At 34.7% G+C, this 72,089-nt stretch overlaps 3 protein-coding genes and 1 non-coding gene across 7 annotated transcripts; 2 read left to right on the top strand and 2 right to left on the bottom strand.

The window, feature by feature from the left end:
* Positions 1-31,165: 31,165 nt before the first annotated feature.
* On the top strand, positions 31,166-37,439 carry LOC105793849 (1,4-alpha-glucan-branching enzyme 1, chloroplastic/amyloplastic). 2 transcript variants are annotated; one of them, XM_012622708.2, is made up of 15 exons: positions 31,166-31,361; positions 31,492-31,593; positions 31,768-31,978; positions 32,116-32,185; positions 32,262-32,531; positions 32,875-33,781; positions 34,137-34,253; positions 34,507-34,569; positions 34,853-34,960; positions 35,378-35,479; positions 35,907-35,974; positions 36,128-36,209; positions 36,487-36,603; positions 36,812-36,931; positions 37,009-37,439. In XM_012622708.2, the coding sequence occupies exons 1-15, from the start codon at positions 31,278-31,280 to the stop codon at positions 37,144-37,146; spliced, it is 2,559 nt and encodes an 852-aa protein (XP_012478162.1). In that variant the 5' UTR covers positions 31,166-31,277; the 3' UTR covers positions 37,147-37,439. The 2 variants fall into 2 exon arrangements, with proteins under 2 accessions (XP_012478162.1, XP_012478161.1); XM_012622707.2 differs by having other exon boundaries at positions 31,167-31,361; positions 37,020-37,439.
* A 615-nt stretch (positions 37,440-38,054) lies between these two features.
* On the top strand, positions 38,055-40,958 carry LOC105793850 (dolichol-phosphate mannosyltransferase subunit 1). Of its 3 annotated transcripts, XR_008194336.1 has the most exons (10): positions 38,055-38,386; positions 39,135-39,234; positions 39,336-39,369; positions 39,445-39,521; positions 39,616-39,641; positions 39,737-39,901; positions 39,993-40,107; positions 40,312-40,372; positions 40,497-40,530; positions 40,667-40,958. XR_008194336.1 is itself a non-coding variant. In XM_012622709.2 (8 exons), exons 1-8 carry the CDS (start codon positions 38,292-38,294, stop codon positions 40,769-40,771), a joined length of 717 nt encoding a protein of 238 aa, XP_012478163.1. In that variant the 5' UTR covers positions 38,057-38,291; the 3' UTR covers positions 40,772-40,958. The 3 variants fall into 3 exon arrangements, 1 of the variants encoding a protein (XP_012478163.1); XR_008194335.1 differs by having other exon boundaries at positions 40,312-40,530; XM_012622709.2 differs by lacking the exons at positions 40,312-40,372; positions 40,497-40,530 and having other exon boundaries at positions 38,057-38,386.
* Positions 40,959-41,577: 619 nt separating this feature from the next.
* LOC105793851 (uncharacterized) lies at positions 41,578-42,485 on the bottom strand. Its single transcript, XM_012622711.2, has 2 exons — positions 42,291-42,485; positions 41,578-42,210 (listed from the first exon to the last, which is right to left on the bottom strand). Exons 1-2 carry the CDS (start codon positions 42,400-42,402, stop codon positions 41,726-41,728), a joined length of 597 nt encoding a protein of 198 aa, XP_012478165.1. The 5' UTR covers positions 42,403-42,485; the 3' UTR covers positions 41,578-41,725.
* Positions 42,486-51,068: 8,583 nt separating this feature from the next.
* On the bottom strand, positions 51,069-51,174 carry LOC128040303 (small nucleolar RNA R71). Its single transcript, XR_008194959.1, has one exon. It is a non-coding gene; the product is annotated as a small nucleolar RNA R71 (small nucleolar RNA).
* Between the last annotated feature and the right edge of the window lie 20,915 nt (positions 51,175-72,089).

The following is a 72,089-nucleotide window of genomic DNA, read 5'->3' as shown; positions in this document are numbered from 1 at the left end:
AGTAGATTTCTAAGGGTGAATCAAAATGAATTGGAGTAATTGAGATTGAATATCTAGATAACGACCAGAATGAGTAGATTAGTAATTTCTGAATCAATTTATATTTGATAATTGGTATGAAATTGAATTAAAGCATATTGAGTTATATAAAATGGAATTTGAATAGGGTTGACGGAATGTGATGGAGACGATTGAAGAGTTATTGCACCAGATTTCATAAGCCATCGTTGCCGAGCCACCAGGGATAACATAAATTATTTGAGAAACCATCATTGTCGGGAAATCCGAGGTGGTAAGCCATCATTGTCGGGCAATTCAAGGTAGCAGGTTATCATTACCGAGCAATTTGGGATGACAGATTGGAATGAGTTGAAAAATGGGCTTATGAGCTCAAAATTTCATTGGTACAATAACACAAATCCCTATTTTGGGAAAGTGCATAACCAATGATGAATCCATGCTTGAAACTTAAATGACATGAAATTTAGACATTAATTCAAGTGTACGTGGATTATGTTGTTCTCTTTATATTACCTCATTTTAAAGGAATACATTGAATTACCTACGTATCGTTTAATTCATTTTCCATACGCAAGTTAGGTGTGTAGATATGTTTTGAGTTTCACTTCAATATCCAGTTGGGATCCCAGGCTCCTTAATGTTTATACTCCTTTTTGCTATATAATACAACATGTACCTAGTAATGTCATTTTGAAACTTTAGGTTGTCAATGTTGGTTTGAATTTATTAATATGTACTCTAGTGAATGGTTAATATCTTGTTTAAGTAATATATACATATATCGCAATCCATGTTGTTGTGAGACTTTGGATGATGTTGAGTATATGTAAAATTGAGTTTGGTAGGAAGATGTAGGTGAAATGGTGAATGTTTAATGTTAATGATATGTTTGACATGGAATTGAATGTATATACCTTATCATACGACATTTGGCATGTTCTGTTTGTGAAATGGTGCCAATTTGTGGCATATTGGTTAGGTTCCTATTAGGATTTCATAAGTGAATGCTTTGGTGTATGTTTTGGCATGAAATTTTGATGTATGAAATGATAAAATTTCATGATTGATTTGGTATGATATGTGCATGTATAGGTGTTGTATTTGTGGAATATGTTGATTGAGGAATGGTTGAATTGTGGCTTTTGGTTTATTTTGAATTGATTGTATGTAGGTTGGAAGTGTGCCCCAAGCACCAAGATGTAGAATTTTTAACCATCTGGAAAAAAGCATCGATACCACATGTAAAGGTATCAACACTTTACCAAATTACCATGATTTTAAAACTACATAATGTTAATTCGGTATCAATACCAATATAAAGTATCGATACTTATTCCTAAAGATCGATACTTTATATAAAGTATCGATAAAAATTGACTTGTGTCCAAATTTTAAAAAATGGTAGAATGCCAAAACGGTATTGATACTTCTTAACAAGGGTATAGTACCTTATTCCAAGTATTGATACTTGTGTATTTTACCTTGGATTTTGAAACATCAAAGTTGAAAACATTATCGGTACTTGAGATCTATTCCCAAAATCTTGAATTTTTTTTAAAATGGTCCCTCTTCATGCTTGGGTCAACTTAAGAGCTTTCACAAACTCAATTGAGATTCGATTTGGATTGTGTACCACATTGTGCACGCTCTTATGATATGAATCAATGTTGAATAAATTAATTCTTATATAAATTGTTTTGGATTGTTTCGATAACTATAACACCTGCTTGACAAAGCTTTAGTGTCTGGATACTGTTTAGGGAAACAAGACGGATGAGATAAGTTTTGAATATGTATAATGTTAGAACTAGACTAAGTATAAGAACCCTTTGAGCACGCTTGTGACGCCTTGATGTTGGAAAACACGAGGTTGGATCATAGTGATCAAGAAGTGTGTCTGGTAAGGAAGGATTCGTCCAAAAGCTTTAAAGGCACATAGAGTGTGCAGACTCTGTTATGGATAAGGTAAACAATCTTTTTGATGTGAGTTTACATTAGCAGTGCAGAGTATCGTATAAGGTTGGCTTTGAGCCAGTCAAGATGGAAGGAACAATAGTCAGGAACCAACTAAACGAGAACCAAGATAGTTAAGAACCAAAAGTAAGTACTTGATTAGTTTTCTTGAAAATTGTAGATTTGGATAAGACCACCCAATGACTGATGTGGTGTTTCACAAGTTTCAACAAAGACTTGGGTTGAGTTAAGTGTTTAAGATAGGATAAGAAGAAAATATCTTATCTCTTCCTTTTCTTGAGATAATAGGACTAGAAGAAAGGAGAGGTACTCTTTTAAGCTAAGTCTGAGACTATGATGTTTGACCAAGATTCCTTAAAAGTAGGGTAACGCCCGATATTTGGGTGAGCTCTGAAATGTTACTTAAAAGTAAACTAAGTGTTACTTCAAATGGTGAAGTGTTGTTCACCCCATTGATGTTTTTGGCATGTTAAGTAGAAGCGTAACCAATATTGGACTATGGCAAGAAACTGCCTTAAAAAGAAATAAGTCATTAGAAAAAAAGAAGTCTAGTAAGGTACTAAGGAAACTCAGATAATAGGGTCGTTACCAAGAAGGCATGACGCGCCAAGTGTGATTAGTTAAGATACCAGTTACGCTCTAATGCAATGAATAAGGACAAAAGATGGATTAAGGCCTAAGGGTATGTTATATAAATATATGTATTCCTGTACACGTCTCTTTACAAATGTCAAGCATTTATCTAGTGGATTGTAAGGACTTGGATGCATGTCAAATATCCATAGGAACAAAGGTAAAATATTAAGGTAACCCAAATAGGAAATGAGGGACATTTCTCCATATTCTTCTAGAATAAATCTCTATTTATAAAAAAAGGGGGGAGAAACGGAGAGAATTCCTCTCATCCTTCAAGTTGTGTTGGAGATTGTTGAAAAATATAGTTTGGAAAACACAGTGAAAAATAAATTTCGGGAAAAACCAAAGTTTTAAACCAAATTTCCAAAACAAGAACTTGGTTGTGATATCTAAAGTAATAACCACTTAATCAAAATTGTACCTTTTTTATTCATTTAGGATGAACGCTTCAATCGAGTGTCGGCTCAATTCGAATCAGAAAATTTTTCAAAAAAATTTACCAGTGGGGTAATTTCGTAAGTTCTCTAAAATTTTGGACCAAGTTGTAAATAAGAAAAAATATCTCTAGAAACTTTTTGAAATAATTTCTTTAGAGAATTTTCTCTCTGCGACTTTCTCTTGAATTTAAGTGTGTGTAAATAATGACCCAAAACTCTTTTTATATAGGGAGAGTTTAGAGAGTTCAACTATGATTAAACTTAATCACTTTAATATTAAAATAATATAATATTTATCTACAACATAAACATTAAAATAAATTTAATATTAAGATAATCAATTTAATATTAAATTAATAAAATACTATTAAGATAAGTATTAATTTAACACCCCTAACTCGTATTCGTCACCGGAATAGGTTTACGGAGCATTACCGTAAGAACTAAACTTAAAATCATCAATTTCCAAAAATTTCATAAATCATAGCATAACTCATTCAAACACCTGCTTATTGTCCCTTATTCGAGCCATCGAAGCCTTAGAAACACTTTAGAAATGATTCAGGACTAAATAAAAAACATTTAGCATTTTATGGATAAAGATAAAAAATTTCACACTGCAGGGGCCACACGGCCATCTGGCCAGGCTGTGTCACTCACACGGCTGAGACACACGCCATGTGGACATTCGAAGTAAGGACGCGAGGTCGTGGCCCAGGCCGTGTAACTCTCTGACTTGGGTCACATGACCAAGCCACACGCCCGTATGCCAGGCCATGTAACTCTCGAAATGGCCTCACACGCCCGTGTGCTAGGCCGTGTAACTACCTGAATTGCAACCCTTTGAAACCTACAGGGGACACACGGCCGTGTCACACAGCGGTGTGTCACACACGGCTGAGATACACGCCCGTGTCTTAGGCCGTGTGGACAAGAAATAGGCCAATTTCAAGCCATTTCTTTCACCCAATTCAAGTTCACACCTACAAGCCATTTGTACTTACAATCAAGCTTCACAACATACCTAAAACATGCATAATAAGAAAAATTCAATATGACATCTATCCATACAACCAATATGCCAAAACGCACTTCAATCACAACAATCAAATATACTCAAACATATGCATAATTTAGCCATTCATCAACCATATATTTATAACCTAATTCTATTCCAAACTTACCACAATGACCACAAGCCAATATCACATTCAAACATGCCAAATTGGTCATTCAAAACATAACTTCACTTGACCATTTCAACATCAACCATCAAAGCATTAAAATGTTAAAATTTCATCAACCATAATACCACATTTACAAGCCAAACATAATGACAATCCCATCAAGCACAATTCACCTACACATGCCATTATAACCAGGAGTCAAAACATCTAAAACTACCGAAATAGTTGCTAGATAGTGTGATAGGTCTCCGACAAGCTTCCAAACTGATCGAGCTTTCGATAATCTATAAAATATCGAAAAGAAAAATGACGTAAGCATATAATGCTTAGTAAGTTCATAATTCATGAATAAAGCTTACCATTTCAAGGCATAATCATAAAATAGACATGATAAGGTAAATTCATCACATGGTAAGGTAAATTTCATAATCATAATACATTGAATTCATACTTTTCATAACATTGCTATACACACTTTGATAATCAATACTTCATACCCTTCCATAAATTCATAGTGTACTCAATCGGAACTCTTATCGGTTCATCCCTTTACATGCCCGTTGAACCACTTAGAATAATATCGGATACATGGGAAGCTTACACAAAGTGTGCTTCGGATACATGGGAAGCTTACACAAAGTGTGCCTCGGATACATGGGAAGCTTACACAAAGTGTGCGTTATGGTCGAAACCATTCCTTTCCATTTCTTTTACGTAAACACTCATATGAGCCATAAATAGGCTTGCTCACACAAGCTGAAGGTCAGAATGTAGCTACATGATGCCTCTCACACAAGATGACGAGTACCCACAACAAATGTCAAAACTCAGCCATCAATAGGATGTTCAGGACCAGCACTTGAAACATGGTAACCCTAATGACATGTCATTTGTATCCTTTATATTTCTAAAGTTCAAACGGGGTTCGATAGTCGTCGTAACGTTGTTGGATTTTCTGTCTAAGCATAATATGATAAATAACATAATAGCATTTAAATCAAATACATTAAAATGCTATTTAAACATATGAACTTACCTCGATCACAAAAAAGACGAAATAAGATTGACTAGCCCATTACTTTATCTTTCCCTTGATCTAGATCCGTACGAGGCTTAACTTGATATGCAAGCTTGAGAAATTGACCAAATGCTTCAAACCCTAGTTATGGCTTTCTTTCCTTCAAATTTTAGTGGTGAGTTCTCTTTTTGGAAGATGATACATTGATTTTAGTTAATTTATTTTATCAATAATAATTAAATTACTTATTTAACCTTTTATTAACCTTTAAAATCACATATCCATAAAAGTCCACTAGAAATTAATATGGTCTAATTACAACATAAATCCTCAACCATTTAATTACATATTCATTGAATACCTTTAACTTATAGAACTCTAATTTTGCATCTTTTATGATTTAGTCCTTTTACCAAATTAAGCATGCAAACGATAAAATTTCATAACAAAATTTTTTATATGACCTTGCTAATTTTCTGTAGACTCTAAAATAATAATAAAATAAATATTTTCACATCAAATTTGTGTTCTTGAAATCATTGTTCCGATTTAACTAAAAACGGGCTATTACAACTCCCTCTAAAGAAATTTTTGTCCTCGAAAATCTTACTAGAAAAGAGGTTCGGGTATTGCACTTTCATAGCTTCTTCCGGTTCCCAAGTGGCCTCCTCTAAACTGTGTAGTTTCCAAAGGACTTTCCCTAAAGCTATGATTTTATTTCTCAATTCCTTAACCTCTTGAGCTAAAATTCTGGTTGGTTATTCGATGTACGTCATATCAAGCTGAATCTCGACATCAACAGGTGATATAACATGTGAAGGGTCTGATCGGTATCATCGTAACATAGATACATGAAACATATTATGGATCTTTTCTAACTCTTATGGAAAAGCTAATCAGTAAGCTACTCGCCCGATTCTTTCGATAATTTCAACCGCCCAATAAAACGCAAACTAAGCTTTCCTTTATGACCAAACCGTAGGACTTTTTTCCAGGGCGAGACTTTCAAAAACACTTTATCGCGGACCTGAAATTCAATGTCTTTCCTTTTCAAATCTACGAATGATTTCTGTCGATCTGAAGTTGCTTTCAAACTGTCTCGAATAACTTTAACATTTTCTTTAGTTTCTCATACCAAATCAACCTAATGAAGTTTTTTCTCACTAAGCTCAGTCCAATATAATGGAGTTTGGCATTTACGACCATACAAGGCTTCGTACGGTGCCATATTTATCCTTGATTGATAACTGTTGTTATACGCGAAATCAACTAACGGTAGAAATTTCTCCTAGTTGCCTTCGATCTCTAAAACACAAAATTGAAGCATATGTGCGAGTATCTATATCACTCGCTCTGACTGACCATAGATCTGAGGATAAAATGTGGTACTAAAATGCAAATGGGTACCTAGAGCCTCATGTAACTTGCTCCAAAATCGAGACGTAAACTGTGAATCTCTATCAGAAATAATAGAAACTGGCACCTCGTGCAATCTAACAATCTTAGCAACATATAACTCGATTAATCTCTCAAGAGAATAATCCATACGCACTGTAATAAAATGTGTGGGCTTCGTCAGAAAATCAACAATAACCCAAATTGCATCTTTCTTTCTCAGAGACAAAGGCAATCCTGATACAAAATCCCTTGTGACACGTTCCCATTTCCATTCCAGAATCATCACTTGCTATAACAAACCAGAAGGTGCTTGATGTTCAGCTTTAACTTGCTGACATACTAAACATCTCGATACGAACTCAAAAATCTCTCGTTTCATACCTGGCCATCAGTACATTTGTTTCAAATCACCGTACATTTTGTTGCTACCATGATGAATAGAAAAGCTACTATTCTGAGCTTCTCATAAAATCTTCTGAATGAGATCTGAATTTCTCGGAACATAAATTCTACCTTTGAAGTATAAACTATCATCGGATCCAATCAAAAAATTTGAATCAAGAGTCGACTCAATCTATTTTCGTTTAGCTAACAAGACATCATCGCATTTCTGAGCCTCATAAATCTATTGTAAAAACATCGGTCTAGCTTTCAACTCAGCTAAGATCGAACTATCATCAGACAATGTCAATCGCGTATTCAATGCTTGCAAAGAAAATAGTGACTTTCTACTCAAAGCATTAGCAACAATATTAGCTTTTCCCAGATGATAATCAATGATCAAATCATAGTCTTTCAATTGGTCGAGCCATCTGCATTGTCTTAAATTCAAATCTTTCTGGGACATTAAATACTTTAAGCTTTTATGATCTGTAAAGGTATGACATTTTTCGCCGTATAAATGGTATCACCAAATCTTCAACGCAAACACTGTAGCTACAAGTTCTAAATCATGCATTGGATAATTCTTTTCGTGCATTTTCAACTGTCTGGAAGCATATGCAATCACTTTGCCATCCTGCACCAAACCACAGCCCAAACCATTTAAAGATGCATCACTATAAATCACGAATTCTTTACCCGATTCTAGCTGAACTAACATCGATGCCTCGGTTAACAATGTTTTTAATTGATCGAAGCTTTGCTAAAATTTCTCAGACCACTTGAACTTAACATCTTTCTGCAATAATCTTATCATTGGTGTAGCAATCATCGAGAATCCCTTAACGAACCTTCTATACCATCCAACTAATCCCAGGAAACTTCTAGCCTTAGATACATTTCTCGGAGGCTTCCAATCAACAACTGCTAAAATTTTGCTCGGATAAACTCTGATGCCCTTGGCTGATACAACATGTCCCAAAAATCTGACTTCCTAAAGCTAGAATGCACATTTGCTAAACTTAGCAAATAATTTCTTTTTGCGCAACGTTTGCAAAACAATTCTCAAATGCTCAGCATGATCTGTCTTATCTCATGAATAAATCAAGATATCATTAATGAATACCATGACAAATTTGTCTAAATACGGTTTAAAAATTCTGTTTATCAAATCCATAAATACTGCAAGTACATTAGTCAAATGAAATGGCATCACAATAAATTCATAATGTCGTGCCTGGTTCTGAATGTGGTCTTCGGCACATCTGAGTCTTTAACTTGCAACCACTAATAACAAGAATGGAGGTCAATTTTTGAGAACACTGTTGCACCATTCAATTGAGCAAACAGATCGTCAATAAGCGGTAATGGATACTTATTCTTGATCGTGACTTTGTTGACCTGTCGATAGTCAATACACAATCATATAGATCCATCCTTTTTTTAACAAATAGAACTGGTGCACCCCAAGGTGAGAAACTAGGTCGAGCAAAACCCCTATTTGTCAACTCTTGCAACTGCACTTTCAACACTTTCAACTCTGTAGGTGTCATTCTGTAAGGAGTTATTGGTATCAGAGCTACCGATATCAGAGATGTTCCCGGTACTAACTAATTAGTAAACTTGACCTCTCGGATCAGTGGTAATCCAAGTAACTCCTCTAGAAACACATCTGGATACTCACATAATATTTGAACCGATTCTAGCTTCAACTCAGAAACTCTAGCATCAAATATGGACGAAAAATATGCATCACAACCTTTTCTCATATATCTCTGTGCTGACATAGCTGAAATAATAGTAGACATACTATCCAGTATATCTGATTCAGTCTGAAGCTTTTCACCATTCTAACACTTTAACATATTCAGCTTTCATTTACAGTTCACAATGGCATTATGGAAAGTCAACCAATCCATACCCAAAATCATATCAAACTCATCAAATGGTCATAGCATCAAATCGACCGGAAAGTTACAACCCTGAATCATCAAAGGACAATTTTTACAAACCTTATCAACTAGCATATACTGACCTAGGGGGTTCGTTACTTTAACCACAAATTTAGTGGACTCAACAGGTAAATTCTTACTTGTCACTAGATCGTGCATACATACGAATGTGTTGATCCTGGATCAATCAAAGCAGTAACATTAATATCAAAGATAGAAAATGTACCAGTAATAACATCTGGCACAGAAGCCTCCTCTCGTGCATGGATCATATAAGCTCTTGCTGGTGCTCGTGCCTCGGATCTCACAGTAAAGTCCTTGGTCCCACTACGGCTATTACCTACATTTTCAGGGTTCCTCGCAGCTGTGTTCCTCAGTCGAACAGTCTGAGCCTTCTTTTTCGAACCTCTCAGGGCAGCCTCAGATAAAATGTTCATATGAACCACATTTGAAACACGCCCCGTCTTTCATCTTACACTCCCCAAAATGTCGCCATCCACACTAATGACAATCTAGCTTATTTCCATTAACACTGTCTACGGTCGCAAAAGACATAGCTTGAAGTTTTGAACTCACATGTTGTTTACCTCTATCTCTACTGGAATATCCCACTAAAGCTGTCGAAAGGTTATGATGTTCTTTCAACTTCTTCGATGACGACTGATATGACTTTCCCGATGATCTCTTTCTGAAATCTCGAGCTTCACAATAAGCTTTTCTCTTTTCTTTGCTAAGCTTTTCAGCCTTATGTGCTCAGTCAACTAAAACAATGAATTCTTTCAATTCAAGTATCCCGACTAACAACTTTATGTCTTCATTTAACCCGTCTTCAAACCATTTACACATGGTAACTTCGGTTGGTATACATTTTCGGGCATACTTGCTCAGTTAAACAAATTCCCTCTCATATCCAAACACTATCATTTGACCTTGTTTAAGCTCGAGAAACTCTTTGCGTTTCTGGTCAAGAAATCTCTGACTTATGTACTTTTTTCGAAACTCGGTTTGGAAAAATCCCCAGTCAACTCGCTCTCTCGGTACCACTAATACCAAAGTGTTCCACCACTGATAAGCTGAATCCTTCAATAGGAAAATGGCACATTTTACACATTCTACCGGTGTATAAGACAATTCATCAAAAACCCTGATTGTGTTCTCTAACAAAAACCCAACTTTCTTCGGGTCATCTTCAACTATAACTCTAAATTCTTCAGTCTCATATTTACGAATTTTATCAACTGGTGGCTTACTAACTCGCATTGGTTCTAAACCCTGACAAACTACGGGGACAAGTTGGGGAATAGGTGGGGGTAAAGGTCATTGAATCATCGGGTTTGTTCGTACAAAATCGGTAAACCATTCGTTCATCATATGGAAGAAAGCTTCTTTAGCCTCTTCTTCTCGACCCTCAGATACGGGCCTAGTGCCACTTGACGCTGCTCCGTGAATGGAGGCTTGCGCGTTACTTTCAACTTTATCAGAGTTAGCTCAGTTGGATGTCATTTCTATATGAAAGCATAATTTAGAATGAGTCAGGAGCTATCACATTATCATAGGTTATACAATGGCATGTATTTCTAAACTCGTACACATTACATTTAGTTCGAGAATCAATTAAATCGTAGCTCTGATACCACAAATGTAACACATTAACCTATATCAGTCGTCGAAATAGGGTTACGGAGCATTACCGTAAGAACTTAACTTAAAATCATCAATTTCCAAAATTTTCATAAATCATAGCATAACTCATTCAAATGCATGCTTATTGCCTCTTATTCAAACCCTCGAGGCCTTAGGAACATTTTAGAAATGATTCGGGACTACATTGGAAACATTTAGCATTTTATGGAAAAAGATAGAAAATTTCACATTGTAGAGGTCACACGGCCACGTGATTCACATGGCTGAGACACACACCCATGTCTCAGGCCGTGTGGACATTCAGAGTAGGGACACACGGTCATGTCCCAGCCCGTGTAACCCTCTGACATGAGTCACATGACCAAGCCATATGCCTGTCTACCAGGCCGTGTAATACTCGAAATGGCCTCACACGCTCGTTTTCCAAGTCGTGTGCTAGGCCTTGTAACTGCCTGACTTGCAACCCTTTGAAATCAACAGGGGACATATGGCCATGTTGCATGGTTGTGTGTCACACATGGCTAAGATACACGCTCGTACCTTAGGCCGTGTGGACAAGAAATAGGCCAATTTCAAGCCATGTCTTTCACCCAATTCAAGTTCACACCTACAAACCATTTGCACTTACAATCAAGCTTCAAAACATACCTAAAACATGCATAATAAGGAAAATTCAATATGACATCTATCTATACAACTAATATGCCAAAAGGCACCTCAATCACAATGATCAAATATACTCAAACATATGCATAATTTAACCATTCATCAACCATATATTTATAACCTAATTCCATACCAAACTTACCACAATAACCACATGCCAATATTATATTCAAACATACCAAATTGGTCATTCTTGACCATTTCAACACCAACCATCAAAGCATTAAAATGCTAAAAGTTCATCAACCACAATACCACATTTACAAGCCAAACATAATGAAAATCTCATCAAGCACAATACACCTATACATGCCATTATAACCATGATCAAAACATCAAAATCTAATGAAATAGTCGCTGGATAGTGTGATAGGTCTCTGACGAGCTTCCAAACCGATCGAGCTTCCGATAATCTATAAAACATAGAAAAGAAAAATGATATAAGCATATAATTCTTAGTAAGTTCATAATTGATGAACAAAGCTTACCATTTCAAGGCATAATCATAAAATAGACTTGATAAATCCATCACAAGCTTGGCACAAGCCTAAGCATCACCAACAACACAAGTTAGTGCTTAATCACATAACTTAGCAAAATTCATCACATGGTAAGGTAAATTTCATAATCATAATACATATAAATTCATACTTTTCATAACATGGCTATACACACTTTGATCATCAATACTTCATACCTTTCCATAAATTCATAGTGTAATCAATCGGAACCATTATCGGTTCATCCCTTTACATGCCTGTTGAACCACTTAGAATAATATCAGATACATGGGAAGCCCACCCAAAGTGTGCTAACATATGGTCAAAACCATTCCTTTCGAAACATAGCTACACGATGTTGCTCACACAAGCTAACGAGTAGCCGCAACAACTACCGAAACTCAGCCATCGGTTAGGACATTCAGGACTAACACCCAAAACATGGTAACCCTAATGACATGTCATTTGTATCCTATATATTTCTAAAGTTCAAACGGGGTTCGATAGTGTTTGTAACGTCGTTTGATTTTCTGTCGAAACATAATATGATAAATAACATAATAGCATTTAAATCAAATACATTAAAATGCTATTTAAACATACGAACTTACCTCGATCTCAAAAATGACGAAATAAGATTGACTAGTCAAATACTTTATCTTTCTCTCAATCTAGATTTATACGAGGCTTAACTTGATATGCAAGCTTGAGAATTGACCTAATGCTTCAAGCCCTAGCTATGGCTTTCTTTCCTTCAAATTTCAATGTTGAGTTCTCTTTTTGGAAGATGATACATTGATTGTAGTTAATTTAATTTATCAATAATAATTAAAGTACTTATTTAACCTTTAAAATCAAATATCCATAAAAATCCACTAGCAACTAATATGGTCTTGTTACAGCATAAATCCCTCAACCATTTAATTTCATAGTCATTTGATACCTTTAACTTATAGAACTCTAATTTTGCATCTTTTACGATTTAGTTCTTTTTACCAAATTAAGAATGTAAACGATAAAATTTCTTAACGAAATTTTTATACGACTTTGCTAATATTCTGTAGACTCTAAAATAATAATAAAATAAATAGTTTCACGTCAGATTTGTAGTCCCGAAACTACTATTTTGATTTCACTTAAAATGAGTTGTTACAATTAAATTTAATTTAATATTAAATTTATTAAAATAATATTATTTTGGAATAGTTAATCTTATATCAAATTCTCTGGTAGAGTCTCAGTAGGAGTGTAATTCTTCTACTGCAATGCCACTAGAGACCCACCACCGTCGACCATTTTTCGGCCACCAAAATGCAGTCATCGTAGCCATCGACACCCCGAGCTGGTTCAATTTTTACCGGTCCGAGCCAGTGATGGCCCGACCATTTTGACCAGTTTTTGGGTCTTGGTCTCGATTTTGGGCTCCCGAGATCAATTTTCGATCTCATCTTCAATTACCCATAGAGCCAATTGCTTGACTTGAAAATTAATTTCCAAAAGTATCATATTAATTTTAATTAATTTGATTAATTTAATTTTACTTTATCAAAATTAATTTTCCCAAAAATCACTTAGATTTTCCAAATTAATTTTTCAAGAAAATTCTTTAATCAAATTCTCTAGTTAAAAATTTCTTATGACAGTCAAATTTAATTCCAAATAGAATAAATCGACTCAATTAAATTATTTCCAAAGTCATAGAGTTTTCTTCTGATTCAAATGCAGTTCGATTGAGCTTTTGTTGAGCTAGCAGAGGGACTAATCAGACATATACAGTTAGGCTTTAGTGATTGCAATTATGTCTAGAAGCATCATTCCAATAATTCGCAATTACTTAATCATGGAGTCAATCCACAAGAAGTATCATGATTGAAAACTTCTTATTGTATACTCTTTATGAAAGCAATTCATCCAACTATTTTGTCTAATGTCCTCGCCATGAGTGTGTTACCCTCATATGATATTTTTGATTCCTTTAAGTTAAATTTGTTCACTCAATACAATCCTATTTTATCTCAATGTCACAATTATGTCTTTTTAATGATTAAAATGATCACTGTTAACAAATGATTGTGATAAATTGCTTGTTCGATAACAAGCAACCCGTAGCCACATTCTATATTTATCAATACACACAATGCCAATGAGTGGATATTGTTAACTCTTTAATTAAGCTATGAATTCCACTATTTCTAGTAAACCCATGCCATACACAAGTCATGTACCCAACATACTTGCTATCAGCTCGATCATATTTAGAGCATAAGCCTCCACTTATATCAAAACACGTGAGTTACATATATATGGTCAGTGACTAACTCAGGATTTAGGTAAATCACACCATGAATGTCACAAGTGAATTAATTCACAAATGGATTCATAATTAATTCATCTTGAGTCTAGTCCAATGTATCATTCTGCCAATGAATACATTTATATCTCTACCCGTGGAGTCAACTACTCTAATAGCCAAGACTAGTCATCTTCTCAATTGGAATTGTAGATGACATAATAATCCTTCTAAGTATTTGAATCAAATGCTCACTTTGATTTTTTACGAGATTACAGATTTGTTTAGATTATCTACTAAAGTAAGTTGACTTTTTTGTAATGTGAATGTTCTTACAATGGCACTTATCATCAACTTGAACTTAGACATTCAATGCACTATTATTTTCTTTTCACAATTTCGCAATGTATACAAAATATAAAAGACAAAAATGTAAAATACATAACAGTGAAATGTGAAATTTATTTATTCATCGTTACATTCATAGAAAAAAATTACATGTTTACTACAATATAGGCACATTTCCCAACAATCTCCCACTTTCCCTAGTGAAGTAAATGTGTCATGTTTTGCATTCTTATATCTTCAACGTTTTTGTTAAAACTCTTAGTTACAAGAGTCTTAGTAAACAGATCCGCCAGGTTATCTTCAAAAGCTACTTTCACCATATCTATAATTCCTTCGGCTACTGCCTCTCGTATCAAGTGATACTTTCCATCAATGTGTTTCGTCCTCTTGTGACTTCTCATTTCCTTGGTATTAGCTATTGCAGAACTCTTATCACAATACAGTGTTTGTAATAGCCCGATTTTAGGCCTAGTCAGAACAGTGGTTTTGGGACCACAAATTTGACGAGGATAAAATTTATTTTTATTATATTTTTATGGTTTACGATTTCACAAAATGACATCATGAAAATTTCGTTCGAAAATTTCGACGTTTGGGCACTCAATTTAGTTAAAAGGACTAAATTGAAAAAGTGTAAAAGTTGAGATCTACATGTTAGAGGTGTCCAATTGTTATGAAATTTTAAATTTGAGGTCCCTAAATGGTAATTAGACCATTGGTTAAGTTGGTGGATAAAAATGGACATGGTTAGGCATGTTTCGAAAGTTTTTCATTAAGGGCATTTTGGTTATTTAGTTATTAAAATGAATTAAAAACAAAATTAAAAGCCAATTTTTGTCCATCTTCAACCCCTAGGCCAAAAATTGCATGGAGAAACCATGGCTAGGGTTTTTCAAGCTTCCAAGCTCGATTGTAAGTCTGTTCTAGCCCCATTTTTAATGATTTTTACGTTTTTAAAATCCTCGTAACAAGATTTACCTATTTTTACCATTATTTTGAACTAGGGTTTGTGTTCAAAAATTTACCCATGAATGATATGCATTTATTTTGATGTTTTATGGAAGAATATGAATGTTTGGAGTGTAATGAACGTATTTCACGAAGTGATTTTCGATGAACTAAAAGGATTAATTTGTAAAAGTTATAAAATATGTCACAAGTGTGTAAATAATTGAGAATTGTGGACTACTATAGTTATGAAAATGGTTCGGCTAGGCCTAAATGCAAGGAAATTGAATAAAAATTATTTTATGAGCTTAGGGGCAAAATTGTAATTTTGTGAAACTTTAGGGGCAAAAATGTAAATTTTCCAAAGTGTAATTTTTGGACTAAATTGAATATTGTGTTAAGTAATTTAAATGTGTTATTATAAATCAATAAAGACGAGAAATTGACTTTGATCAGTGAAAAAGAAAAGTGAGAAATTTCCCGGTTGAACCTCCAGAATAGAAAAGATACGAATGAAGTGGCAATAATGGTCACATGTGTGGCATGGGCTGTGTGCAGGCCACTATGTGAAAGAGATAGTAATGGTCACGTGTGTAGTACTATGTGCAGGCTACTACGTGTACCAGGTACCATTGATTATAAAGATGGTTGCTGTGTGCTGATTCCACCGGGTATCATTGATTATAAAGGTGGTTGTTGTGTGCTGATTCCACTGGGTACTATTGATTATGAAGGTGGTTGTTATGTGCTGATTCCACCGAGTATCATTGACTATAAGGGTGATGCTATGTGCGATCCACCGTGTATCTTTCGAAGTGTTCAGCGGGAAATTGGCCAAGTGAAAATACATGAGATCATGTAACGACTAAGTGTTATTGAATATGACTATATGATGAATGAGTGCAGGTATAAGTGTGAAAATTTATGAACAATGTGCTCGATATTTGATCAAACCATCGGTAAGATGCAATGGAGTAAGTGAAATTATGAAAGAGTAAATTTAGCAACAAAATAGTTTTGGACAGCAGCAGTTGTATGACTTTGAAAAATCACCAAAAATGGTGGAAATCGAATTAGAGAGTGAATAAGATGTGAAATTAAATATGAATGAGTCTATTTTCACATAAAAGAGAAAGAGCAACCAAACGAGTTTTATATTATGAGATATTTGAATTTTAGTGAGACATGGCTAGAATGATTTTGGAATCCCCTGTTCTGACTTTGGAAAATCATTAAAAATTGTAAAAAAATAATTATGGGATAAAATTTATATGTTTAAAATCCTGAATGAGTTTATTTTCAAAACAAACAAATGAGAACATTATCCGAATTTTGTACTCTGAAATAATTAATTTTTAGTGAAGAAAGGTCAAAACTATCGAGTAGTGAAATAGGGGAACTTTAAAGAATAAACTGTACTTATTGGCTAAGCAAAAAATTCTAAAAATTTTATGGTAAGAAATATATGAGTCTAGTTTCAATTAAAATTAACGGATCTTAATTTGGAGCTCGGTAGCTTGAGATATAAATAAATAAGTGACTCTGACTCAGATAGACAGCTTGAATTTACATACAGGAAAATAGTGAAAGTATGGATAATGTTGTTTAAGTGTGTTCTACACATTAAGGATGTGGAATGGAGAGGAGGAGGAGGAAAATTGGGAAATATATGAATTATTTGTGTATAATTGGTAATATGCTCGATTATAATTGATAAACGATGAAATAAAAATGATGCTTATATTTGCGTATTATTGGTCATGATTTAAGCTCATGTGGGAAAATAAAGTTTCATAGTATGTGTGTATGGTATATTTGGAATATGATTTAGCTTGAAGTAATGTGATGAATGGTTTATGAATTAACACATGTTGGTAAGTTTGATACATTAATAAATTTTGTGCTCATCCATGCTCATAATGCTTATGCTATATGTTTATTTGGTTAACATATTTCATGTACATGCTTAGGCTTTGACCAAGTTGTGGTTGGATTATGTCACGTTAAACTTATAAGTTATGCGTTGAAATGGTAAGTGCCTAAATAGAAATATGTTTGTGATCATGGCAGGGGTGGTAAGGTTTAAATTATGTAATCTCTAGTGAAATGGTTTATCATGTGGTTAGTTCCAAAAAGAATTATGCTTAAATGCACTAGCTTGCGACTATGGTTGAACGATATGTTTATGTCTTGTGTGATATGCATAGGAAACGGGTGTAGAAAGGTAATGAAATAGTAAGTTCATATTTGAAGTGAAAAATGACAAAAAAGGGGATGATGAGTTGAATTGATGTTGTTATTTAAGATAAAGTGATAATTTCATTGCAAAATTGAGAATTTCATAAATGTGTTAATGAATGGTATAATCGAAAAATGTTGAATTAAATAGTAAATACGTATTATTATTGAACTTACTAATATTGAATTGTACGTGAATTAAATGGAAATTGCTAGTGATATGATTTGAATTGTGAGCATGAGAAATTGTGAACTGAATGAAATGAAAATGAAGCATTGAATTGCATGGGTATGTATCGGGTCTCGTAGGCCCTATTTATTATGAATATAATATTTTGAGGATATATTGTGAAGAATTATAAAAGCATGAAAAAAATTTAAAAATTTTAATTTAGATGAAACTTTATAATACAATTAAATACGTTTACAAGCGTTTGTGTTCTAGTAATGCCTCGTACCCTATTCTGGTGTCGAAAACGGGTAGGGGGTGTTACAGTGTTATAGCTTTTTCCATACCAAGAATGACTTCAAGATCGGTTAAAAACTTTTGAAGCCATATTGCTTCTTTTGTTGCCTCAAAAGCAGCCACATAATCAGCCTCCATAGTAGAGTCAGCAGTGCAAGTTTATTTTACTGTTCTCCATACTATGGCTTTATGGCCTAGGACGGATACATTTCTCGATATCGATTTTCTCAAATCTTTACAAGTTTGGAAGTTTGAGTCTATGTATCCAATAGGAGTAAGGTTCTCCCCAGAATGTAGAAGCATATAATCCCTGGTTCTTTTAAGATACCTTAATATATTCTTTACATCTTGTCAATGCTTGAGACCAGGATTCGTCTGATATCGACTAACCATTCCTACTACGAAATAGATATCTAGATGTGTGCAAAGTATTACATACATAAGGTTTCCAACTGCCGAAGCTTATGGAACCTTAGTCATATGCTCTCGTTCTTCTGTTGTCTTAGGACAGTCATCTAAAGAAATATGAAAATCTAATACGGTTGGCTGACCGTCTGGCTTTGTATCGGTCATTGCAAAACATTCTAGTACCTTATCGATGTATGGAGCTTGTGCTAGAGCTATCGTTTTATTCTTTAAATCCCTAAGGATTTGAATTCCAATAATATAACTAGATTCAACCAAGTCCTTCATGCTAAACTGTTAAGCTAACAACAATTCAACCAATGACAATTCTCTTACACTGTTTCCGATAAGTAGAATATCATCGACATACAAAACGAGGATGACCATATTTTTTCCTTTATACGCTTATCATCACAAGATTCAGCATTTTGCTCAAACCTAAAATCCTTCACCATTTGATAAAATCTTTTATTCCATGAGTGGGACACCTGCTTAAGTCCATAAATGGATCTTAACAGTTTGTAAAATTTCTCCTCATTGTCTTTGATAACATAGCCAGTAGGTTGAACCATATAAATGGTTTCATTAAGATAGCCATTCAAGAATGTTGTCTTGACATCTATTTTTTAGATCTCGTAATTGAGAGCAACGACAATGGATAAGAGTATGCGAATAAACTTGAGTATGGCTATCAGAGAGGTCTCATCGTAATCAATGCCCCTTGTTAAGGTAAAATACATAGATATGGATCTAGGCTTTGAGATGCCCTTTGTTAAGGTAAGATTTGCAACCTTACATACTAGTGTCACGGGGCTAGACCTTTCGTCTCGCAATCCGTGCGGCCTTAGGCGATCCGTTTGCTCCAAACTCGCCCAAGTCAGCCTTAACTCGATGAAGATTCTTTAAGAACTCCTCCAAGGCACCAATTGAACAGCGGAAGCGATTTTATGCCAAAAGAAGCTAAGCAAAAGAACAACAGAAAGAGCGCTCGCAAAGTGTTTGAGTAAATGCTCTCTACTTCTCTTATTCACAAAGAATAATGAAACAATTCAGGAGTGAGTACAAATGAGGGGGAGGCTCTCTATTTATAGTTGAGCTCCCCCAAAACCGACGGTCAAGATACAAATACATCGACGGATGAGATTAACCCTATCCCTTAATTTAAGGGATTTACAAGATTTTCCTATCAAATCTAATCTAATCTTATAAGATATGATTCTCTTCTATCTTCTAAGATTAGTTACCAAAATTGCCTAAGTTGCCATGTCTTCATCATTGGGCCAACCAGGCTTCAATCTGATAGGCTTCTTTAGTAGCTCTCTGAATCGGGCCAGTTCTTGTGGGCCAAATGATCCCCATCTGAGCAATAGACCTCCATTGGATGCATTTGGTGCGATGGTCACGGGCTTTGAACTGCGGCCCGTGACATTCTCCCCCACCCATTCTCGCAACGTCCTCGTTGCGACTTCTGAATGGCACTGACTTGATTCGCCTCGGTCTCGTCTCGACACCTTAGCCTTTCCCTTCCTTCGGGACTTTTGCCTCGGCTTCCGTCGCTTCTTAACTCGAGCCGTCCTACTCGTCGCATTTACTCTGGTCAACTGTCCCACATGCATCGCTTCCTTTTCATTGAAGTCCGATGCACCACCCACCTCTTCCATAGGTGGAAGCCTTGTCGATGACTCGGCCAACTCTGACGCTTCACTCGACTTGAGCCTCATTGGTCCCAGCTTCCCTGTTTTCATCGCAACTTTCTCCACTAAGTTCGATGACAAACTCACCTCTCCCTCGGGTGGAAGCCCCTCCGACGACTCACCAAGCTCAGACGTTGCCTTTCCTTTGACACCGGCTTGCTTTGGACAGTTCCGCAACTCATGCGGACCACGGCACAAGAAGCACTTTACTCGCTTCTTTTTGCTCCTCTTTGCCCTCTTGGCTTCGGCTTTTCTCTTGCTCGAACCAAGCTTCTTGGGCTCCTTGTCTGCTCCATTGTTCCCTTCGATGACAGACTTCTTCGGGCACTTCCGCAACCTATGCGGACCCTGACACAAGAAGCACTCTACTGGCTTCTTCTCGCTTTCGGCCTCCTTGGCTTCGACACCCTTTGCGCTCGAACCAAGTACCAAGGCCTTTCCCACCGGCTTCTTCTTAAGCGCGGATTTCCTCGGACATTTCTTTAACATGTGTGGACCGTCGCAAAGAAAGCATTTCAGCTTGTCCCTTTTCCTCTTGGGTTTCTTCTTCCCAACTCGTGGTTTCCCATTACCACCATTGTCGCCGTTGCCATCAACTCTATCTTCCTTGTGATCCCTTTCACATACGCCTCTTTCCTCGGACTTGAAAGACCCAAGCTTGTCTTTCCCTAGACCAAGCTTGACCACGGCCTCAACTACCGTCATGGCTTCCGACAGCTTTGGACACCTCTTTGTTCCACCTCCTGTCTGACCCACGGCTTCAATCCCTTTTGAAAAGCAAGCAATGCTTCTTCATCGGTCACATCTGAAACTTGGAGCATGAGTTCCCTAAACTCTCGAACATACTCCCCTACTGTGCCTCGTTGCATTATCCCTTGCAACTTTGCCCGAGCTTCTTCCTCGGCAAACTCTGGGTAAAACTGTCCCTTCAATCCACATTGGAACTCTTGCCACGTCCCAATCCCACCTTGCCTTTTATCTGTGGTCCTACCTCGCCACCATAAAAGCGCAATGTCAGTAAGAAACATTGAAGCAGTATTTACCTTATCTGCATCATCCATGATGCCCTTGGCACGGAAGTATTGCTCCATCGTCCACAAGAAATTGTCCACATCGCATGCAGACCTTGTCCCCGCAAACTCTTTTGGCTTTGGGACATCCTCGTTATTGAGTGCTGCATTTGCCACTCCTTTCCCCACGGCTGCTCGACACAAGGCCAGCTCTCCCTCGAGCTCTTCTATTCTTGTGCTCAAAGCCCTCGTCGTGGCTATTGTTTCCTCCTTCAAAGCCATCATCATGGCCTCGAGAGCATCGTTCCTCTCCGTCAGCTTCTTCCTATGGGAATCCAGCAACTCTCGCATGTTATCCCTTTGGGAAGTAAGACACGTGGTAACAAACTCCCTAGACTGATCCCTCAAGTCATCAATGCTTTCTCCAAGCGCATTGCCTGACTCTTTTGCATCCTCCAAGGACTCCTCAAGTTTCCCCACGCGTTCCTCAACAGCCGACAACATCTCCCTCAAAGACTTCCTCGCCCACCTTTGTTCGAACTCTTCTCTTGATATCCCCATGGTGCCTTTGAACCAACTCGATATCACTTGGTTCAAACTTGGCTCGGATGCCACTTGTCACGGGGCTAGACCTTTCGTCTCGCAATCCGTGCGGCCTTAGGCGATCCGTTTGCTCCAAACTCGCCCAAGTCAGCCTTAACTCGATGAGGATTCTTTAAGAACTCCTCCAAGGCACCAATTAAACAGCGGAAGCGATTTTATGCCAAAAGAAGCTAAGCAAAAGAACAACAGAAAGAGCGCTCGCAAAGTGTTTGAGTAAATGCTCTCTACTTCTCTTATTCACAAAGAATAATGAAACAATTCAGGAGTGAGTACAAATGAGGGGGAGGCTCTCTATTTATAGTTGAGCTCCCCCAAAACCGACGGTCAAGATACAAATACATCGACGGATGAGATTAACCCTATCCCTTAATTTAAGGGATTTACAAGATTTTCCCTATCAAATCTAATCTAATCTTATAAGATATGATTCTCTTCTATCTTCTAAGATTAGTTACCAAAATTGCCTAAGTTGCCATGTCTTCATCATTGGGCCAACCAGGCTTCAATCTGATAGGCTTCTTTAGTAGCTCTCTGAATCGGGCCAGTTCTTGTGGGCCAAATGATCCCCATCTGAGCAATAGACCTCCATTGGATGCATTTGGTGCGATGGTCACGGGCTTTGAACTGCGGCCCGTGACACTAGGCTGTTAAGGAGCAACTCGGTTTAGCTGGGTAAAGTAAGTATGGTAAAGTCTTATTTAGAGATTCCTGATATTCAAAGTGAAAGAAAATGAGTTAAGTGTACAGATCTTGATGAGTTCCCATGTTTTGTCAATTTGGGGCTACTGATCTACTTGATAGAAGCCATGATATGGTGTTTAGAGCTGTTAAAGACGCAAGTCAGGTGAGTCCCTAAGCTGACTCCTGCAAATGTAATATGCATGCTAGAACCTTCTGTGAAAATGAGCTAAAAATGTATAACGCGATGGTTCTAGGAAGAATGTATGTTTGATGAACTTGTATGAATGATTAGTATGGATATGATCTCTGTGGAAAATGGTTAATATGTCTAAATTTTTAAAGTGTGTCTATGTATGTTTTGATGACATGAACAAGTTTGTTGTGAAAGATTTTGTCATGAGTAAGTCAAATGTGAATGAGTCTGTCAAGTATGAGTCTACATGAAGTGTTTGTGTCTGTATGAATCTCTGAAATAAAAAATCCATGGCACTCTAAAGACCATATAGTGTAAGACTATGAATGGGTTATGACATCATATGGAAAAGATTTAAAGGACAGTTGGGTGAGTACCAGACGGTGAGGGGCAAACCTCACGACTGTGAGTTTAAGAGAATCTCTATTGTTAAAAACACCAATTTTCGTACAAGTGATCCTTTTTGGTTGTTTCCATTAAAGGAATAACTTTGTGGAAAATTTATGAAAATGAACACCTTTGTGGTAATCTGTAAGGAGACGCCTTTGTGGCACAAGCTAAAAAAGTTCCTTTGTAGCAATTTCTATAAAAGGACGCCTTTGTGGCTATCTCTGAAAAGATGCTTTTGTGGTAATCTCTATTAAAAGGAAGCATTTGTAGCAATATCTGTTAAAAGGAAGTCTTTGTGGTGACCTCTGTTAAAAGGATGCCTTTATGGCGAACTCTATTAAAAGAATGTCTTTGTGGCTACCTCTGTTAAATGGATCCTTTTGTGGCTATCTTAGCCTTATTGCAAACTTTGTTAAAAGGAATGCCTTTGTGGCAAAATTTAAAGAACAGATCTCCTGATGACCATTTGAAGATAATGCCTTTGGGCAGACATGAGTCAAATTTTAATGAATGGTGAACCCCATATTTACAAGGGATGAATAGAAAGGCTAGTGTCACCAGAGTACGTGTCGGGGCAAAGAAATGAGTTAAAAGTAAGTATAGAGAGTGCACTAAAGTCAAGAAGATCTGAGCAAATTTTGAGTTTAAGTATTGGGGGTAATCTACCCCACTCAAAGAAATTGATAAGACTAGTAAGTATGGAAAAATATATTAAGTTTGATAATAAGGTAAGAATTACAAAATGATATAGAAAGTAAAGAGATGTTAAGTATAGTACGTTCAAGAGAAGGGAAAATGGTTCTCAGAAAGAAAGATGGTAGCCTCAGTATTGTACCTGTCAAAGAAGGAAGAAAGGTCAAGAAATACCTAAAGGATGTGCAAAATAACATATGCAATGTAGAATGAATGAAAAAGGTATTCTAAGGTTTAGCTCACTAATTTCTTACGAGCTTATAAAAGTTGTTTCTATTTTCAGATCTGTAAAGGAATGTGTCGAAAGACGATGCCAAGTGTAACAACCCATTTTCAGTGAAATTGGAATAGTGGTTTTGGGACCACAAATCTGATTCCATAAGAAAAATTATTTTAAAATTATTTTATGGTCTACCATATGATAGGAATATCATATAATTTTGTTAAGAAAATCTTACTGATTACATGTTTAATTAGATGGATAGGACCAAATTGCATAAAATGCAAAAGTAGAATTCTAGTAGCTAAAGGGATCAAATAACCATGGAATTCAAAATTGAAGGTCCTTATATGGTAAATAGACCATTAAAAGGATTTAGTAGATAAGTATGATGATTCATCCATGGAAATTTAAGAAAAGAAAAGGACTAAATTGAAAGTAAATAAACAAAAGATGATAAATAATATAAATATCTAATATCATCATTTTATATCATCTTTCCCAATTAAAAGACATGGAAACCCTAGTTTTTGGGTGTTGAGTTCAAGCAATTTGTTTTAGCTCAATTAGGAATGAATTCTTGTATCAATTTTAGTAATTTTTATGTTTTCGAGATCGTAAAAGCTTAATTTAGCTATCTCGAGGATTAATTTGTAAAATTATCAAAGTAATATGGTTTTTCATGGATGAATATACATGAATTATGAAATTTATGGTAGAAAACAAAATGTTGTTGATAGATAAACAACTTTTGTAAAGTGAATTTTATGAAATTGTGATTTAGGAACTAAATTGTAAAGATGTAAAATTCATGGAAAAATTTTGAATTTTATGAAATACATGGGATGTTAATGTTACATGTAAAAATCGGTTAGGCTTGGAATAAGGATTAAATTACATGAATTTTATTTTCCAAGCCTAGAGACGAAATCGTCATTAATTAAAAGTATAGGGGCAAAATGGTAATTTTTCATAAGATGTGAATTGAATTGGATTGAATATGAATTGTATTAAATTGAGTTAAACTTACTCGTATAGATCCGGATAGACAAAACACGGAATTAGATCGAGGAAAGGAGAAAGTGTCGGATTAGTAGACAACAAATCAACGAACACTTGTCAAGGTAAGTTCGTGTAACTAAATTGTGTCTATTTATATGTTTGAATTGGATGTTGTATATGTGAATTGTATAAATGTCATATGTATGAAATTGATCACATATCCGATAATACCTAATAAGTAATAAATCTCGTTTGGATAAATGAGATTCGATGGATACGGGGTTCCTAAATTGGTTATGGTCCTGCATCTATTGCGGACACACCACAGCTCGAAAGAGCGTCCCGTTATTAGCTCTCATGAGCATCTCAATATTTGGCCCTCTCGAGCTTCCTGTTATATGGTTCTTACGAGCTTCTCGTTAATAGCTCTTCGGAGCATCCCGATTTGGTTGTGATTCTGCATATGTTGTAGACACACCACAACTCTTATGAGTGTCCCGTTATATGGCTCTTTGGAGCTTCCCGATTAAAGGCTCTTTTTGAGCTTCTTGATTAATGGCTCCCTGAAGCTTCCCGATATGGCTCGCTTAAACTTCCCGATTTATGGCTATCTGGAGCTTCTCGTTTAATGGCTCTTCGAAGCTACCTGTTATTAGCTCACATGAGCTTCCCAATTATGGCTCTTATGAGCTTCCCGATATACAACCTGAATAAGCTTCCCGTTAATGGCTCTCTGGAGCTTCCTGTTATATGGCTCAAGAGAGGGCTTCCCGATTATGTGCTCAAATGAGTACCTTCGAATATGAATTGCCTAATTTAAGATTCGTACACTTCATGTGTATTACCTTTGTATCCATTGAGATTTTAAATAATTTAACGGGTAAATTTTCGATTTGAGATGATATGAATTCAAGATGAATTACTATGAGAAATACTTGAAGTACAAAGATATGATATGTAAATGTTCACGGATACTTGAAGTGATAAATACATGTATGTGGAAATTGAATATTGATGAGCTCATTCATGTTTCTTAATATTTATGTGAATTACATAATTAACATGCTTGATGAGGATATGTGTTAAGTAATTGGCCAAATTGGTTTGAGCATGTTTATTTGCTTACCTTAAATGTGAATTAATTGGTAAGTTAAATTCAATGTTGTACGAACTTACTAAGCTTAAATGCTTACTCTGTTTTATTTCTCCTTTTTATAATATTAGAAGCTCATAAAGGTTGGAAGTTGGTCGGAGGTACATCACACTATCCATCGGCCTAATTCGGTATAAATAGTAAAATACTTTTGGTTATAATGGCATGTATAGGTTAATTAGCCAATGTTGGCACATACATGGTTGGTTGTAACTAGCCATTTGATATGGCTTCTGATTGACATATTTTGATGTATATATGTGTGTCTTTATCTAGTTAATGTGTATGGTAAAATGATTGAATTTGAAGTGAGAATGGATTATGCATATGACTATTTGATCAAATAGGTAAGTAAGTAAGTAAGTAAGTTTGTATACTTAGTTATATGAGGTAATATGATATGTTTAAGACATGCATTTGGATTGTTTTGGTTGCTTGGTTATGGCTTATATATGTGTTATTTGATATGTTTAGGTTGAAGCTAAAAAGGGGTGAGAAATATGGCTAGGAAATGGCCTTATTTTGTCCGCACGGGCAGGGACACGGGCATGTGTCTCAGCCGTGTATGACATACGGCCTAGCACATGGGTGTGTATCTTGGCTTGTGTCCCCTGCATCTTAAAATTTTCAAAATAGAATGCTCAGAATTGATCATACGGCTTGGCACACGAGCGTGTGGCTTGGCCGTGTGACCTAAGTCAAAATGCTCCCAAATTTGGACACGACCGTGTGCCCTATTTCGAATGCCCACACGGACATGTGTCCCCTGCACCTAGAAAAAATTTTGAAATTTCACGAAAAATTCTCTAAGTACCTGGTTTAGTCTCGACTTGTTTCTAATGTGTGTTTGGGCCTCGAGGGCCCATATAAGAGACTTTATGAATAATATTTGACATGAATGTTAAATAATATGAAATGTCTATATTTGATCTGTTTATTCCAGTAATGTTTCGTAACTCTGTTCCAGCGATGGATACGAGTTAGGGGTGTTACACCAGGGCTACGCCAAGGAAGTGGCGCGCTAGGCTGTTATGCATATAGAGGAAAACAAGTGGCGTGTCAAAGTCTGTGCATAATTCATTTAAGTAGAAATTCAATATGTACATAGTAGATTGAGAGAGAAAGTAGGAAAGTCTAAAATTGTATTGAGTTGTAACTGTAACTATACAATATGCGCCATAAGAGATTCTATTATACTCATAGATAGACGTTTACATCAATGAATGAGAAAGAAAAAGTTTTAAGTTACATTTGTAAGAAGGATGTAACAGCTGAGATTTGGATCTGGTAGATCAGGTCGGGTCAAGGGCATTACAGTGTAGAGGTCCGACGATCGGGCCGAGTGATGGGTGTTACATGAACCAAGTCAGTGAGCACCCCAAAATTTCTTCCAAACTTCTACCGATACTTGAGAACCCTTTTACCAATACATGGGAACCCTTTTACTGATACAAGTCTAGTTGTATCGATACTTGGTTGAGTTCTACCAATAGAAGCAAGTCAGAGAGCATCCCAAGGCAAGCATTAGACTTCTATAGATGCTTAGGGGGTCTTCTATTGATACAAGTAAGTTGGTAAGCAATTTTTTATCTCCCCTGCACCTTCTACTGATACAACTATCGCTACAAGTTTGAACCCTTGAAACCCTTAGGCTTCTAACGATATAAGCGGACTTCTACCAATACTTGTGGCTCCAACGGTCATAATTTTCAAGACTTCTATCGGCACAAGTTCACTTATATCAATACAAGTCCTCTGCAGTCTGCAATTAATGCCCAAATTGATTGCAACAACGACTCTAATTCACTCCAAACTCTCCAAACGACTCCAAGGTTGTTAAAAGGTTTAAATATAAGTCAATAGCTCCACATTGAAGATAAGAAATAAGCTTGTGAAGTCAATTGCATAAAATTTCAATCTTTTTATTGGTATTCTCTTTGTTATTCATAAACACACTTTAGTAACCATATTTCTTATTCTTTTCAAGTGTTGTATTGTCATTGAGTGAGTTTCATCATGGTAATATCTTCTTTTGAGATGTGTCTTTAATCATTGTTCTTATTTATCATCTTTGTAAGGGATTGCTTAAGGTTTTTGGATAGAAAATCGTAAGGGAAGTGACTCTATCTTACCTAGTGAAAACATTGTCATTGAATGGTTCAAATATAGTGAATTTAGGAAATCCTTACTTAGGGTAACCAAGGTTAGTAGAGGTAGACAATTGAAGCCAAACCATTATAAATTCTTGAGTTTCCTTTAATAGCTATTTTTCTCTAAAGTTTTTAAAAATACCAATTCACCTCCTCTTGGTGATTATCAAGGTTAACACTTTCTCTTTTTCATTTTATTTTTTAAATGTTTATAATTATATTTAAAATTATTATTTAAATCATAATATTTAATTATTCTCATTAAACACAAATTAATATTTTAGTTTTTATTTATTATTTTCATTAAATACCCATTAAAATTTTACTCTTTTTTTATGTAAATTTAAACTTTTAGTTCATTAAAATTCAATTTTTATTCAATATTAAACTTTTATTTCTATTGAATTTTCCATTACTTTGTTTTTATTAATTTTTTATCTAGGTTATATTTCTAACTTTTCTTCTAATTTTGTTAAATGTTAATATTAATTGCATGATGCTTAATGTATTAGTACTTTCATCTAAGCAAAAATAGATAAATTTACAAATATATATATTTAAATGAAATAACAAAAAAATTATGTACTTTTCAAAATATAGCCAAACCTCTCTATAACAACATTTAACGAACTAATTTTTTATGTTTTATTTTAACTTCTATAACAACTTTTCACTTATAACAACAACATCCATGATTATGAAGCACGTTCTTATTAAATTAGTTCTTTCAAACAAGAGGTTGTTGAAAATAAGAAAAATTTTAGCTATTTTATATAGACAGTCCTATTGATTATAATTTATTAAATAAAATTATCTTAATTAAAATATTATTTTAATAAAATGTTTAAATTTCACATGAAAATTTTTTAATAATAATCTTCAATGAGTGGAATTTTTATATCAATTCAATAAACTATTAAGTTTGCTAATTAAATATTCTACCATAAATTTGGACAACCATAAACTTGTAAATTAATTACTTGAATTTAATAGCTCATGATAAATTAATTAATTTAATTTGATAACTCATATCAATTAAAAAACCAGTTAGATTTATGAGATTCGAATTGATAATGTGAAAGACTATAAAATAAAAAAATGCATAAATGCAATAATGTATGCACTTGCTATATGTCTTTTAAATTTGTTTATTTGATTCTCACTTTTTTTAACATAATTTTACTTTCTTTATTTGATGGAAATTCGATATATGAATTTAAGGGTGAGCAAAACTCGGTTTGATTCGAAAAACTCGATAAAAATTCAAATTTTGAATTAAATAGTTCGAGTTAATCGAGTTATTCGAATAAACTCGAATAAAAAAATCAAAATTTTCGGTTTAACTCGAATGTGAATTATACAATTTGAGTTATCTGAAAATCCAAATAAAAAAAAAAGGTAAAACTATATTGTTTTGATAAATGTTTACCTATCAGCCTTACTTATGTAGTTAAATAATCTTGTACTTCTCCTACTATTTAAATAATCAATCTATATAAATGCAATATTGAGTATAAATAATATGATTCTAAATAATCAATCTATATCAATCTATATAAATCCAAATAACTCGACTTGAAATTTTTTGAGTTGATTCGAAAAATTTTCAAATTGAGTTTGGTTGTTAAAATAGGATTCATCAACTCCACTAACTCGAAATTTTTTGACTCAATTCGACTCGACTCGATCGAATACTCACTCCTATATGAATTCTATTGTAGGTTTATAACAATTATTTCTTGATAACAATTTATTATTATAGGTGTATAACAACTACTTTTTTATAATAAGCAAAATCAGGATTAATTAATTAAAAATAAATAGTTATATATTTATATATATCAAATTAATAAAAATTAAATCCTGCATTGCGAATTCCTAATTTTAATATAAAACAAAAGAGAATGAATTGGATAAAAAGAAAGGAACGTGATTTTTCTTTCCATAATAACCAATAAGATCGGAGCATTTTGATCATCTCGGCTTCTTCAATTCTCACTATTGCAGTAGAAGAAAAAGTGGGATTTATTATAATTAAAATTTTAATTCATGAATTTTAACGGCAGCTGAGTTGTAACGTGTGAGTTTATGCTTTGTCTCTTCCGGAAGGCATCCCAATCATACGGAAAATTACAGAAATGGAAGGACATCCTTTCAACTGTAACACTTTCTTTTTTCAGCTGAATTTGGACATGACCGATAAGAAAAGGTAAAATAGACCATTAGTCACTAAACTATAGATAAATTTTCATTTTGGTCACTTAACTAAAAAAGTTATAATTTGGTCATTGAACTATTTGAACTATTAAAATTGATGCTATATGGTTTTTTTATTTGCACTATCTGCATCAATCGAAAGCTCTCTTCCCCTTTCTCTTCTACAATTTAGTTTTTTTTATGAAACAACTTTAGACATCACGAATCTACGAACCAAAATTCAAATAATTTTTTCTCTAATCTTCAACATTGATCATCAGATCAACTCAAATAAAATGTATGTTCTTCTACTCGTCGATGGGTATTGATCTATTCTACTGATCATCGAATAGTCACTTGGAGCTCATGGCGGAACTTCAAAAAAAAAAAACTTTACAGCCTCATGACTTAAATAAAATTTTTTTCAATAGTTCAATGACTTAAACTAAAATTTTTGAATAGTTAAGTGAACACATTGTTACTTTTTTAGTTAAATGATCAAAATAAAAATTTACCTATAATTTAGTGACTTATGATGTAGTTTACCCATAAGAAAAAAAATTAAAACTAATTGCTTATTATACGTTAAAAAAACCAACGGCCTAGATTTTATTGATGGAGACTTCCACATAAATTAATCAATTAATAAATAAGGGATTGGCGCTACTGCCAATCAATTGTGTTATGCTTTGCCTTCTGTTTAAACCAAACTTTGCTTGAAGGGAAAAATGGAACTGAGCTGAGAGAACTTTGAGGGGCTGAATCTTGCTTGGACTGGCAAAGATGCTGGGTTCGTTGAGTCTTCTCGTAGCAACGCCTTTTGCTTTTCGTTCTTTCTCACCTTCATCTAACAACAATCGCTCTTTGGTAATTGTTATTCGAACTTTTCTTCTTCTTCTTCTTCTTCTTGTTTTTACTCAAATTTCTTAAAACTAGACAATTTGCATGACGTTCTACTCCTTCCTTCCATAGCCGTTAAACTTGCTTGTATTTCCAGAGTTCAGGAACTAATCATCAAATTGCTAAACAACTGGCCACTGAATCCGGACGTGGATCCCAAAAATTGCTTCGGCGACATGTATTTCCAGTTTATCGAAGGGTATGATTTCCGTTTTCAATTCTTTTATGTGCTTGATTTTATTTTTCATGAATGCTAGTCCTAATTAGCCCTTGTGAAGATATTCCTCGCACATTGATGATGGTATTTTGGTGTTATCAAATATAAGTATTTTGGCGGTTGATTACATCATCTCTGCTCAACTTTCCCCTCCAGGTCAGTTATGGTTCTCCAATATCAGCTGTTATGATTGATGATAGTTCAACAATTACAACCTCCGAGGAAAACACGCAAAACATTGGTATCTTGGATATTGATTCTGCCCTCCGACCGTTTAAAGATCACTTTCAATATAGAATTAAGAAATTTGTGGATCAGAAAAATCTCTTTGAAAATTATGAGGGAGGCTTGGAGGAATTTGCAAAAGGTCATTCCAACGCTATTCGCTTCTTAATTTTCTTTTCTCAAAGGCTACTTCAATGATGAAATTGCTTGCTAGGTAGTAAATTCAATATTTTATATGTGAATGTTCAAACGAAATCCGTCTTTTACCCTCTTCTGTAGGTTATTTGAGATTTGGATTTAACAGAGAAGAGGATGGAATTGTCTACCGTGAGTGGGCTCCTGCTGCTCAGTAAGTTTTTGGTTTCTGAAACACAATTTTACTCAAAGTAATTGATTTCTTAGCTAGAGTCTTTTCCTTCATGAAGGGAAGCTCAAGTTGTTGGAGACTTTAACGGATGGGATGGTTCCAACCACAAGATGGAAAAAAATGAATTTGGCGTTTGGAGTATTAAAATTCCGGATTCTGAGGGAAATCCTGCTATTCCTCATAATTCAAGAGTCAAGTTCCGATTCAAGCATGGTGATGGAGTTTGGGTAGACAGAATTCCTGCTTGGATTAAGTATGCCATTGTAGACCCTACCAGATTTGGAGCACCATATGATGGTGTGCATTGGGATCCTCCACCTTCAGAAAGGTGCAATTTCCGCACATTTTATGTGATATATTTTGATACTGATGATATGATACATTAAAAGTAGAAGAAATATATATAGTCAACAACTGTGTCGTGTCTTGGCCAAAAAAAAAAAAAACTACTGTGTGGTCCAGGGTTTTGGACCTAGTTGTATTTGTGTGTGTGTGTTTTAAATCCAGAATTTAGGAACCGTTTATTAAGATAAGTTTGATATTGCTTGAGATTAAAAACTTGCTGCCACATCCACTGCAGTTCCAACAAAGTTGAATTGATGCTGATTTTCTACTTTTAATTTGTGATTGAGAAAATTGTCCTTCTAATGTATTTTTCATTGTTAATGCAGGTATGAATTTAAGTACCCCCGTCCTCCAAAACCTAAAGCCCCAAGAATATATGAAGCGCATGTTGGAATGAGTAGCTCAGAACCACGTATTAATTCATACAGAGAATTTGCTGATGATGTTTTACCCCGTATTCAGGCAAATAACTATAATACCGTACAATTGATGGCTGTAATGGAGCATTCCTACTATGCGTCATTTGGATACCATGTAACGAACTTTTTTTCTGTAAGCAGTAGATCTGGAACTCCTGAGGACCTCAAATATTTAATTGATAAAGCTCACAGCTTAGGTCTACGGGTCTTAATGGATGTTGTTCACAGTCATGCAAGTAACAATGTGACTGATGGACTTAATGGCTTTGATGTTGGCCAAAGTTCCCAGGAATCGTATTTTCACACTGGAGAAAGAGGTTACCACAAGTTATGGGATAGTCGACTGTTCAATTATGGTAATTGGGAAGTCCTTCGCTTCCTTCTTTCAAACTTGAGGTGGTGGCTTGAGGAGTTCAAATTTGATGGGTTTAGGTTTGATGGAGTGACTTCCATGTTGTATCATCACCATGGTATCAACATGCCATTCACAGGGGATTACAATGAGTATTTCAGTGAGGCAACTGATGTTGATGCTGTTGTTTATTTAATGCTGGCCAATTCTCTGATAAACAACATCTTGCCAGATGCGACTGTAATTGCTGAAGATGTTTCTGGTATGCCTGGACTTGGTAGGCCAGTCTCTGAAGGGGGAATTGGGTTTGACTACCGCCTGGCTATGGCCATCCCTGACAAGTGGATTGATTACTTGAAGAATAAGAATGATGAAGAGTGGTCAATGATGGACTTATCCTGTAGCTTGACAAATCGGAGATACACTGAGAAGTGTATATCCTATGCTGAGAGTCACGATCAGGTATAGAAAGTGAGGAATTACTTTTCTGATCAATTTATTTCTAAATTTAGTTAAATAATTTCTTTAGGGAAACTTCTCCTCCTTTGGAATTTGTTTTTCTCACTTTCGAATGATTACAGAAGAGATGAGACATAAAGAAAGCTTGATTAATAAAATGTTTTCTATCCTCTTCCTTTTCTCCTCTATCCCTAAGCAAAGCCCGAGAGGATTTAAATCTTAAATGGTTAATATCATAGCTGATCCCCTGGCCTGAATCTGATACTGTATTTGCACTTCTTAATGTTCCCTTTTCTTTTAATGTTTGTATATTTTGTCATGTTTTGTGCTTCTTGGATATAACTCTTGTTTGGTGCAGTCTATCGTAGGTGACAAGACAATAGCATTTTTCCTAATGGATAAAGAAATGTACTCTGGCATGTCATGTTTAACAGATGCTTCTCCTACCATTGACCGAGGGATTGCACTTCACAAGGTTGGTGCTAGCTCAAATGTTAGAGGCTTCTCTCCTGTTTCCTTTATGTCTTGCCATGTTGATGGAATTACCGCCACCATGAATCTATGTGTGCATGCCTTGTTCTGAAAACCAGAAAATATGGAACTTCAATTATTTTATTCCGCCTTCATATTTTGAGTCTGCATAGATCATTTTCTTTATTCAGTCATTATTTTCATTGCTTCTCTCTCACTCTTAACTTTTTTTCTTTTATTTAAAATTTCCTTTGCAGATGATACATTTTATTACTATGGCATTAGGAGGAGAGGGCTACCTTAATTTTATGGGAAATGAGGTAAACATTCTGGCTCAACTGTGCATACTGGAGAGTAATCAAGATTTTATTTAGGTGGATATTAGAGAAAATATCATGTCTAGGAAAAGGAGATTTTTCAGTGCTATGATTTTATCAGTATGAACCAATGAATATCTGTGAAGGCCCTTTAAGTCAAAAGGACATGAAAATAATAAAGGGGTGATAGGCTATATCTGCCTAGGGGGCAATTTTCTGATATAAGGGTTTGTTTTCTCTTTTAACAAATAAGGTTACTAGATATATCTTCTGCTTGTTTGTACAGTTTGGACATCCTGAATGGATTGACTTTCCAAGAGAAGGCAATGGGTGGAGTTATGAAAAGTGCAGAAGGCAGTGGACCCTGGTGGATACCGATCACTTAAGATACAAGGTCAATGGTCATTTTATTAAGAATTTGTTAAAATTTCTATTCTGTATTCCATCCTTGACCCATCTCCTTATCCTTTTCCAGCTAAGATTTGAACATTTTGGCATAAGCTAGTAAATATGTGCCAAGAGACCGATTCAATTTCTTTCTACCTTTTCATTTCAATAACATAATGCTAAGATCCGCATCAAAATCCAAGTTGAAAGGTCAAGAATTTAGTTGAACATGGACCATTGTTTGCCATTTGGTGATCATTTTGGAAATGCTCACCTGCTTTTTTAACTTTGAAGGCATCTGTATAATCTATTTACAGACTGAAATTTCTTTTGTATTAATCATTATTGTATCTTTTTTATCTCTCTCCATTGAGGAGCTATGCAATATTTACATAAAATTTTCCCTTTGCATTTGGTTTTGCAGTTCATGAATGCATTTGATAGAGCTATGAATGCACTTGATGATAAATTTTCATTCCTTTCATCGACAAAACAGATAGTGAGCTGCACTGATGAAGAAAACAAGGTAAATCTACAATGGTAGTTGAGTGGTTAGTGTAAGACCATTGCAGCTGTCGATCTAATTCAGGATGCAAAATACATGCACATATGACAGTCAAAAGTTGTTAACCGTTTTAGGATTGAATTTTTATTTTTAGAATTAATAAATTGTTTATTTATCAATCTTTTATGGCTATCCAAAAACTAAAAGATTGCAATAGCAAGTAAACAAGATTATTGTTTCCTTTTGAGTTTCAAGTACGTATGGTAATAAAATGGAAGGTTTCTTGCTATGTCATCATGCTAGTCTAATTTTTCTTTCTTCATTTTACCTCCAATGGGATAGAGATAATGGCACCATACCCTTGTTTAGTTCTCTGCCGTATAACATTCCATTGCCATGTTTTAACCCCTTCAGTTTTGGCGGATGCATTAATGGTTTCTTGATTTAGGTTATCGTCTTTGAGAGGGGAGATCTCGTTTTCGTGTTCAACTTTCATCCAGAAAATACGTATGATGGGTATGTATGCTTCAAGTTATGAAAATTTGTATTTATTTGTGTTTGTACAAGGAGCCATTTACGGCTAGAAACTGATCTACTTATCTATATATGCTAGAAAGAAATTACTTGTACCCTAAAACTCTTCAACTAACTATTGTGTGAAACATGCAGGTACAAAGTGGGGTGTGACTTGCCAGGGAAGTATAGAGTTGCCCTGGATAGTGATGCTTGGGAATTTGGTGGGCATGGAAGAGTAAGGAACTCCTGCTATTGTTGTTATTCTTTCCTTTTGCTATTGCTGAAAGAGTTGTGTTTTTATCTTGGCTTGATTTCTGGCAATTGGGAATTCACAGTACTAATTTCATGAATTTTCGTGGGACTTTAAAACAAAATGTTGATTGTTGCCTTGGGTCTGGGAGTGGCCTGTCTACCTGGCAACTAATGAAGCAATAGCATCTAAAGCCTCTCTTTGTTAGTCATCTATGAATTGTTTTCTCTCCTGGTAATGCTAAAATTAATCAATCTTGTAGGTGGGTCATGATGTGGACCATTTTACATCCCCAGAAGGGATTCCAGGTGTACCTGAAACTAATTTCAACAACCGCCCTAATTCTTTCAAAGTACTCTCACCAGCTCGCACATGTGTGGTATGATTATCACTTCCTGGGCTTCCTGATTATATTATATCATATCATCCATCACAGACCATGCTTGGCATTGATAGTTGTGTATATTTATTGTTGTGCACTTAGGCTTATTATAGATTTCCAACCTTATATGGTATCATGGACATCGAATCTCCGCCTGTATCTAGGGTCAACATGGACTGACAGATTTCTTACAAATTTTCCACAGGTTTATTATAAAGTGGATGAAAGTGTAGAAGAAACTAATGGTATCAATGTAATTAGTGTCAGTGAGACATTAGAAATGGATGCATCAAAGCAGAAGAATGCTGAGGAATCGGCTATCTTGGTAGGTGATATAATCTGTGGCTGTTTATATGGGCCCTGAGCCTAGGAATGAAAACTTGAACTGACAGATTGTTTAAGATTCTCCCCAGGTTGATCATGGAGATAAAGAAAATCCACAAGAAACTACTGACCGTGACACCTCCAGTTTCGATGAGGAATTGCAAAAAGATGGAGCAAAGCAGGAAAGTATTGAAGAACCAGCAGCTTCTGTGCTAGACAAAAAGATTGTGGGAAGTAAGTTAGATGAGCCGGAAGTGGAAGAGATGGAGGACAGAACCCCGGACGACTAAGCTTTTCGGCTCCTGCGCCAACCCTATGCGTAATAAGTGCTGGTTTTTGTTTTGTGAATAATAATGATAATAATAATAATAATTTGAGGAATGAGTAAGCAGGGGATTTAGTTTTGTTTGCAGTTTGTAAATTGTATGTAGACAACAACAGTATAGTCTGCTTAATTACTAGTTATTGCATCGAAATTCCCATGTCTGATCATGAGATTTCAACTTCAACGCTATGAGCTGAAATACTTCAATAAAACAAAGGTTAAAATATTAAATAAAATAAATAAATAAAACCCTGCACTTTACTAGTTTATTTATATAAATATGTATACTTTGTATACACTTAACTAAATCCTTAACCAACTTGTAAGTGGCAGAAGTATTATAAGTATTAAGGAATTCATTTGCCCTTTTTCCTCTACCTAAAAATAGGTAAATTAATTCTTGTATATTAAATTAAAGAATAAATTAATTTTTTAGTAAATTTTTGTACATTTATAACGCTAACAATTGGTGTAGTGATGGAATAATCAAAAGATCCGTTTACTTTTTGATTTAATGTACAGAATCAATTTATCCATATTTTAAGTGGAAGAATAAATATAATCAGACTTTTAATACAAAAATTTCCCTAATACTTTTAGCCTTGTAAATCTTTTTCACTTTTTAGTTATATCTAAAATAAATCCTTAATCTTTAATTTATACCTAAATAAACTTTCATTTGAAATAAAAAGTTGCCGTTATTTGGACCAGATAGGATTCTGCAAACTTTGAGTAAAATTCGAGGGATTTTTAGTATTTTAACCAATAAAAAATTCTCATTTAGCATTTTATTCTTTTGCAGCATTGTAGCTCAATTATGGGAGTCCGGCTATGAGATTAACCGAGTTGGTACCTTCTCGGTTGAAGCGGCCTGCTTTGTTCCTAGGCCTTAGCCCAATTTCAAGGTAGTCTAGCAAGCAAAAGTCAGCATCCCGATTCATCGTTGAAAAATTCAAATGAGAAATGAGTCAGCGAAACAAAAGAACACACAGAAAATAAAGATTTAGGCCAAGGTATTTACACAGAAGAAGAAAAAATGGAGCAGAAGAACAAGTACAGCATAATAGTACCTACTTACAACGAGCGCCTCAACATTGCTCTCATCGTCTATCTCATCTTCAAACATCTCCGGTATTTCTCCCAACTTCAATTCTCTCTCCTTTTTAAATTTTTTTTTTCTTTGATCGCTGAACTCTTAATTTTAGTATTTTTAACGTGCTCTATCGAGATCTGATTACATATCTCAAATTCGTGCTCTTTCTTCTGCCCCTCTTGTATTCATCGAGTTTATAAGTGGCGTCCCGTTCAGTATTTTCATTTTATGCAAATGATTTGAATTGGATAATGAGTATACATAAATATGACAATACTGTCATATTTAGTTTCTGTTTTCTGGAATAAATAAATTATCCGGCAATATATTGAAGCGCCTGTTGTTTTTACATAACTCTACACTTTCCCCCCGGATTTGGTGCCTATGCATATGAATTAATTATACACTTAAACAGCCTTGTGAAATTAAACCGTAGGAGTTTAATCAATGATCCTATTTTTTGTCCTTTTAGTAGTATTCTTCTAGTCTTCGTAAATTCAAGTGGCTATATGTTAAAACTTCTCAAATTTTGATGTTCTTGGGGCCAAAGTTTTCACTACAAATCAGTACATTATTTGAATTAGTTTCCACCTTTCCCACTATGCCATTGCTTTGTGTCTGTCATGGGGCATAAAGGATTTATTTTCATATAAAATTAATGACAATGTAACTGGCCTAACACTCGCGAGATAAGTGTACCTACCTTAAAAACCTTTCCTCTTATACTGTGGTAGTTTGCAATATCTGTCATATTTATGTAACTACTTGTGATATTGCCTGGAGTAGGGATGTAGATTTTGAAATAATTGTTGTGGATGATGGGAGCCCTGATGGTACTCAGGAAGTTGTGAAACAACTGCAGAAACTGTATGGTGAAGATCGTATTGTAAGTTCCATTCTCATCTACCTTCAAAATTGGATCTATATGTAATCCGTTTTGCTGATCAATTCCTGTGCACCTCTGCTTCTGTTTCCTTACTGTTACAGCTATTGAGACCTAGACCTAAGAAGCTTGGATTGGGTAAGTAAGACCTATTCCCTTTCAGGAGTAATAGGTGGAGCTAACCTTTGGGTTGTTATCGGTTTCAACTTTCAGGAACAGCTTACATTCACGGTTTGAAGCATGCTTCTGGAAATTTTGTTGTAATCATGGATGCTGATCTGTCACATCATGTAAGTATGATTGTGTTTCTTTATGCCTCTTCTACCGGTTAAATCCATTCACTTGTTTTCTATAATGTAAGATATCTTCAATCTTGTTTTGCAGCCAAAATATTTGCCATGCTTCATCAAGTGAGAAATCTTTTGGTTAACAACCCTTTTAAGGTTCATAATTGCGTCTAGTTTACTCAAATCTTTGTACTATTTTGGCCTGTGACATCTTATAGGAAGCAGTCTGAAACTGGTGCCAGCATAGTTACCGGAACACGATATGTCAAAGGTGGTGGCGTGCATGGATGGAGTCTGATGCGCAAGCTAACAAGTAGGGGAGCCAATGTTCTTGCACAAACTCTTTTGTGGCCTGGTGTATCAGACTTAACTGGCTCTTTCAGGTATGTAAGAACTGATTTCAAGAAGTGACCATTTCAGACTGTCATAGGCTCGTAGCTTTATTGCTGACAATTCTTTTTCCTTCTATTGAAGGCTTTATAAGAAATCAGTGCTTGAAGATGTCATTAGCTCCTGTGTTAGCAAGGGATATGTATTTCAAATGGAGATGATTGTTAGGGCTTCAAGAAAAGGTTATCACATTGAAGAGGTATAACTAATTTCTTAGTTGCATTCTTATGAAGACAGATAGTCCAACTTCAAATGAACTGTTTTTATCATTGACTAGTTCACTTGGTTGTCAGCTTCGACAACTAACTTGGATGCTGATCACTTGTAGTCAGATTATTCTTTCAACTATATCTCTGCAAAGACGACTTTCATATTTTTCTTTGTCAATTGGATTTCATTATAGGGAGCATCATAAACTCTTCCACTTGCCAGTCGTGTGTGGGTTTCAAGTTGATTGGGAAAAGGTCTAGGATTCAATCCCTGTGTCTATAAACCCCTTCCCCATGATCCCATTGTAATGTAATGTAATTGCTTACTTGTATATATAAACTCTTCCACTTAGTTATGTTATGTCTTGTGTTGAACCAGATTGTACAGATATTTTCTACATTGGAGTTTGCTCGTATGGTTTTGGTTTTCTTCCTGTCCCTTCTTTAAGTCTTATAAGATTTGCAGTTCGTACATCAATAAGCCGTGCAGCTAAACAACTTATTTAATCCTTTGCATTTTCATTGATTTTGACTTTCTACCATTTACAGGTTCCAATAACTTTTGTTGATAGAGTGTTCGGAAGTTCAAAGCTTGGTGGATCAGAAATTATAGAGTATCTTAAAGGCCTTTCATATCTTTTGGTCACAACATGAGCCCTGAGATTGGCCGCGTAAGCTTTGCAGCGAACAATTTTTATGGCTTAGCTCTTACAAGTTCCTTTGTATCCTGACTTTTTGATGGCTAATGTAGTTGGTATTTTGCTACTGGATTGAAGATGTTATTCAATGGAATTGAAGATGCAAAACCTAGGGGATTGCATTTTACAGGCTTAACAACAAACTTTCTTCAGCTGTGTTTAGTAGTGTTTTGTAGAAGTATTTTTGACATGAAAACCACTTTTGAAGCAAAAAAAGAATGCTAAACAAGCAATTTTGAAGAAAAAAATTGATTTTTTTCAAAAGCACTATTCTCGTAGAAGTTAAAATTTTTAATTTTTTTCTTTCAAAAGTATTTTGACAGTTTCATTACGTTTTACCGCTCCAACACATAATACTTTCCTCTTTGATTAATTGTTTAAAAATATTTAAATTTTATTTTCATATATTAAAATATTAACAATAAATTATTTTTATATTATTATTAAAATATTATAATATTAACTAATTTTAACATTATTTAAATGTTTATTTATTACATTATAGCACTATGCTTAACATGGATATTTTTTTTATTAAAAACACTTTTTAACAATAATATTTAACACTTAAATCTTAAACCTCAAAACCACTTTTTCGAAGGACTTTTTAAGAGCACTTAAAAAACAATGCCAAACTAGTCCTTGTTATATTTGCCGGTTATTGTTATTTCTGGTTAGTTTTTGGGTTATTGAGGAATGAGATGCAAATCCCCTAAGCTATTATTATTGCTCAGTCGTCAAGGATCAGCTGAAAGAAATTAGTGAATGAATAGAGGATAACATTTGAGCATCTGTTCATATTCAAATATTGAGAAACAAACATCTGGTAGAGCAACCAGAAGGAAACATAGTTTGGAGATGAAAAAAAATCTATGGTTGATATTCAAATGCTTGAATAGAATCCCAAATTTCAGAGCTTACCAGCTCTTGTTTTCTTTTGAGTGGCAGTGACAGAGACAGGGAGAGGAGGCTTCTTATTCTCTTTGTTCATGCTTCGGAGCAGGTACCTTGGTGTCTGAATCTCCACCGACTTCCTCAAGCTCTCCAGCTTCTTAGACGACCCTCTTCTTTTTGATGATTCAACCGTTACTCCAAGATGGTGCCCAGTCTTTGATTCATTCTGGGTTTCGCCTTTCTTCGTCTTAAGCCTCTCGTTTCTTCTCGCCGAGTATTCCTCGTAAAACCGACCTCTCTCGAACACTGGACAAGAATTGGTGACGCTGAGAACAGTCTTCTTGCCTAAACCAGCGGCTTCCGTTTCCCCATTTCCAAGTTCATCTCTAACCGTCCGAGCCAAAACTCGTAACTCACAAGAAATAGAGCGGTACTCGGGTCGAATCTCGGATTCTTCAATGCCCCAAGTAAGAATCGGCTTCTGGGATCTCGTTAAAGAACCTTTAACAAAAAAGGAACAAATAAGATGAAATGAAATGAAAACTATTAATGGTTTATAATAAAAGAAAAGAAAAAAGAACCTGGAGGGGTTTGCAGGGAGGCAGAGTTTGATGGAAGGGAGCGACGGGGTCGTAGGCGGATAGGCGATTTAGCAGCAAGTGGAGGTTTACTATCATATTTCATCTTCGACATGATTCAAAGATATCTTTTCTTTTTTTCCCTTGCAGAAAAGAAAATGCACAGATTCAGAGAGAAACAGGGTATTGACCAAAACTTTATAACTTGTTTAAAATTTAAATTTTCGGTGGGGACTGGAGCGTTTCAAACGGTCATATTCTATTATCTCATCTGACGGTCAACAATTAATTTGGATTCTTTCTCAGTTACCATTTTGATTACAATTACAATTTACGTTTAATATATATTTGCATTGGTTTAGCATTTCATATAAAAACGGTGGAATTTTTTAATTCCACTTTAAAAGTTGTCCTGTGTCATATTTTTATATTTTAATTATTTTATTATATTTTATAAGATATTTGTCATCATTTTAATTTTATTTATGAAGTCTAAAAATTCCACCAATAATATATCATATATTTTTCTATTAATATTTAATACAAGAACTCAAAACACTTTTTCTTGATTTTTTTTCAATTCAGCACATAAATTTAACTATTTTTGTTTACATATAACTTAATAAAATTTATTTATTTATATATATAATAACTCAACAAAAGTTAGACAAATTGCTCTCAATATTATTGAACATATACGGTTAATTTAATTACTAGGTAGCAAAATCCTAATGCATAAAAATAAAGAATTTAAAATTTTTAAATGCTAATTAGTTTAAATAAATTAAATTCATATAATTTATTTTCTTTTGTCGTTTTTTTTTCTCACTCCTCGCTTCTTCTCTTCCTTCTCTTTTCTCACTCTTCCAAAGATTAATAGTTTTTGTTTTTGATTTTCAATGTTAAATTTTGTTTGAACATTTCAAAATGAATGAATTTGACCATTTGGTCACGTCTTGAGATCGCTAGAACAAAATTCATTTAAAATTTGAATTTAAGAGTCTGAGGTCTTGAGACATATTTGTATAGTTTCAAGAGAATTGGTCTTTGTCATTTGTCTCGAAACAAAAGAACATCGAAGTTAGATAGTTTCAAGACAGTAACCCCTTGTCTTAAGACATTAAAACGTCGAAGCAAAATTAGGAAAATCGGGGGGGGGGGGAGGATTGGCCTCCAGACCTAGTCATGATACATAAAAAATCTTGCCTCTATACACAAAATGCAGTGTCCTGAAACATGCTAACTTCAAAGCTAAAAATTTCAAAATAATTTATGACTTGTCTCGAGACACGAAAACCCCTATCTCGAGACATAAGTTTGAATTTTGACATTTGAGTTTGGATTTGAGTCCTAATAACATATCATAACCTTATAATTAGATGAAATAGAGTATTATATACTACGAATGCATGTAAATGATTTTATTAAAGGATTTATTGGTTATGCTATTGAAATTATGTCGAATTAGTTTGAGTTGCTTCAACAACGTAATGTGGTGTCACATACTCGAATTCGATAATCGGGTCGAGTATGAGGTCTCACAGAACTTGTAAGCTTATCGAAAGGGATAAAACTCATATGGTTTAAGTGGATCTACAAGAAGAAAAGAAATACATATGGAAAAGTGGAAAGTTATAAGGCTAAACTTATAGCAAAATGGTATACTCAGAAAGAAGGTATCGATTATGAAGAAACATTCTCTCCAGTTGTCATGCTCAAGTCAATCTGTATATTGTTATCCATTGTGACGACTCTTAATTACGATATCTGACAAATGGATGTCAAGATAGCATTCTTGAACGAATATCTTGAAGAAAGCATCTATATATGATGCAACCCACCAAATATATAACTAAAGGAAATGTATATAAAGTTTGCAATCTACTTAGATCCATATATAGACTTAAGCAAGCATCCCACTTATGGAATCAAAGTTTTGATCACTTGATCAAAACTTTTGGATTTAAGCAAAATGTAGATGAACCTTGTGTTTATAAATGTATTAGGGATGAAAAGGTGATATTTCTCATTTTATATGTCGATGACATTCTACTAAATGGAAACGGTGTAGTGACATTATCATCGGTTAAATTGTGGTTAACTCAACAATTTATCATGAATGACTTGGGAGAAGCTAACTTCGTTCTAGGAATTCGAATCCTAAATGATCGAAAAAAACAAAGCGATGCCATAATCACAAGTTTTATTCATAGACAAGATATTGGAATGTTATGCAATGATCGATTCAAAGAAGGGAACTTAACCTTCTATATCAAGTTTTCATCTTTCTTTGGAAGTGTCCTAAGACAATCAAAGAAAAAGTACACATAAGAAAGGTTCTTTATGCTTCGACAATAAGAAGTCTCATGTATGCTATGTTATGCACACGTCCAAATATATGTTTCGTAATAAGGTTGGGGAGTCGATATCAAACAAATCTCGATCTAAGAAACTAAGAAGTATTTAAGCATATACTCAAGTATTTACGGAGAACAATGGATTATATGCTTGTGTTTTTCGGAGGAGATCTTGCTCATATCAGTTATACCGATTTTGACTTCCAAATGTGTCGAGTTGTGTCTTTCTCCTAGGTGGCAGGTCCATAGTATGGAGCAGTGTCAAGTAAAGTTGTACTACTTACTCTATTATGGAAGCCGAATATGTGGCTACTTCTGAGCCAAAAAAAGAAGCAATATGGCTTTGAAAGTTCCTTCCAGATCTTGAAGTAGTTCCTAGTATGAAAAAAACTATCACACAGTATTATGATAACTGTGCAACAATAGCAAACACCAAGGAAACCAAAAACTGTAAGAGGACAAGGCATATTGATAAAAAGTATCACATCATAAGGGAAGTAAAAGCAGACAGAGCAATGGATGTAGTCGAAGTCGCATCTGAAGACAACCTTGCGGACCTATTTACCAAGACTCCATTAGTTAAGAGTTTTGAGAAACATGTAGAAGGCAAGGGAATGCGAAATATAACTCATCTACTTCACTAGGGCAAATGAGAGACTATTGGATCTAGTGACCTAAGTGTAGTATATTCGTTTTGTATACTTATATTTTTCAAACAAATTGGTTTAATAAAAATATCCGTTAAATAGATTAATATCCTTTGTACATTGTCCTAAATATTTTTGCACGCAAAGAAAAATGGAAGAAAATACTTACACAATTATGACAAGGTCATTGGACGAACACTGATTATGGAGCTTTCATAATGGTATGTAACTAGGGAGAGCTTAGTCTCGATACTATAGAGGAATGACTTCGTGATTGAATAAGTTTATAATTAATATGCAAAAAGCTGGAACTTAATTATAAATTATTTTATCCCTTATTATATATGTCCAATTGGTCCTTTCACTAGCTCGTTGAAACCATAAATGGATTGAATGTAGAACCAAATGAACATAAATGTTTGCAAATGATGAAGTTAGAGAAATAGGTTGCAATTACATATGAATGTATTTTCTCACTAAGTATAGAAATGACTTGAGAATTAATTTAATATTTTGAATTATTATTTAATTAATTATAATTAAATAATTAAATTTCAAAATTAAAATTAAATTAATTAGTCATTATGAATTCATTGAATATGGAAATTAAATATATTTCCTCATAGATTATTTTACGATAAAGTTGTCAAGACTCTAATGTAATTAGAATTGGGTTGAGAAAATTATTTAATTGAGAAATTAGTTTAGTTAATTTAATTAATCAAATAAATAATATTTAATTCTGGGAAATAGAAAACAAATATTCAGTTGGATTAAATTATAAAGTGTTGGGTCAAAGTTTAGGAAACATATATAATTGGATTCAATACATGAAAGGCCCAATTTCCCTCCTATGACATGTGAGGGACAACAATCCTAAGGGGATTTAAGAGCATGTGTCACCCCCCTCTCTCCTAGTTGGAGTAAGGGAGTTTTTTTATTTAATAAATAGTATTTGTGTAAGTCTTGGTAAACTAGGATTCTCACATATCTCGCTATAAATAGATGACACTAGTAGAGCTACTAACACAAGTTTTCATCTATCACTATTTTGTGAGAAAGTAATGTGAATTTATTTTTTTAGAATAAATTCTACTTTCTAGGATTTACGATTTTTACCAGTTTCTAGTGAGAAAATTACTTTCCCATTGAAAGTTGTAAAATTGTTTCTTGTTTTGTGTTTGGTTTGTGTTGTTCGAGCTTACACTTGTTGAAATTTGGGGTACGAGTATAGTGGAGAAGACCATTTGGTTGAAAGCCAGGAACAATTCAAACCCATCTTGCACAACGCACGTGTAATTTTCAATAAAATTTTATTACTATAAATATAAAAAACCGATTTGATTTAGAAATTTTTTAAACTTCCACTGTTACAATAAACCATTTCTTAACTTGAATTTTCCAACACATTTTGATTCTTGTTGTCCTGAGACATGCTCTAGATATCTTGAGAGTCTAATGTAAAATTGGCCTAAAATCAACATTTTAAAGCTATGAATGGTGATCATTCCCTACCTAACTAAGGCCAACATTCACCTATTACATAAACATCAATTTAACATTTAAGGTCATGATCAAAACATTCTAAAATCATAATAATTAATACATTACAACTAAACATAGTTGTATAATTAACTTAATACTTATAAACATGCATACTAATCCAATAATCTATTATCATTGAAATTCAATAAGTAAAACTTCATAGGTTCAAAACTAACCAAAATGTACCACTTAGACAAAATAACATATTTGACTCATAAGTCAACCTATTAACTTAGGAACATGTCATTTATAAACTAAGTTCAAAATGAAAATAACAAACATTTGCTAAGTTGAGGAGTGAATCTTTGGATGCTTTTGAACTCATGATTGGATCAACACCTTGTATAGGAGAGACATCTTATACAGGAGAGAGGGTTCGAACCCTCCATGGTCCATTGCAAAGAAATTTGGACTTTAGTTCGGTACCATCATTGGGAGCAATTTTGTGTTACTCTTAAAGAGAACATTGTAGTCCCCATAGTCTATGAATTTTATGCTTCGCTTAAACATTAGATAATTAGATATGGAACCAAGATTTATGTAACTGTTGTTTTGGTTCAATGGGTGGAAGTCCCCTTAACTCCTAACGCAATATGTGAATTTTATGACACTCCATATTATGAAAGCGATTTTCTCACTAGTACTGATTTGGATAAATTTGAAAACATAGATATGGATAGTGTCATAAAATATTTGACTCAAGATAGGGGTAGTTGGAACTATAGGCCAAATACTAGGCTACCAACAAATTTCAATTAGGAGATTATGTTTCCTATCGCCAAAATATGGATACAATTCATTAGCACCAAAATTTCACTTGTATTAAATGTTTCTAACGTTAATGTCATTTGAGCTGTTTTGCGATATGGTATTTTGCAGCGTAAACAAATCTGTTTAGGGCGTTGGATCTTCTGAGAAATGAAACAATGCATACAGAGCCAGAAAACTAAACTTTTTTTCCTCATCTTGTGACGGCACTATGCCAAAAGGCAAAAGTGCCAATGACCAAAAATGAGCAGTTCATGAAGCCAACGAGGAACATAATTGGATACTCATTATGCACACAACACATTGAGCTTCAATGAAAGCAAATTATTGAATGAAACCAAAGGAATAAGTGGAAGATGGATTTTCTAGCATCACTCAAATGAAAAAAATCATTTAAAGGCTAGAAGAGGAGTCGGTGGAAGCATAGAAGCAAAGCTCGATGGAATGATTAGATGGATGCAGGGGACGGGACTTGTGGTCTAAGAATTTGCAAGAATGAATGCTTATGAGCTCTGAATTACCCTTTGGATATGTTCAGCTTGGCACCGATTCATGAGAAAGATGATAAGGGGGCCAATACTGAGGAGGAATGTCTTGCCCAAGAATACCCCGGGGCGGAGGGCGAGTATGAGGTAACATTCCAACCATAATACTCCACGCAAAAAAGGGCAAGGGTAAGGCACCAATAGAGCAAATGCGTGCTTCTCCTCTCGATGATTCGGAGGAGGATTAAATTTTAATTTTTGCTAGTTTAGAGAGGATTGTATTAATTGGATGATTTTAATTTTTTTCGAGTAGTTAGGAATAGTAGTAATAATGGACAATTAGTTTTGTATTTTGTTTATGATTTCTATGTAGGAACCCAACATGAAGGAGGCACAAACAATTCAAGCTTTACACGATCAAAGGAGGAAGCACCCTCCATTAGTTGTTAGAACAAACACAATCAATCGGGTAACTTCTTGCCTTATCTTTTTATGGGCTATTGGAAACAAGAAAATATATTGACTTTTTCAGCACCTTTTGAGCTCTAATTCATGCAGTTTCGTAGTAAATTTTGTCAAAATTCACACTTTAATTATAAAATAATCAATTTGTACTTAAATTATTAACATATTAAATTTTAATTATTGTAATAATAATTTTTCACAAATTTGGTTTATTTTCGACACTTTTGCACAAAAGGTGAAAATTGGCTTGATAGATACCTTGGAAGGCTTAAACCGTTGAGGAATTTTTGCATCAAGTGAACCAAGGGCAATATTAAATATTTTTCCAGCCAAGGTCGGTCCAAATGATGATAATTTTATATACTTTATATTTCATTTTTATCCAAGTTAAATTGGGTTAAAAATTAATATAAAGCCTAAAGGAGAAAATGGCCTAGTGTGCTAAGCATTGAAATTGATCCAATAAGAAAATTTGCAGCCCAAAACTGACCCAATAAGCTGACCATATCAACTTATTTATCTGATTAAATTAATTTCAAAATATCTCTCAAGTTTCCTTAAAATCCTATTCAAACCCCTCCACTTTTTGTGCCTTTGAAGATTTGCCCTAAGCTAAATTTAGCAAAGTTTGAAACATTCAAACTTTGCTCCATGTATGGCCGGCCAAGGGCAGTGTGTGGATGCTAATTATTTGTTATTTTTAGTAGCCACTCCCACCTATAAATACCCCCTTCACCTATTAACTCAACACACCTTCATTCGCAAACACATCTCTCTCTCTTTCACTCACTTTCTTTCCTTTGTTTTTACCTATTTCTTGTCCATTTCCCTTGTCGATTTCCCTCTTGAAAAAAAAGTCGTGTTCCACCTTGGAATATCATCATTCAATTGTTCGTGCAGGCCTCAGTTTAATAGAACGAGTAGAGAAGAAGATGAGCGCACTAGTCTGGCTTTAGAGAAATACTGGATTTGCTTCCTAGATCCCTTCTCTTTAATTTTCTTGTGTATGTTGTGATCATGAATATGAATAATTGTTTTGTTCTTGTTCTAATTAAAATGGATTAAATTAATTCATGTTAGATTGATTGTATTCTGTCCACTTGAATATTTAAAATTATGTTTGTGTTGTTATATGTCTTGGTAAGTTGTTTAATTAAAAAACTATGCTTATGTTATACTTGCATTATAAAATGTAAGGTAATGAATGAATTAATTATTAAACATAATGAAATTAAAATTAATTGACATAGTATTTAATTGTTGCATGTTTAATCTTCTAAGATGGTGAAGGTTAAATTAGCGACGGTATTAAATGATACATTAGCCTTCCATAACTTGCAAGATTATTATGATTAAATTGTTTCAATATAGAAATATATTTTTACCTCACTTAATCTTATATGTTCTTATGAAGATTGATTAATTGTTTAAATTTACATTGAAAAATGTTCAAGAGATGGTTAATTTAGTAAGTATGTATTTGCGATAGTTAACAAATTACCACGTTGCCGTGAAAATATTCATAACAACATGAACATGGGTTTAGTAATTATAAGTTAAGGAATGTAATTGATCTGGCACAATTATGTCATATTGATTAAAACTCATCTTTTTGAAATCGTGCATTGAAATTTTTACTTTTTTATTACTTAGTTAATTTTTAGTTTTTACAGCACTTCTTCAAAACAAAATATTTTTCCCATCACCAAAGTGTTTGATTTACATTTCATAAATATTTTTCTTTCACAATCCCTATGGGTACGATAACTTGACATTTACTTGTCACTTTATTACTTGTTGTGATAGTGTACACTTGCACATTTCTATTGTTCCAAGTTTTTGGCGCCGTTGCTGAGGATTGTTTTAAAAGACATTATTTGTGAAATTGTTAATTTTGCATTTTGGTCTATTTTTTCTGTTAAATTTTAATTCTATTTTTGTGTGTTTGTTTTAGGTGTTTATGAGTATTGATCAAATTATTGACTTACTCCTTGTAGACTTTGAAATTGAAAGAAATTTCAAACAAAGGAGAAGACAAGCGAACCAAAGAAGGACCGAAGAGATGAATTTAAAAAATCAAAACTAAAATCCATGAGGAACATTCGCTTACAATACTCACAATTTGATCATTGTTGTCGATGACAGAAACTGTGCCATTCGATAATATGTCATTCCTCTATTTAACGAGCTCAATTCGAGTATTAGGAGACTCAAAATTGAGGCACAACAATTCAAGTTGAAGTCGGTCATGTTCCAAATGTTGCAAAATATGAGTCAATTTACTAGGGTTCCTATTGGATCCACATATTCATCTTTGGCTATTCATGTTAGTGAGCGACTCATTTAAACTAGTCAGGGTGGCCGAGGATGCCTTGAGACTGATATTTTTTCCATACTCCTTAAGAGATAGAGCACGAGCATGGTTGAACTCCCTACCGTTCGGTTTCATAACTACATGGCAAGAGTTGGTTGAACGTTTCTTAATGAAATATTTTCCTCTATCTTTGACTGCCAAGACCCGAAATGAAATCACTTCATTTCAAAAACTTGATGAAAAATATTTATATGAGGCATGGGAGCGATTCAAGAAGTTATTACAAAAGTGCCCTCATCATAGCATTCCTTACTATGTTCAAATGAAGACTTTCTGTATTGGTCTTAATATTCATACTAGAATGATGATGGATGATTCGACAAATGGAGCCATTCTTTCTAAGTCTTATAACATTGCTTATGAGATTATTGAAGGAATTACCGGTAATAACTATCAGTGGCCAACCGACCGAGTAGCAGTAGTACATAAAGTGAACACAGTTGCTTCTTTAGCGGCCCAGGTATCCTCTATTTCTTCTATGCTTAAGAACATAACTACTGATGGTTTCAACGGTAATATGACAGGTCAGCAGCCGAACCAGTTCAAGAATATTTCTTGTGAATATTATGGAGATGGCCATTTCTTTTAAAATTGCCCATCGAATCAAGAGTCAAAATATTGCATGGGAAATCAGAATTGGAATGGTCTACAATCAAATTCTTACAACTCTTCATGGAAAAATCATCCAATTTCTCCATGGAGTAATCAATGGGCGGACCATAACGACTCTTCTATGCCGTTTGGACCAAATTATACACTAAGATATTCTCAACAAGTGCAACAACCCCCACCAACTGAATCTTCAAGTGATCTTGAGAATCTGTTGAAGGCATACATAGCGAATAATGATGCCACTTTAAGAAATCTGGAGAATGAAATGGATCATGTAACCAATGAACTTCAAAATAAACCATAAAGAGCTTTTCCCAACGATTCTGAAAATCCAAGAATTTCAGGGAAAGAACATTGCAAAGCAATCACTTTGCCAAGCGGAAAGACATTGGAGCCCAAGGTGGATGAAGTTCAAAATGAGCCTGTTATAGCTCAAGAAAAAGAGGAAGTTTAACTGAGTATTGAAAGTCCTGTATCACAGAAGTCAGATTCAGTGATACTTGATAAGGTAAACTCTAAACCAGTTAGGTCTGATTACCTAGCACCCTTGTCAGAGGTAGAAAAATTTCCATAGAAGAGTTGTCTGTTAAAGCTACGATTCTACCACTGCCATATCCTTTATGATTCTAGAAGCAGTAGCAGGATACTTAATTGAAAGAAATTTTTGATGACGAGGTGACTTTTAATGACTTTGATGCTGCTGTAACGCCCCAAAATTTTAAATTTCGTTTTTGTGAAAATATGCCACAAATATCTGTCAGCTTCAGTGGTTAAGTGTGAGGTCCCAAGTTCAAGCCTTACTTGGGCAGAGTTTGATATTTATATAAATAAAGCCTTAACCTTATTCAAAAGAGTTAAGTTTATTTGTTGGTAAGTTTATATCAGAATGGGCCTGCTGGTCTGGTGGTTAAGTGGAGTGTTGGAGGTCCTATGTTCAATTCTCTGTGATGGCGTGGAGACAGTATTTTTGCTCCAATTTCGGCCAAGAGTTGTGTTGGGGAAAAATTCTGAGTAGTTGTGTTTTAGTGGGTTAATAAAGAGTGATTTTTGGAGATAATTGGGGAGAGGTTATTAGAAAATAATCAGATTATCTTTTTGTTGTAAAAAAATAGAGTTTCGATTTTCTCTCCAATTTCCTAAACTTTTTCTAACATTTTCTTCTTCTTCTTTTTTCTCTCCTGTCCCGGTTCTTTCCCCTAGATGCTACCGAAATTTCTATTATTTTTTCCCCTTCTGTTTCTTTCTTTTTTTTTCCAATTGATTCAGTTGTTCATTATTGGTTGCGCTTGTTCGGTAAGTAACGGTTTTGTCTATTGTTAATCTTGCTTGGTTAATCTCTAAAAGGGGGATTCCTTTTTGGTGTTTAGGAGTTAATCAAGGGGCTGGTGGTTTTGAATCGACGTTGTGATTATGCAAAGTCATGGTTACTCAAGTGAGGTAAGGGTTTTGTTAGGTTTTTAGTCGAGTTCCTTCCAAAATTGGTTGATTAAAAACTAATTAAGTGATTAATCTGGAGATATGTTGGTTGATTTTTAGCTTCTGGAGGCTTAGGAGTGCTTACGCATCAGAAACGATACGAGGTGTGTACCCGAAACGCAGAAAACAGGATTCGGTGAAAAGCCAAAATTACTTGCTGTCGAGTAATAAGAAAAATAAGAGAAAATGATGCAAAAAAAATTGTAGAGAAAGGAAATAAGGGTGTTATAAACTTGGAAATCAACATTTTGCACTAAAATAGTTTTGGACAGCAGCAGTAGTCTAACTTTGAAAAATCATAAAAAAATAGTAGAAATTGAGTTAAAGGTTGAGTAAAATATGAAATTAAATTTTATTGAGTCTATTTTTTTATGGAAGAAACAGTGTAAGCAATGGAATTATAAATTATGAGATATAATAAAGTTTGTGAGACAAGGTCAGAATGATTTCAGGTTTCCCTGTTCTGACTTTGGAAAATCATCACAAATTGTAAAAAAAAAATTTAAAAGTTTAAATCCTTAATAGATCTATTTTCAAGAGAAACAAACAGAAATATCGTCCAAATTTTGTACTAAGAGATAAATAATTTTTAGTAAGGAAATGTTGAAGCTGTCAAATAGCAGAATAGGGATAACTTTGAAGATTTTACTGTACCTATTTGATAAGCTATAAATTCTAAAAATTTTATGGTAGAAAGGTATTTGAGTCTAGTTTTGAAAACATCAAGCGGATCTTAATTTGGAATTCTGTAGCTCAAGATATAAATAATTTAGTGAAAATGACTAAAGTAGATAGCTTTGAATGAACATATAAGTAAATAGTGAAAACATATATGAATATTTAGCTAGCATGGGTTATATTAAAAATGGATCACACGGCCAATGCCAATTTGGGCTGAGTGGGCCACACAGGCTTGTGGGCCCATTTTTATCGAAATGTTTCTAAGGTTGCATAGGTCACCCAAGTTGACTGTGAACCTACTATAAGGTCAGTAAGCGCTATTGAGACCCCTAAATGTGTGAAATTGGCTGAATGATATCTGTACTGAGCATGTTAATATCTGAACTAAATATATGTACTGAAATTGCATAATAACATATCATCCATGGTATGTTGCGTTGTATTGGGTTGGGGGTTATTATTCGGAGGAAGTGTACTGAAAGGCTTTAAGTCTAATTTACTAGCAGCTCAACTGCAAACTACTATTTTGTGCCACATTCGGTACTACTTGGAGTGTAGGGATAGGTGGGTAGATTATATCCCCACATGGAGTGTAGGGTTGAATGGAGATGGTGTGTAGAGGCTGGTTGGGTAGGATTTTGCTACTGCATAACTATTACTGCTACTAATATTGTGATAGGCTAAGGCCCTACTGCATTTTTGACACTGTACTGAGATGGGCTAAGGCCTAAACTGTCACTGATATTGAAAAGGGCTTAGGCCCAGACTGTTCAACTGTGCACTGTGAATACTGAGTGTTTGTTTGTTTCTTTGGGATTACACGCTGAGTTTACGTAAAATCACCCTTTTTGTTTAATGTGCACAGGTAATCCCCAGACTTAGACGGATAGGTGTGACGGAGGACTTAGAGGTGACCATAGTAATTTTTGGACTTCATGGTTTTCAATTTACGATTTATGAGTTGATTATTATTGATTATTTGGGTTCTAATTTAAGGACCCTCTGAGACTTTGGTTTTAAATTTGTGTTTTTATTTATTTATTTTACTTTATGGATTTATACCTACTAGTCATAGGAAATTCGATTTTCAAAAAGTTAAAGTATTTTCTAAACGCTTGATCACTTAGACTATTTTATTAAAGCTTCCGCAATGAGGGATGTTTCAAAACAAATGTTTTAAATGAATAAAGACGAGTTCTTAAGTTTTAACAAAGGTTTACAAAAGATAATATCATGGAATGTTTTCATTGTAACAATGAGGTTTCAAAAGCACTATCGTGTGACATTGCCAGATACGGTCATAACGTCTAGGCTGAGTTTGGGGTGTTTCATTTAGTGGTATCAAAGCCAGGTCGCAAAACTCGGCTGTGGATTATGGGTTTTACTGCGTTTTACTGAGCAAGTGGTACACTGAGTCTCCGGTGCCGATCCTATAAGTATTCTGAACTCTGATTTGTTTTAAACTGAAACTGTTATGGATAGTATATTCTGAAACTACTATAGGTAGTAAACTGTACTGAAAACACTCTAGTTAGTGTATACTGAAAATTGTAGAGAAACTGAAAACTGTAGTGAGACTACGATTTACGAAAATGAACTCTGAATAATCGATATTTTTTACATAAAATATTTGTTAATAAAAACTGGAACTGTAACTGATTCATAAAACTGTTAATACAGATAAACGTGATTAAACAATGAGCACATGAGGTATCCGCGGATGAGATACTAGAGGCCGAGGTAGAGGCTATAAATAAGCTCGAGCTGAGTCTTCTTCACTGGGTAGCATGCCAAATTTGGATACGAGTGAGACGCCAATGCCGCCTGCTACTGAGAGGGTCACTGGGCCCAATACTAGATCTAGGGGCTGAGGGTCAGTTACAGAACGACTCTGATCTAATGGAGCTGAGCTCTTCAGGGTGTCACTGCAGTTGCCCCTAATGTTGCCGAGTACTAGATTGAGGCCACGGAGAGGATTATGGGTGATTTAGACTGCACCCCAGAGAAGAAATTAAAAGGTGCAGTCTCACTGTTGAAGGATGAGGCTTATCAGTGGTGGCTAACTGTTAAGGAGGGCACTCAGCCTAAGCTTTTGACCTGGGAGTTCTTTAAGATCGCCTTCTAGGGGAAATATATGGGGGTGAGCTACGTGGATGCCCGTAGGAGGGAATTTTTGAATTTGACTCAGGGAGATCAATCAGTGGCTGAGTATGTGGCCGAGTTCCTGCGACTGAGCTGCTATGCTCGAAGGACAGTGGCCTCTAAATATGAGCGATGTATTTATTTCCGCAGAGGAAGCGTTATTTTTCTGTACTGGTGGAGAAGGCGAAGATCGTCAAGGAGGTTAAGCCCGCTGAGCGTTAGAACCGTGACCGCAAGAGGGGTAAGAACAAGAGAGATTCGGAGCCTTCGAGTTTTGCACAGATGCCTAAGAAAAAGGCCAGAGTTGATGGTCCAATTAGAGCTGGCCCCTTGTTACTGTTACTGAAATACAGCCATGTACTGATTGTTGTAGACACCATCAGGACGAGTGTTGGAGAAGGACTGGGGCATGCTTGCGGTGTGGGTCATTGGAACACCGTATTAGGGAGTGTCTGCTGAGGGCCAATCAAATGCAAGGTCCAGATACTGGTACGACATAGCCACAGAGGGTAGTGCAGCAGCCACCGAGGGGCTGTGGACATGCCAGAGGTGGTAATGGTATGTGTCATGGGCAGAGAGCACCGGGCAGAGGTGCTGGACAGGCTGAGGCGAGGCAGGTGGCCCTAGTTTTTTGCTGCTTGTCACTGAGAGGATGGAGATGCTCCGGACGTCATCACGGGTACATTCTTTATTCTTGATGTATCGTATATTTCCCTAATAGACATAGGGTCTACTCACTCATACATAACTAGCAACATATCTGGAAACTTGGGGATTTTAGTTTAGAACACTACGAGTGAGGTTACGGTACTGAGCCCGTTAAGGCAATCTGTTAGAGTTAGCAAACTGTATAGGGACATTCCTTTAGTGGTACAAAGGGCAATCTTCCTGGCTAATTTGATGGAGCTTTCATTTGGGGAGTTAGCCTTAATTTTAGGGGTGGACTGGTTTGTCAAGCATCGTGTTAGCTTGGACTGTGCGACTAAGAGGGTTGTACTAAGGATTGAGGAGGATACAGAGGTCGTCATGATTGGAGAATGTCAGAATTACTTATCTAATGTGATCTCTCCACTGATGGCAGAGAAGATGGTTCGTAAGGGATGTGAGGCGTTCTTGGCCTACGTAAGTGTTCCAGATTCTAGGGATTCTACAGTTAAGGATATCAGAATGGTAAAGAATTTTTCGGATGTCTTTTCGGAGGAGCTATTGGGGTTACCTCTGAATCGCGAGTTAGAATTTAGGATTGAGCTACTTCTAGGTACAACTCTAATGTCCATTGCTCGGTATTGAATGACACCGAAGGATCTTGTGGAGCTTAAGGCTCAAATTCAGGTTGATTTCCGAGGCAGTTGGGAGGATTATCTACCGCTAGCGGAGTTCACCTATAATAACAGTTTCCAGTCTAGCATCCAGATGGCACCTTACGAGGCACTGTATGGTCATAAGTGTCGCACTCCTTTATGTTGGACTGTGTTAGATGAGGGACGTGTTCTAGATCCTGAGTTAGTATCGGAGACTAAGGATAAGGTTAGACTAATTCAGGATTGTCTGAAAGCGGCATCTGAGAGGAAAAAATCATATGCGGATCTAAAGCGTCGAGAGATTGAGTATTCCGTGGGGGACTTTGTAATTCTCAAGGTCTCACCAAGGAAGAAGGTACTGAGGTTTGGTCGTAAGGGCAAGTTGGGCCCTAGGTTTATTGGACCTTATCGTATTCTAAAGTGAGTGGGACCGGTTGCTTATCAATTGGAGCTACCTCCGGAGTTGGATCGGATTCATAACGTGTTTCACGTCTCTATGTTAAGGCATTACCGCTCTGATCCTACACATATTGTTCCAGTGGAGGAGATGGAGGTTAGGCTAGATTTGACCTTTGAGGAGGAGCCGATTCAGATTCTGGATCGAGAAGTAAAGGTTCTAAGGAGGAACTCTATTCCTCTGGTAAAGGTTCTGTGGCGTAACCATAACATCGAGGAGGCCACGTGAGAGCCTGAGGATGCGATGCGTCATTAATATCTTCACCTATTCTGATCAGGTAAATTTCGAGGATGAAATTTTCTTTTAGGAGGGTAGAATTGTAACATTCCAAAATTTCTAATTTTGTTATTGTGAAAATATGACACAAATATCTATCAGCTTCAGTGGTTAAGTGTTCTGAGTGTGTGTGTGAGGTCCCACGTTCAAGCCTTACTTGGGCAGATTTTGGTATTTTTATAAATAAAGCCTCAAGTTTAATTGTTGGTAAGTTTATACAAGAATGGGCCTTCTGGTCTGGTGGTTAAGTGGAGTCTTAGGGGTCATGTGTTCAATTCTCTGTTATGGCGTGGAGACAGCCTTTTTGCTCCAATTTCGGCTAAGAGTTGTGTTGGGGCAAAATTCTGAGTAGTTTTGTTTTAGTGGGTTAATAGGGAGTGATTTTAGGAGATAATTGGGGAGAGGTTATCAGAAAATAATCTGATTATCTTTTTGTTGCAAAAAAATAGAGTTTCAGTTTTCTCTCCAATTCCCCAAACTTTTTCTGACAGTTTTTTCTTCTTCTTTTTTCTCTCCTCTGTCGATTCTTTCCCCTAGTTGCTGCTTAAATTTCCATTATTTTTTCCTGTTTTGTTTCTTTTTTTTTCCAATTGATTCGGTTGTTCATCGTTGGTTGCATGTGTTCGGTAAGTAACAGTTTTGTCTATTGTTAATCGTTCTTGGTTAATCTCTAAAAGGCAGATTCCTTTTTTGTGTTTAGGAGTTAATTAAGGGGATGGTGGTTTTGAATCGACGTTTTGATTGTGTGAAGTCATGGTTAATCAAGCAAGGTCAGGGTTTTGTTAGGTTTTTATTTGAGTTCCTTCCAAAATTGGTTGATTAAAAACGAATTAAGTGATTAATCTAGAGATATGTTGGTCAATTTTTAGCTTTTGGAGGCTTAAGAGTGCTGACGCATCAAAAATGATACTAGGTGTGTACCCGAAATGTAGAAAATTGGATTAAGTGAAAAGCCAAAATTTCTTGATGTCGAGTAATAAGAGAAATAAGAGAAAATGATGTGAAAAAAATTGTAGAGAAAGGAAATAAGGGTGTTATAAACTTGGAAATCAACATTTTACACTAAAATAGTTTTGGACAGCAGCAATAGTCTAACTTTCAAAAATCATAAAAAATAGTGGAAATTGAGTTAGAGGATGAATAAAATATGAAATTAAATTTTATTGAGTCTAGTTTTTTATGGAAGAAACAGTGTAAGCAATGGAATTGTAAATTATGAGATATAATAAAGTTTGTGAGATAAGGCAGAATGATTTTGGATTTCCCTATTCTGAATTCCCAAAATCATCACAAATTGTAAAAAAATAATTAGGAACATAAATTTAAAATTTTAAATCCTTAATGGGTCTATTTTCAAGGGAAACAAACAAAAATATCGTCCAAATTTCGTACTAAGAGATAAATAATTTTTAGTAAGGAAAGGTTGAAGCTGTCAAACAGTGGAATAGGGATAACTTTGAAGTTTTTAATGTACTTATTTGACAAGCTATAAATTCTAAAAATTTTATGGTAGAAAGGTATTTGAGTCTAGTTTCGAAAACATCAAGCGGATATTAATTTGGAATTTTGTAGCTCAAGATATAAATAATTTAGTGAAAATGACTAAAGTAGGCAGCTTTGAATGAACATATAAGTAAATAGTGAAAACATATATGAATATTTAGCTAGCATGAGTTACATTAAAAATGGATCACACGGCCAAGGCCAATTTGGGCCGAGTGGGCCACAGACGCGTACAGGCCCACATGGGCACACACAGGTGTGTGGGCCCATTTTTACCAAAATATTTCTAAGGTTGCACGGGTCGCCCAAGTTGACTGTGAACCTACTGTAAGGTCGGTAAGCACTACTTAGACCCCTAAATGTATGAAATTGATTGAATGATATCTGTACTGAGCATGTTCATATCTGAATTGAATATATGTACTGAAATTGCATAATAGCATATCATCCATGGTATGTTGCAATGCATTTGGTTGCTGGTTGTTATTTGGAGGAAGTGTACTGAAAGGCTTTAAGCCTAATTTACTAGCAGCTCAGCTGTAAACTACAGTTTTGTGCCGCATTCGATACTACTTGGAGTGTAGGGATGGGTGGGTTGATTATGTCCCCACCTGGAGTGTAGGGTTGGACGGAGACGGTGTGTAGAGGCTGGTTGGGTAGGATTTTTCTACTGCATAACTGTTAATGCTACAGATACTGTGATGGGATAAGGCCCTACTGCATTTTTGACACTGTACTGAGATGGGCTAAGGCCCAAACTGTCACTGATATTGAAAAGGGCTTAGGCACAAGATTGTTCAACTATGCACTGTGAATACTGAGTGTTTGTTTGTTTTTGCGGGATTACACACTGAGTTTACGTAAAATCCCCCTTTTTGTATAATGTGCACAGATAATCCCCAGACTTAGAAGGATTGGTGCGGCAGAGGACTCAACGGTGACCACAGTAATTTTTGGACTTCATGGTTTTCAATTTACGATTTATGATTTGATTATTATTTATTATTTGGGTTGTAATTTAAGGACCCTCTGGGACTTTGGTTTTAAATTTGGGTATTTATTTTACTTTATGGATTTATACCTGCTGGTCATAGGAAATTCGGTTTTGAAAAAGTTAAAGTATTTTCTAAACACATGATCACTTAGACTATTTTATTAAAGCTTTCGCAACGAGGGATGTTTCAAAACAAATGTTTTAAATGAATAAAGACGACTTTCTAAGTTCTAATAAAGGTTTACTAAAGATAATAATATGGAATGTTTTCATTGTAACAACGAGGTTTCAAAAGCACTATCGTGTGACATTGCCAGATACGGTCATAACGTCTAGGCTGGGTTTGGGGTGGTACAGCTGCTAAAGCCCTAGATATAGTTGAAGACTGCTCTGCTTTTCCAAGATGGAATCACTAGCTTCTATAGAACTGGAAGATTAGCCAAGTGGTTATGAGGACAACAAATGTTTGGCTTGGTTAGAAGCTAATTCGAAGGAATTCACTCAAGAAGTTCCACTCGAATCATTAGAGTTATCATCTCAGGAGTATATGCAACCGAAGTCATTGATTGAAGAGCCAGCTGAATTAGAATTGAAGATTTTGTCTCCTCATTTTGAAATATGACTATTTAGGTCTGTCTTTGACTTTACTTGTCTTTATTTCAGTTGAGTTCACCAAAGATCAAGAAGAAGAGGAACTTGTGATTTTGGAAAGGCACAAGAGGGGTATTGGATGGATTATTTCATATATTCGAGCCACGAGTTGGAGGATTTGTAGGAATTATAGGAAATTAAATAAGGCCATCAGGAAAGATCATTCCGTTTTTCTTTCCCTAATAAGATGTTATACAGATTTGATGGGAAAGAATATGATTACTTCTTAGATGGTTATGGTTGGTATGATAAATAACCATTTGAAACCACCATGGTCAATAACAATCCTGAATAAAATAGAGGGAGTTCTCTTCACTCTCTCTATATTTATTTTATATTTTTAGTTTCTTTTTCTCATATGACTATCTATGACCCCTTCAGTCTTTCCTGGGAGTTTAATTTAATGTAATCTTTCGAAAAATATTTTTCTAAGTAGCCCGAAGAATTTAAGTATTTGTTTTGTTAAATAAAGGGACAACTTTTAACCCAAACAATAATCTCTTTGAGTTTTTTTAGTTTACTTTTAGTACAGGAGCCTAGGATCCAAAAAGGAGCTGCCATTACGCTTAATACACTACTAAAAAGGGAATATTAAACCATTTTCCGCACAACTCTTTAGCCCTTACCTTGCTCCATCGCCATTCCCAAGTAGCTCCATAGTGCATCTCCCTTAACCCTTGATTTCATAGTCGTTAACTCCCTAAATCACCACCCTAAACACCTTTATTCGAAGACACTAACCATTGCACCTAAACTATCCTTAAAACCACCACCCCCTCTAACTCTAAACCTTACCCTCAGCTACTCACCCACCTACCCAAAACTGAAACCACCCTAAGTTCGACGTTGAAAGTCCCTTCATCTAGCACCATTCCACGAAGTGAATAGTTTGATATAATGGCTATGCAGCAACACATGCAGTTGCAGCAACAAGATTATTAGAGATACTCAAAAATACGAGATGACTCAATCAGAGATGCATTTAAAATATATATTTCATAACCCGTTTGTTTTTGTGCCTAAATTTCCAGACTTTATACTCGAACCATGGACTCTAATGTCGAGGAAGGAAAAAGATTAGCCAGATTCTGAGGGATCTGCAAATAAATAAAAATGGGGGATTTTTACTTTATTTTATTTTCTCTCTTAGGATATTTAAATTTTTTTAGGATTAGGATTTTTATTTCTCGCATAATAAAATAAGACTTGGAAATCATCAATAAAATTGAAAAAATTGTAAAATGAGAAGTGTGGCAATAATTATGTACATGTCTAGGACTGGATTTGTCTTGGAAAAGCTTGGTATTTAAGCAGTCAAACTTGACTCACCTCCTTTCCTATGGTCCTACCTGGTATACAGTATCTATTCACTTCTATATTTTCTTCTCTCTATTGTTTTTAACAATGGGGACATTGTTCATCTTAAGTAGGGGACCAAAAATTGAAATTATTTTTCAAGATACATTATTCTTATAATTATGATTAAGTTATATTTTATTCAAAAATTTGAATTTTTGTTAATTATGCTAACTTCTAGTATAAATGAAGTTCTATTATCTCAATAATTGTTATGCTAGCTGAACTATAACATAATGCTACTCTTAATAAAGTTTGCAAATCATACCATAATATTTTTAATTCTTTAGGAGAGCTGGACATGCATGAAAGTTTAAGTCTCTAGAATTGACTTAGTAATTTCTTAAGGTGAAATCCTAGGAAGCATGAAATTTTGAAAATGACTTAGGCAAACTTTTGTTTCGATTTTTTGAGCCTTTCAAGCTAACCTTAACGAATATTTATCCCTTTGAACCTAACTTTGAGACTATATGACATGATTTTATTTGAACCATTGCAATATTAAGCCATCACTTCTCTTATAATTATCTCTAAATTGTCTCAAACACTAGACTCTGTTTATCTAGAATATTCTCTAAAAATAAGTTTGGGGGAGTTGAAAAGAAATATCAAATTGTAACCTCCAAAACCCGGCCTAAATGTTATGGCTAGATTGAAAACGCTACATTAGCCACCGAAATGGCTAAGCTAACTTACGTTACTTTTTAAGACTTTAAATAAACTCATTTTAGAGAAAACCATAGTTGTACTTTGAGTTAGCGTAAAAGCATTCATTCATTAGTTCGTGTGTGCTTAGGATTCATTTTATTGTTGACAATGTTGTTTTAGAAAAACCATTTGCTTGTCACTCTTCTTTAAAAAAAAACTCGAAGTTAAACTAATGCAGCAGAAAAACCATTTTTCAAGTCATTTTGGAAAATTAGTTGCCTTATCGTTTTTTTTAAATAGTTCCTTTGCAATGTAGTGGAAATTAGGGAACAGTATCAAATTTTACTTAAGCCGATATCATGCATTATCCGGTTATTATGCTTGAGTAATTCATGCATGCAAAAATCCTCAAAAGAAAAGTTACCAAGCCACAGACCAGAAATAATTAAAAATTACAAGCCAAAACCAATAAAGACTTAATAATACTTAATTAAATAATAATAATCCAAGGTCCAAGTTGATTCTCTGAATGCCAAGTCCGATCCTAATTTTGAGGTTTACCTGAAAAGTTAAACACTATTGGGGGTGAGCTAATGAAAAGCTTAGTGTGAGTCGAACAATTATTTAAACGAGAAAAACATCAAATACAATGAAACATATTAGTATTAACAGAAGAAAACAGAACCATAATAGGAATTTCGTGTTATTACATAGCCACTGTCAAATTGATGTGAAACGATGTATGAGCATGGGACATCATTCATATGAGTAACAATCAATAATTTTGACACCATTCAATAAAACACAATACAACACATATAATAAATCAATAACATTCGAATATGTTATGAGTATGATGCAATGCAAAAAGGTTCCTACCTATACCATCTGCTACAAACCACGAGTTCCCCAGAACCTATACCGAACTCCAAATCATTATGGGCTTAAGCATGTTGTGGTTAAAACCACCGATAACAATTTGCAAAAAATTCTGCCAATAAAAATGCAGACAAGTTACCAATAAAAGTGTGATAAATCACCATTCCCCTCGGTACTCTAGGTGTAGTGCACTGACTACGAATAATGCGAACTTAATATGCCGCCGGTACTCTACGGAACTCCTTTGTCAACCAAAATATCCTAACCCAATGCATATGCAATATGTCACACAATCTCATACATAATCATATCACAATACTTTTCACATTCATTTGACATGCTCAGTATGTCCTCAATAATCACATAGTTTTAGTAAATGGAAACAGTGTTCCAATCTTTCAAATTACCATTGTGTTGGTATCAATTAATATCGTTCAATTTCACATACTTTACGAATTTTCATTGTGCATAAATAGCACATTTTTCAGTACACAATATAACAAATATCTCATGCGTTTAAATCATAAATAATCTTAATATATCAACATATTATATCATTCAGTCAAACATTCTCATATCTCATAACTTAAATATGAAATTACAAACTCAATGAAACATCCATACTATCAAACTAGCAAATTTGCCAACATGTCAATCTTTTAAGGCTCGAAATATACCTAGTTCGGCCACTCACAAAATCAATAATTTGGCTATTAATACAATCCAATAAAAAAGCTAATTTATCAAATATAACATGATATTTAACATTTTCAAACAATTTTATGGGTTTAGGACCCAAACCTTATTTTTCACTTCCTTGCAACACACTAGCGAATCTTCCAATTTTCCTTAATAATTCCTTAAACGAACCTAAACCAAAATTCAGTATAAATTAAATAAATTTACCATTAAATCAGCCCCAAAAAACCCACTTATAATTTCAAACCAATCGTTGAAATTATAACTATTTTATGAATCCAAACTAGTTAGATTCCTTACACTGTATCGATGCAAACCGTACTTACAATCATTCTTTTCCTTTACGGATGATTTGGGGTGTTTGGGTTAGCACCTAATCCAATAATATACTGAAAAATAAGTATATAATTAGTGATTAAATTCCTTCATTTAATCAATTAATAACATTTACCCAACAACTATGTCGAAATAACAAACTAGTTACCCTTAATTGCACTTACGCTTCACGATTTGTGGGTCCGAATGGCCAATCGATCATGAATTTTTTTACCTAATTGAAATATATTTAAAATATGATTAGGAGGGTTCAAGAACTCAATTTAATGCTGAAAAAATATAGGCAAGAACCAAGAATCAAAACAGCGCCCTTTCTTACATATAAGCGCACGCACCACCACCCATGGTGGCCAAAATTGGGGCTGAATTTTAAAACGGTTTGAGATCTCATGAAATTATATAAAAATAAATTTTAAATAATTTATAATCCCCCAAATTCTAGATCTGGAAGTTTAGGTTTTTAATGGATAAGATTAATTAAGAAATTGAAGAGAGAAGAGACCTTAACCAAGCTAGTCGAGAGAAACGACAATGACACTTTCTTGACAATGTTTGGGATCGATCTTGGAGTTCAAGATTTAAGATTTGGGGCTAATTTTAATGAGAAAAAATTACAGCAATATGGTGGAGAATATGTTAACAAATCTTGTGGCAAAAAGAAAGAGAAAAAAAAAGAAAGAGATGATAAAACTAGGTGTATGCGACAACAACAATGGAGGAAAGGAAAAAAGAATTAAAATCAAAAAGAAGGAGAGGAGGAAAGGAACGGATAGGAAAATAAGGAGGAGAATTAAAGGCTAATTATTAGTGAAAAATTAATATTAGGCTAACTAGACTTGGATGGTCCACACATTAAAATAAGGGGTTTTTCTCAAAAAATTAAATTATTTGCATGGGAAGGGAATTGATGTTAGGACCTCAAGGATAAATTCACTAATGTTTAACCATAAAACCAATAACTCATTCTTGAGATAATTTGAAATATTTATTTTTTTTTAAAAAAGGTATGTCACATACTAGAGGTTTAAGGTAATATTTGCAAAATAATAAAAATGATGCGAGAGAAAGGATTTGAACATGGGTTTCAAGAAACATTACACTAATACTAACCAACAAACCAATACCTCATTTATTTCCTAAAAATGCATAGATAATTTAAAAAATTAAGGCATGATCACTCTCTCTTGATTCACAAACCCGATTATACTAACCCCCGATTTTTGGGATGTTACAAAAATGCTCAAAAAAATCGTAGTACATATAATAATATGCTCAAAGAAGAAGAAGAAGAAAGAACATGTGTACTCAAAAGAAATAGATGTACAAAATAGCATGTAAAAGCAAAATGAGTTGGCGTACTAAAGGGTCTTATTTCGAAGGTCCGATACAAGCTGAGTCTAGGGTTTTTAGCTTAAATTATCTATCTTTTACCTACCCCTAGCCCAGCCACGTTACAACCTATTTAAAAAACCTTTCGATTCAGATTTTCGTGCTACCTACATTAGTGGAGAAAAATTTCTAAGTTCAACATATGAAGACATAAGTTAAACTTAGTGATTGCAGTTTAGTCTCAAATAAGGGAATAAAAATTAAGTGGTAAAGATTAACATGTCTTTATTAAGAAAAAATTTAGTCTATTCTTGCTAGCAAGATAACAATTAAGAATAATTTGAACGATATGTATACTTGAGTTGCATAATTTCAAAATTCTAGTTCTTAAGCATAATTACACTAGACTCATAATTGTGGGGGAAATGTATTGTAAAGACATTTTTCAATGGTAATTTCAAGAATTTCCTCTTTTCAATTTGTGCATTACTCGGGGCGAGCAATGAATTAAGTTTGGGGGTGTGAAAATAGAAAAATATATAGAATTTTTCAGCACCTTTTGATCTCTAATTCATGCAGTTTCGTAGTAAATTTTGTCAAAATTCACACTTTAATTATAAAATAATTAATTTTCACTTAATTATTAACATATTGAATTTTAATTATTTTTATAATAAATTTTCAAAAATTGGTTTCTTTTCGACACTTTTGCACAAAAGGTCAAAATTGTCTCGATAGACACCTTGAAAGGCTTGAACCATTGGGGAATTTCTGCATCAAGTGAAACAAGGGCAAGATTAAATATTTTTCCAGCCAAGGTCCATCCAAATGATGATCATTTTATATACTTTATATTTAATTTTTATCCAAGTTAAATTAGGTTAAAAATTAATATAAAGCCTGAAAAAGAAAGTGGCCCAGTGTGCTAAGTATTAAATATTGATCCAATAAGAAAATTTGTAGCCCAAAACCAACCCAATAAGCTGACCCAATCAACTTATTTAGCTGATTAAATTAATTTCAAAATAGCCCTCAAGTTCACTTAAAATCCTATTCAAACCCTTCCATTTTTTGTGCCTTTGAAGATTTGCCCCAAGCTAAATTTAACAAAGTTTGAAACATTTAAACTTTGCTCCATGTGTGGCCAACCAAGGGAAGTGTCTGGCTGCTAATTATTTACTATTTTTAGCAGTCACTCCCACCTATAAATACCCCCTTCACCAATTAACTCAACACACCTTCATCTTCCACCACTTTCTCTCCTTTGTTTCCATTTTTCTTGTCCACACATCTCTCTCTCTTTCACTCACTTTCTCTCCATTGTTTTCCCTTTTTCTTGTCCATTTTCCTTGTTTATTTCCCTCTTGAAAAAGAGTCTTCTTCCACCTTGGAAAAGCATCATTCAATTGTTCATGGAGGCCTCAGTTCAACAGATTGAGCAAAGAAGAAGAGGAGTGCACTAGTCTAGCTTCAGAGAAATACTGGATTTGCTTCCTAGTTCCCTTCTCTTTAATTTTCTTGTTTATGTTGTGATCATGAATATGGATAATTTTTTTGTTCTTGTTCTTTTTCTAATTAAAATGGATTAAATTAATTCGTGTTAGATTGATTGCATTATGTCCACTTGAATATTTAAAATCATGTTTCTGTTCTTATAGGCCTTGGTAAGTTGTTCAATTAAATAAAACCATACTTATGTTATACTTGCATTCTAAAATGTAAGGTAACGAATGAATTAATTATTAAATGTATTGAAATTATAATTAATTGACACGAGATTTAATTGTTGCATGTTTAATCTTCTAAGGTAGCTGAAGGTTAAATTAGTGACAGTTTTAAACGGTACATTAGCCTTGCATAGCTTGCAAGATTGTTGTGATTAAACTATTTCAATATAGAAATATATTGTTACCTCACTTAATCTTATATGTGCTTATAAAGATTGATTAATTGTTTGAATTGACATTGAAAAATGTTCAAGAGATTGGTTAATTTAGTAAGTATGTATTTGCGAGAGTTAACAAATTACCAAGTTGCCGTGAAAATATTCATAACAACATTAACATGGTTTTAGTAATTCTAAGTTAAGGAATGTAATCAATCTAGCACAATTATGTCATATTGATTAAAACTCATCTTTTGAAATCGTGCATTAGAATTTTTACTTATTAAAACTCATCTTTTTGAAATCGTGCATTAGAATTTTTACTTTTTTATCATTACTTAGTTAATTTTTAGTTTTTACATCACTTCTTCAAAACAAAATATTTTCCCATCCCCAAAGTGTTTGATTTACATTTCATAAATATTTTTCTTTCACAGTCCCTATGGGTACGATAACTTGACATTTACTTGTCACTTTATTACTTGTTGTGATTGTCTACACTTGCACATTTCTATCGTTCCAGCTATACAATGAGGACAATTTGTTAACTAAAGTATGGGGGCAACATAGAAAATTTGTCTAAATTTCTTATGTTTTTCTTTCAATTTTTCTTGTCAATTGTGTGCTTGAGCTTGTAGAAATACAAGTGATTTGTTAGGAGCATGTACATAGGTTGCTTGTGTTTATAAATAAATTTGGTATGATGATAGGTTATTTTAAATTTTTGACTATTAGGCTACTAATTTCTATATGTTACACTATAAATAGGCATTAAGCAATTAACTGTACCAAATGATATAGAAAATATAAGGAAACGAGCATGCTAGTATGAATGATAAATTGTTGAATTTGAGTTTGTTTGATTGATTAAATTTGTGCATATTAAGATACTTAGGGATGACCTAAGGCATTGTTTGGAACACACTTAAAGCCAAAAAGCTAGCCCATTTTTAATCTATCCTTAGTATCTATTTTTTAGCATATTGTCTCTTCTTGATGAGCCTTTATGCAAAACCCGAGCCAAAAACACTAATTTGTATTTACCTTCTTTCTTTGGTCCTGAATTCCATAACTATAAATGTTTGGCCATATGTATTGAGGGTTAAGTAGATACATCATGACAAATTTTGTAAAAACAGAGTGAAATGGGAAAGATTGGTGTGATGTAGGAGATATAGGTTACCCTAAAAAGTGTAGAACAAAAGAAAAAAATTAAAAAGAAAATCAATACGAGTGGAAAAAGTTATTAAAAAGCAATAAACATTTATGAGTGAGATGAACTGAAAAAGAAAATGACAAAGTAACAAGAATAAGAAAAACTCGTTCATTAAGTGCACAAAAACTCGTAGGCTAGTTGTAGTTACTATGTCATGCTTCGATTTCCTATGTGGAGAAACAAGGAAGGTGAGAGAAGGGGAAAAATAAGGCGGTGAGTGGGTAAGGGTTGCTAAAGGGGAGGAATAGGGATCGATACGATGTGTCAAACTATTTTCATGTTTGTAACCCATTTGATGCTTACTGTTTTTGAATTCCATACATGTTCTAAACCTCAGAATGCTACAAGCCGAAAAGTCCTCTATGACCTAAATATCATTATGCATCAATGGACATTATATTAAGCAAATTCATAAACTGCTATTTGTATTCTACTCGGATAATCAAATTACTTGTATGATTTGTTGATGAATTCCTACAGGTGATGCCCTTAATGCTTTTATATTTTGTAATGTGCTAAACTTAGATGTTTTAAGTCAAAAGTGGTAAATCAATTATTCATCATGTTAAAGTTATACGTGAATATGAAATGCTTAATCATGTGCTCCGAATTCAATGCTTGTATTATATTTTCTCAAGGGTTATCTTTCTTGTTTCTTATTTTTGTTTGTGTTACTTGAGGACAAGTAATGAATTAAGTGTAGAGGAGTTTGATATGCCATAATTCGGTGTGGTAGATTAAATTAGTTTACCCACTTTAGGAGCTTGAAATTAAGCATTATCATTAGGATTTAAATATGTTTTAGCAAGTTTTGTTATAGTCTAATAAAATGTTCAAATCGAGTCTTTTATTGACCTTAGGGGCGAATGGGGCCTAAGGTGAGCTAATGCACTTTGTAAGTGTGTAGGACACCATTAGAAGGCATGCTACATCAATACCGACTACTATGTTGCAACATAAAGTATGTTATTAAGCAACATATGGAGCAGAATGAAAAAATTCTAAGACTGTCTTCAATGTCATAACACAGACTGAGGATGTCGCGACATACCCTTGAAGACACCTCGAAGAAGAGCATACTAACTACTGTTTCGTGACACAGGTCTTGGTGTCTCACGACATCAACTTTGGATGGGAAATAATTACGAGGCAGTGACGTTTTGTTCAGTATAACCCAACTTAAAGCTCAGAAACGTCAGCTAACCTATGGTTAAGGATGGCGACCACTTAAAATCTATAAATAGGCTCATTTGGCACCTAGTTTAGACACGAATTCCTTAGCTTAGAATCTCTCTCTTAAGTTTAGTTTAGTTTTTTTTTCTTTTTCTTAGGGTTTAGTTTACTTCTATTTTGTCTTTATTTTATTTCGGGAAATCTGATTTGTGAAAGTGATCATACGTTGTGGATTCGTTCTTGCTCTTAATACAAATCAGGTTTTTTCCTAAATCTTATATTTTTATTAGCTCATTATTTTCAACTTTTATATTACTTATGAAAAACATCAAGAACTAATCCTTTTATGGGGGATTAACGAGTGGAGGTATGATGAATTGACTTTTTTTTAGGTTACTTAACGGTTCAGTTGTTCGGGAAAGGAAAAACATGAAACAAACCCCAGTCTTGACAACCTTAGTAACTGAAATGAAATTCTTAAAGGTCCAACCACCTTCGGACCCCAAGGTCCCGATGACACACCCCTACACGCAGAGACTCCGATGCACGATTGTAGTACTACCCAAGATGAATCACATCGATATTTAGGAGCCTGTGGTATTCTCTATCCAACTTTTTCTTATGACATCCAACGACCACAAGGTTGTCGCCTGAGTGATAATACCAAAGGTTTTATCCTTCCTTTAATCTGGCTGCAGGTCGGCTTCCACCTGTCGCTCCACCCTTTCTTCTATGTAGTGCTCAATGAGTATGGTATCACACCAGGGCAGTTACCAACCCTATCCTAGTGGACGCTAATGGATTTATTTATAAACTATTGTATGCATAATGAGCCACCGATGTTGGGCATATTCCAAAAGTTTTACCAGTTGAAGGTAAAAAGACAATGAGCCTTAGTTGGTAATGCCCACTTCAATATACTCCCAGGTTGCAAGCTCATAATTCAGAACAGAATTTCGAATATGCATTTAAGGAATGATAAGTATGTGAGAGTTATCTGTAAACTTGAGAATGGGATTGGCTTTCCCACATGATGGTCCCTTCCTCGGGAATGTGTTTTTTCACAATGTCAGCTAGTCGACTCCCAATTTGCCTAGAAACAATACAAACAACTAAGAAGAGGGCGCATACTACAGTTGGTTGAAGTTGTTTCAATTAGAAATGTCTTTCGACATTTCCTACAAGATTTGAGTCTGAACAATCTTTGGGCAAATAAACCCCTAAATTGGTTGGATGATTTTAATATTCCTTCTACTTTAGTGGCCTGGCCTCATAATGCAAATAACGATTTAGCACAAGTTTTAACAAGGTATACCAAGGAATTTCCCTTATTTTTCTATGACATTTGTGCACTACGTTCATGTAACCAGAATATTACAAATCTTAGTACTCCTTCTTTTTCCTCTTCCAGTTGGACTAAATCTCATGTTGACGGTGCAGGGTCTTCCTCAAGTTCTCATATTGTGCCTGTGCCAACACAGAACATGGACATTCCAGCTATTCTCGATGAGGCTCATGCAAAAGAAAGGGGTACTACTACCCCATTA

This window comes from Gossypium raimondii, chromosome 3, assembly GCF_025698545.1.
Source record: "Gossypium raimondii isolate GPD5lz chromosome 3, ASM2569854v1, whole genome shotgun sequence".
NCBI classification, from domain to species: domain Eukaryota; kingdom Viridiplantae; phylum Streptophyta; class Magnoliopsida; order Malvales; family Malvaceae; genus Gossypium; species Gossypium raimondii.
The sequence above is the reverse complement of the archived record's forward strand: the minus strand, read 5'-3'. Positions and strand labels throughout refer to the sequence as shown.

Coding starts and splice junctions, on each gene's coding strand:
- LOC105793849 (XM_012622707.2), top strand. CDS start 31,278: ATGCTGGGTTCGTTGAGTCTTCTCGTAGCAACGCCTTTTGCTTTTCGT. Junction 31,362..31,491: donor CTAACAACAATCGCTCTTTG/GTAATTGTTATT, acceptor TTGTATTTCCAG/AGTTCAGGAACTAATCATCA. Junction 35,975..36,127: donor CCAGAAAATACGTATGATGG/GTATGTATGCTT, acceptor TGAAACATGCAG/GTACAAAGTGGGGTGTGACT.
- LOC105793850 (XM_012622709.2), top strand. CDS start 38,292: ATGGAGCAGAAGAACAAGTACAGCATAATAGTACCTACTTACAACGAG. Junction 39,235..39,335: donor TGTATGGTGAAGATCGTATT/GTAAGTTCCATT, acceptor TTACTGTTACAG/CTATTGAGACCTAGACCTAA. Junction 39,522..39,615: donor ATGCTGATCTGTCACATCAT/GTAAGTATGATT, acceptor CTTGTTTTGCAG/CCAAAATATTTGCCATGCTT.
- LOC105793851 (XM_012622711.2), bottom strand. CDS start 42,402: ATGTCGAAGATGAAATATGATAGTAAACCTCCACTTGCTGCTAAATCG. Junction 42,211..42,290: donor CTCCCTGCAAACCCCTCCAG/GTTCTTTTTTCT, acceptor TTTTTGTTAAAG/GTTCTTTAACGAGATCCCAG.